Genomic DNA, 60,948 nt, shown 5'->3' with positions numbered 1-60,948 from the left:
GGTTTGTCAATGATTGATACATCTGTTAAAAAGCAAGTGAACTGAAAAAGCGTATTCACTGATGTCTCCACAAACCAGTGACATCAATATCAGTGACTTCATGACATCAGTGTTAGCACAGTTTGGTGAATGTCCTGAGACAGCAAATTTGTCTGAACAGACACAAAAGCAAAAATAGAAAGAAAACAAAACCTTTAGTATCTTGGAAATTTCAACAGAGAGTTTGATTTTGAATCACTCAGCTGTATAAAGTTCAGGGATCAAAGACTCACCAGCTGTAACTGGCTGTGTGGCATTTATTGGATCAGGCTTGGGCTGTTAGATAGATAGATAGATAGATAGATAGATAGATAGATAGATAGATAGATAGATAGATAGATACTTGGTTGATCCCGGGGGAAATTCAAGATTCAAATTCAAGATTGTTAGCTCTGTGAGTATGTTCTTTTATAAGCTCAGAGAGGTCAGCTCGTCTGTACATTACGCATTACGTTTCCAACCTATCTTTGATAGGATTGACTGTGGTTTGCTAATCCCTCCCTAATTAAATGCCCTAATTCCAGTCTGAAGATCCTGAAATGGATCCTGTGCTACTAGTTATAGTTAAGTTACCTCATAGTCTTAACAGGCTACAGCAGCATTTAAAGGTGTCAGCTTCTTAGGGCCGGTAGCATTACGAAGATCAGTATAATGAGAGCAAGGTAAAGTCTTTGGTAAAATATATTATCATTAAACAAACATTTTGATATGGACTATGTATTAAAATGCTGCCGTTCTGTGACACTTCCATCACTACTCTGCTTTAAACATTACTAGATTTACAGTTAAACTGAATGTAGGCAATACAATGACCCATTCATCTGCAGCACCAAAGTCCAGGTGTATCACACGCACAGCATGTGTTTGCTTCACTTGTTGACTTTGGCTTCCTTGTGGAAACCTCTAAGCATCCTGTGAACTCAGCTGTCAGTAATTCAAGCACAAATGAGTCATAAGTGCCAAATAAGACAACAAATCTGTATTTCTTTATAATTTATTTTTTGATCATAAGAGTTGAAATGTTAGTCTTAGTTCTGTGCACAAGTCATGGCTTCACAGCTTTTTAATGTAAAGCTCAGACTCCCATTTGATGAAGTATTTTGGAACATCATGTGTCCATCTCTGCATGAGTAAGGGTTGAGCAGATTAACTGTCACTGATATTGTCAGTATTGATCCCATAATAACGATACAATTTATAAAACCTGCACCTTCACTGTTAAATGTAAGACATCTTCAATTAAAATATTCAGTTTGTTAAACATTCTGATTTCAGTCAGTCAGTACAACCTTAAGCTGTCTGAATGTCTTTAATAGGTACCACCTTTATGAAAGATTTCTTTTCAGGACGCACCTCAGGCATCAATCCCGACTTTTAAACTTTATCCACCCTTCTTTCTGATTGGCCAGAGCCAATGGCGCCTCCCATGAACGTCACTGTTGTCATTAATGGGGCAAGTGGCGCGTCTCATCAGCCAGAATAAAGCCGGCTTTCCTTCGCTGCTGAAATGTGTGAAATTAGCGACGTGTCTCCTGAGAACCTGTGTTAATTTTTAAAACATAAACTTCACCATGACCAACAAAACGACTCCTCTCCTTTTTAAGGCGCTGCTGGGGATGTCGGAAGCCCACTCTTCAAAGGTTGTGCGAAGAAACACGAAAAGAGCAAATATCAGGTGAGTGATTCTGTGACTTCTCCACAGAGATGCGATCGAAAAAATGGGCATCATTTTGCTTGTTCAGTCAGACATACGCTTATCAAAATGTGTGGATTGCAGTAATAATAACATGTTTCTTTACATTCCCGGAGACATTTTTTAAACTTCCAGTGTTAGAGCAGAGAGAACCCGGTACTTACTCTTTTAGGACTCTTTTCTCGCTCTTGTGGTAGGACTAAGTTGTGTCTCACTCAGTAACCTGCCGACGCAGAAGTGTTATTGAACGTTATGCCTTAAAATGATCTTCATATATATGCATTTACATCATAAATACTGTAAACTTTGTTATTCTTAAACACATCCAGAATAAATGCATAGAAACATATTGATCCATTACATGGCCTGCTCACTGAGCAATTCTGCGATGTTTTTATTTTTTAGGTTTCCCACAAACTCATGAATTCACGTGTTTTCATATATAATTTCCATCCCTCAGATGCGTGGGTACCTGTGGGGCCCTGGAAGTGAGGAGGGCCAGCCTTCCCCTCTGCTCCGCCATCCCCGTCAGCACACCAGCCCGCAGCTTCATCAACCTGGCTGCTCCTATCAGCACCCGCAGGATGGAGTACTCCGAGTGCCGGACATTAGGGTGAGAGCCCTGATTTATCAGCTTCATCAGTTCAGAACTGATGAAACTGCTTGGATTAGCAGTGAAACGTCTTCAAGTCAATCTTCACAAGTCCATACTCCTTGCTTTAACTCTTTGAGTGATCATTATTTAATGTGTGTTACTTGTGATTCTTACCAGACACTCACTTTGTAATACTACAAACGCAAGGGCTTTCATCAGCCACCATTGTGTTAGCTCATTCACTCATATATAGTGACTTAACAAACATTTATTTTAAGATTATTTAAACTAAAAAAGTGTAAAGGTAAACCTGACAAAGGGTTACAAAAATACACTTAAACTGAGCTTTGAAAAGAAAGTTAAAACAACCTGGTGATATCATGTCGTTTGATCTCTTTTCATGTGACTGCGTGCTCAGGTATACTCCAGAGCAGATGTACAGCGTGGTAGCCAGTGTGGACCAGTATCAGCACTTTGTCCCCTGGTGCAAGAAGTCTCGCGTCATCAAGAGGCGAAATGGTAACATTCAGACAGAGCTCGAAATAGGTTTCCCGCCCATCGTGGAGCGCTACACCTCTGAGGTCACCGTCATCCCTAACCACAAAGTCAGGGTAAGTCCTTATCTTGGTAGCTCCAGAAAATAACCGTGACAGCAGGTGTCTTGGCTCTTGAATCCGTACTGAGTGATAAATTAAACAGTAGTGTCTTTTGAAACAGGCTGTGTGCACTGACGGATCCCTCTTCAGCCATCTCGAAACAATATGGAGGTTTGCCCCTGGAGCCAAAGACCTACAAGCCTCCTGCAAAGTGGAGTTCTGTGTAAGTGTATTAGTTGAAATGAATATCTGATCCTGAAAGCCATTAGGAAATCAGCTTTTTTTTCAGCACCCACAGTAAAGCAGTGACAGTGAATCCATGGAAAAAAACACTCATCAGAAAGGAATAAATTTGGTATTAAAGAGACCAGATTGTCTCCTGAAGAAGAGACTGATTCCATGTCTCTGGTCGTGCATCGTTGTGAATGGCTTAGTGAAGGAAGGAAGGAAGGAAGTGTAGAGTAAAATCTCATTATGCTCTAAATTTAGTCTCTGGAGACCTGAAATAGATGTCAGGGCAGGGAACAGTGTTAAGGAGCTGCTGACAGAAGTTTGTCTTTAATGTTGGCTCAGATCATCTCGGGGTCAGCCAGGAAGTATTCAATGTCAGTGGAATAAAGGGAGGCTGATTATCAATGAACATTTAAAAGGAGCGTATTCAGACTGCCTGAAATGACTTTTCACTCAAGTTATCTCGTGTTTTGATTTTTGTCATGGTTTCTGATTTTGACCTTCAGACAAATGCATTTTTTTAACAAAGTAACAACAGAATCGACGCTTCCTGTGTCTTCTGTAGGTGTCCTTTGAGTTCAAGTCTCTGCTGCACTCTCAGCTGGCCAGCATGTTCTTTGACGAAGTGGTCAAGCAGATGGTCGGTGCCTTCGAGTCACGGGCAGCGATGCTTTACGGAAACCAGCCGCAGGAGGTGCCACTCAGGAGGCGGTCGGCATGAGGCGACCCCTTTCACCTCCCGGACTTTTAACCAAACCCTGCTCTGATTACTGTCAACACTTGTCTTACAAAGGAGACTGGATCTTCTTTCTGTATTCACTCATATATTCTATTTGAGTTGACATGCACATGGAATATACTTACTTAACTATTTATCTATAAGCCACAAGTTAATTTATTAAGCCACAAGTTAATTTATTTACTTGTACATATATTTATTTTTGGGATAGGAATAAATCTTTGGTTTTAAATTCAACATGTTGAACACAAATGTTTTCTTTGTAAAACTGTGTAAGACAAGTAACTCCTGCAGTGCCGAAGCATCTAAAAGGATTTAAAGCTTTTTTCTTGTCCGGCCTTTTTAGTAACTGGAATTAAAAAGCTTTTATTTTGATAAACCTACATCCAAGTGTCATTTATGGTCTGTTTTTTTTTTCTTTTTTTTTTTTTTATATGCTGCTGAAATTGCTGCAATGAACACCAGTGTATGTGAATCATATCTGCAACAGTTTACTTCTTGTGTTTGGAGAAGATTTTGGAAAAAAAAAGCAAAAAACAAAAAAAAAAGCATCCAGGAAGAGTTGTGTAAGCACAGTACTAATGACCTGATTTTCATCTTGCAGATTGAAAGTTAGATTTTTATTACACCAGTGTGATAAGCTTGCTGGAAGATTTTGCAACATGGCTGCCCTAACCACACTATCAGCAATCATTAACTTATTGTGACTCAGCACAACAAATGATGAAAATTCATTGAGTAATTCAGCAACGCTATTTCACTGAAATGTTTAACTGCATTGTGGTTTTTTTTGTGTTTTTTTGGCAAATGAGTTATGTTCAAAACATGAGTATAGGGTGGTGGAGAGCAAGTCTGTAACCATAACTGTACAAAAGTGCACAAAAAGAAGTAAAAAAAGATAAAAGATCTACAAGGCCCAACATCTGCATCCACCAGATTACTTAGTGTCATACGTGTACAATTAACATGATATGAATATTTTCATTTTCATATTAGAATATTGAGTTAAAGTCACTGAATAATTACAATATTGGCAATTGGTCAGTATTTCTGATTTTGAATTTTGATTATATCAACAGCACTGTATCGTGATCAACATATGGGAAAAAAGAAATCACGATGTAACCTCACTTGGCCTCCTTTGTAAGTCAATAAGAATGGTTGCATGTTATCTGATCTCCTTGGACTTTAGCTTTCTGCATAGTTTGGAGTTTCCTGAATGTGGTTTCTTGTTTTGCACAATGTCAGACAAAGTATAAAGGAAGGGGGGTTGTCAGAGAAGGACTGCAAAGAAGCACAGATTTTAAAACCATAAGGATGAAGACGATTGTGGTCCTGCTACTAGTGTACAGCTGTTGTCTGTGTGAGGGGCAAGTCAGTGAAAATGACGGCAAAATTCATCAGTGCTCGGGAAGCTCAACAAGCTGCTGTGACATCTGCTCCCTCACCTCCATAACTCAAAACCTAGGAGCAATGGGAGAGAAAGTCGCAAACATGGCAGAAAAAATAGCACTCCTGGAGTCTATGTTGCAAAACGCTGAAAAAGATATCCTGGAACTGCGGAGCCTGACTGGAGGTAAAAGAGCAAATGTTATAGTGAAAGTAAAATATAGTAATGGCATTTGATTCCTCTCTTCATTAATTCTTATCTGTAATGTGTTTGTGTTATTTTTGTGGCTCTCAGGAAGTCCTCAGGTGGCCTTTTCTGCAGCTCTCAGGGAATCTGGCTCTGGAAACATTGGACCTTTCACCACTGCTACCCCACTGCAGTATAAGAGGGTCTTCTCCAACACTGGCAACTGCTACAATCCTTCCACAGGTATATGCTTGAGAGATAGAGAGAGTGAAAGATGGTGAAAGAGCATGAAATTTAAATAATTCTTATTTTGGCAGGCATCTTCACAGCAGTGGTCAAAGGAATGTACTTCTTTCGATTCTCCATGTTCAACAACCTCAGTCCCGTTCCCAGTTCTGTTGTGTGCCTCAAGAAGAATGACGTACTGCTGACATCTGTTTGGGACACCTCTGGCACTGATGGCAATGACATGGGCAGCAACGCTGCGGTCATCCCCCTCGAGGTGGGAGACAGTGTGTATGTGGAGCTCCAGACAAACAGGATCGTCTATGATGATGGCATGAACTACAACACCTTCAGTGGTTTTCTTCTCTTCACTACATAATTCAAATGGGATTTCAGGTCTGCATGGTTTTTCCTGGTTTTACAGTTAAGGAAAACTTTTTTGTACTGCTAACTGATCATTTTAATTATTCATAAATGGAGCATGGGTGGCACGGTGGTGCAGTGGTTAGCACTGTCGCCTCATAGCAAGAGGGTTCCAGGTTCGAATCCCGGTCTGGGCCCTTCTATGTGGAGTTTGTATGTTCTCCCTGTGCCTGCGTGGGTTTTCTCCGGGTTCTCCGGCTTCCTCCCACAATACCAAAAACATGCACATTAGGTTAATTGGCTACTCTAAATTGCCCCTAGGTGTGAGTGTGAGAGTGTGTGGTTGTCTTTGTGTGTTGGCCCTGCGATTGACTGGCGACCAGTCCAGGGTGTACCCCGCCTCTTGCCCGTAGTCAGCTGGGATAGGCTCCAGCTCCCCCGCGACCCTGACGGATAAGCGGTATAGAAAATGGATGGATGGATAAATGGAGCATTTAGAAAATATGATGGGAAAATTATTTGCTTTGTATGGATTTTGCTGAACAAACAAACATCTTTGTATCAAAATAAACATCAAGCTTTCTTTGCACAATGCCTGTAGCCTCACTATTTATTTACATTATGTCTATTTACATTTAAAGGTAAAATTCCACAAAAGAATGTATGATTTAAAAAATACAATAGAAAATGAAATATAAAAATACTGGTGCTGGTGGTGTGAGGTTTTGTATGCTTTAATTTTCATGTGTCCATACACAGAATCTTGAGCAATAATTTAGCTGAGTAGAAGGTCAGTGGGTCCCCAGGGCCAACTCTGGCAGGGCTTTTCAGCTTTATAGAGAGTAATTAGCCTAAATGAAACACCTGTAATAATGACAAAAACATGAGGCAATTTCATAAGATGTACCTTTCACCCCTGCCTGGAGGGCCTTCCTTTGTCATCTAGCTTTTGCCTGGTTTTGCCTAACAAAGTCAGCATCATTTCAGGCCTGTTTGCTTTCAGTTCAAAAACCTCTGTTATTCATGTTACCTCTTGTTAGGTTTGGAAGGGAATCTTTACATTATTCACCTAAAGTAAGAAATAGTTTCATGGGTTAAGCTGAAACAACATTGTTGAAGACAATGAATTACCATGTTTTAGTCCCATGAGAAAATATCAACCTTTATGTGCTTGTAGCTCTGTAATAACATTCATCTGTTCATATATTTTATACAATAATACATGTGTATATATTTCCAGCCACAATACAGGATGTGGATTCACTCCCCATTTGTAGTGAAGAAAAAAAATGCATAATACAGCTGTTCAAGGCACACATGAACATTATGTTTATAGGTTTTAACTCTCCATACATAGATATCATGAATTTACTCTTGAACAATCAGTTTGGCTGAGCAAAATGTCTCCCCATGGTCATTGGTGGCTCGACAGGTGTAAACGTTGGTGTCATCTAGGCCCACTTTGGTTATGACCAGGGTACAGCGGCCATCTTCCTCGTACTCTATTTGAACTGTGGTTGACTCCATAACAGGCTCTTTACCACACAGCCACACCACCTCCGGATCAGGATATCCTGCCAAGACACATGGGAGGGGTGAGGACAAGGACAAAAGGCAGACCTTCTGAAATGAAGTTGAACTGTAACAAATTGTTTTTAAGTCTTTTGGGGGAAGTTCAGTTGCAAGTCTTTTAGGCTGATTCTGAACATATTTCTTCCTAAGTTGTGCTTTAAAGGTTGCTGAGTTCAAGTCCAAATCTCAAGTCACTGCTATGCACAGTGCACCCAAATTGTCACAAAAAGGAACCTTGAATAAAGACCTCAAATTACGCAGGCGTGTGTACCTGTGAGGTGACATGAAAGACGGGCATTGGATCCCTTAGCTACTGTCTGGTCCACCAAACTCTGGGTGAACTGAGGTGGGCCCTGCATCTTGCGCTCCAAAGACTTCAGGGCATCCTCTGTCTCTGGGCTCAGAGGTGAGTCTGAGAGAGGCAGGAGGAAGCAAATGAAAGAGGGGGAAATCCACAGGACTGCTATACAGAAACTTTAAACCAGGAAACTAAAATGATTCTGATAAAATAATGAAAGAACGAGACTGCCTTACCCTCTCCAGGACTGGTAGGTGATCCAGCGCTCTCACTTTTTGACAACAGGGCCATTCTTTTCAGGGCCAGCAAGGCCTTACCTGCTTTCTGTGTAATCAAACAATATCAATGATCCGGTGCAAAAAACAACATCTGAAACTCAACCAAACACATATAAATACTATGCTGAGGTTTTACCTTCCACTTTTGCCTGGCTAGAAACCGCTTCATCTTCTCCTTGGACAGATTCTTGGTCTGCACATCTCCAGAATCAAATGCTGCCATCCAAGGGTGGGCAAGAGCCTCTTCACAGGACATCCTCCGCCTGGGAAGCACACAAAATGTTACAAGTTGTTAAGTGAGGATAGTATATGGATGCTGTTTTATACCTGTATGTATATGAAATCACCTGGTGTCCTTGTTGAGCAAAGAGCTAATGAAATTTTTGGCCTCCTCTGTAATTTCATCAAAGCTTTCCTCATCGAACTCCCACTGGGCAGCTGTGACCAAGGCCAGGGTCTCTGCATCGCTGCTCCCCTGGAATGGGGACTCACCACTTAGGCTAAAGAGAAAGATAGACGGCAGTATCATTACCGTGACTGTGTCAACCTGTATCCACTAGGTGGCATTGAGAGCCAGTTAAACATTCACATACACAAACTGAACATATCAGTTTATGTTCTATTTCTCAAAGTAATTATGAGGAGCTGCAGTTGATAAAAGGCCTTCTGACTGAGAGGTAAAGTGGATTAGGTCAGTTTCATAAACATGGGCCCGGCTGACTCACTGCTGGCAATTTTCATTGCCAGTCACTGTCAGAAAACCTGTTGTCACCAGTTTACTTGTAGAAGGCAAAATATGCTTGGCATATAAGGAATACTCATACATACTCCAATACTCAAATTCTCTCATTCGCTTTTTTGTTGAGAGTTAGACAAGAAGACCACCAGCAGCTGGTCAGCCTAGTCCAAAGACTGAAAACAAGAGGAAACAGCCAACATGCCTCTGTTTAAATGTCACAAAACCCTCCTACCAGCACTTCTATCTTCAGATGGTTCCCCACTTTTCCCGGTCTTTATGCTAAGCTAATTGCCTGTGGCTTCATATTAATTGCACTGACAAGAGAGAAGTGTTTTCATTGAACTACTGTTCAACGTTCAAACTATTTCTTTAATAAAGAAAGGCTATACTCACAGTATGTAACAGATGACCCCAATGCTCCACATGTCAGTGGCCAAACACACAGCCTCATAGTTGATCACTTCAGGTGCTACAAACTCTGGAGTCCCATGCATCACCTTCAGAGGTGTGTTGTCATCTGTTAACCATAAAGTGCATATTTTGGCATTAAGACATATAAGTACACTAGAATGCCAAGTAAATATTGAAAGATTTTCATTTGACATACCAAGTCTGCTGGCTAAGCCGAAATCAATTATCTTAATCGAGGTGCCAGATGTGTCAACACACACAATGTTTTCAGGTTTGAGGTCCAGATGGACAATGTTCTGCTGATGCATGTAGGCAATCCCCTCCAGGATCTGCTGCATGTAGCGCACACTGGCAGGCTCTGTGTGCTCAAAGTTGTCATCCACAATACGTTCAAACAGTTCCCCGCCCGCAATGCTACAGACAAACACAACACAGTGACAGCAAATGGTTATTATATTTCTTTGCATATAACCATATTCAGCTATTTGTGGCTTTCATAATGATACTCACAACTCCATGACCATGACCATCTCAGGCTTGTGATCATACGCCGCAAGGCATTGAACCAGTTTGGGGTGGTGGAGGTAGTTCATCAACTCTATCTCTTTACGGGCAGCTTCCCTCTCCTTGGCACGCCGGCCTTTGTAGAACTTCCCAGCACACACATGTCCTGTCTCTTTGTGGGTCAATTTGAACACTAGGCCGAACTTTCCCCTAATAAAGAGACAAGTTTAGTCATTTTTATCTTTGGACCTCCAAACCTGAATTGGTGTGTATCTGTTGTTTACTTGGGGAAATCCATGTCTCTACAGGCATGAATTTTAATCCTCCTTCTGCTGCATTTGGCAGGACTTCTATTTTCTATCCTATTTCAACCAACCCACGCTTTTAAGCGCAATCATGTTCTCCCTTGAAATGTCAAGCTTTCTTGTGGATCTGAAGTACTTTCTGACCCTACTTGGGAAAGCTTATTTTGAAAATGGATTTTGTTGTTGACAGATACTTACATTCCCAGTTTCTCCTGCAAATTGTAGTGATCTGTGACTTTGTGCGAAGTTTCAATAGAGACACAGGTGTAGCCTTGAGGGGCTTCGTCTTCTTGTGGTTTGTCTAAGTCTACACACAAAGACACAATAGCTGTAATATAAGGATTTTATTTGCCTGTATTTTCAAATGTTGTATCAATAACGCATATGACTTCACCTTTCTGCTCCATCCTAACCACTGTTGACACTGGTCCTGGCTCACTTACTCCCGCTTCGTTGTAGGCTCTCACTCTGAAACAGTAGTCCTGTTGAGGCTGCACCCCAGAGCACACTCTGTATGATGTACTCTTACACTGGGCAGTAAGAACGGTCCAGTCCCCGGGCTCAGCAGGTCCTTGGTTCTTTACCTCAACAACATAACCCAGGACGGCACTGCCACCGTCGTAGCAGGGTCCCGACCAGGACAGCACAAGATTGGTGGGAGAGATAAGGGAGATCACAGGACAGGAGGCAGGAGGCTGTGGTCTCTCTGGTGGATAATGATGAATAAATTGGTTAAGGAACTGCTAACTTTATATGGTGCTGATACTGCAGTGTTTGTTGTCTTACCTATCACTGAAAGGGTGAGTGTGTGTTGTGCGGAGTTCTTGCGGTCTCTTACTACAATAGTGTAGCGACCTGTATGCTGTGGTTTAGCCTCTGCTATAACCAGTGTACTGCTCACATCTGTGTTTTCTGCCCACAGCTCTGGACCATCCACTATCTGCGAATATAAAGAAAACCAGAAAGAGAGGGAGATAAATGCTGAGAGGCAGTGAAGACAAGTAAGGCTGGGATGATGGCAGAAAGTGGACATTGTGGAAAAGAGCAATAGAATTACAACACCTGCTCTTTGTTTCTGATCCAACATGACACTACAGGAGGACTGCTGGTAAAAAGACACGTCACCCGGGCAGTTTGTCCCACCTCCACCTTAATGTGGTGTGGAGGGTTTTCAAACTGTAGCACTGGACCTGCAAAGACAAAACAAAGTGAGTGTTTTGACTCAGAGCCTACTTGCTCATTGTAGTACCATTGGTCGAGTTGAAGGACTAAAACGTCCCACTGAAAGGAAACTAACCAATGTGGTATGAGAGATAAAGACAGAAGGACAAAGAAATTGTCTGATATCTGAATGGGAGTACTTGATCTGTGGTTTGTGTTGTACATACTGGAAACGCATTTCCTCCGAGACCCTTATTGTTGTAGTATACTGCAGACCAAGTGTCTCAAGTGGAAACAAATGCAAAACACATATGACCTACTCAACACAAGTACAACCTGTCCTTGTGTAATCAAGTGTGTTAAACAATGTTAAGTTCACCAGTTCTATGCATCCCGGTTCTGTAATATGCTTAACACTATTTACTTAGACAAATATACTGAAAGGAAGCAAACACAGACAAATGCATTTTTCTGCACAGTATCCTATAATCATCTAATCAATTTACAGTAGACTAGACAATTCCATATATGAGTGAGAGTCAATATCATGATCTCACACTGTCAGCATTCAAACACTGTGGCATCAGTATGGTGAATTTGAATAAAGAACCTGATAAATTTATGGTGAAAAGGCTTTAGTATCTACAGTTACCTACTTAACGCGCAGTCTGATGCTAAATTACTTCATCCATTGTCTCTAGCCTTCACTTAAATCTCATTTATAAAGTCATAAATAACATAACCACCGTACAAAACTACAGATCTTGTATACTCATAGCAAACACTGAGACTGTATTATGTGAGCTTTAAATGCATTTACTGTTGCAGCCTACACCCTGAGGTAATGTTCCCCAGTATATTGGAGCACAATAGCTTAAAGCCTGACAACATTTTGACAAGAACAAAGGCTAAAAATGAAGCTGTAGCTTCAGGGCAAACTAAAACAACATCAGAAGCAACTCACAAAAGAACAGGCTCTATCGAATAAGTTACATTAGCACGAGCAAGACAAATGAGACAATATAATAAGAAGGTGAGTGAATGATGGAACGACAGGTGCATTGCTTGGTGATTTGGCAGAGATAGTGAGCTGGGAGCAAAAATAAATTGTGTTTGTGTTTCTCACCTGTTCCTGAGTTGGCTCTCTTCTTGGGGATGACTTCTGCAGAGACAGATGTCGTGCAGGTAGGTTTTAGTAGGTTAGGATAGAGGTGTGGCTCTGCTCTTCTGTTCTATGGCTATCAGTTTACAGACGCTGCAAATTTTACTGAACTGTGCACTGTCCACTCCCTTACATGGTGTTCTCTTGGGACTGAGAAACTTTAGTGGGTGTATCAAAAAGCTGCATTGTTGTAGAAGTCCCGCATAACTCCTGACTGGCATATATGTTGACAACCAATTGCACAAGGACTGGAAATGATGTGTTTCCTGTTCACATGAAAATATAACTTGGATATATCCGGAAGAGGTTAAGACAGTGGTAAAGAGGACAAGATATACTACCTCTTGGAGTTGAGACTGGGCTAAGTTTATCGGCGCATGTAGGGGAAGTACAGATAGACCCTCTGAATTTCTGTAGCTCATCTTTGGGAAGCTGTGGTGACCTTCCGTTCTCCAAAGTACTCGTGGATGCAGAACTGGTGATATTTGATACAAGGCTCTGCACACCACAGATAGTTTCAAAGTCTGGAGTGGTTTTCAGAAAGAGGAAAAGGAGAAAAGCCGGCAGAATATCAGAAATGAAACTGAGAAATGGGACTAAATAACAGAATGAATATTCAACACATGAGGAGTCCTGAATTACAATTTGCAAGAGGTAGAGTTTACAAATTAGCAGCAAACTGTGTAGTTGACTAACTGAAAGAAGATGTCTGCATGAATTGCCTCTAAAGTCCATCATGGAACAGCCTCCATTGTGCCCTTGTGTCTCACTCACCTCTGACAACAACAGCAGCACAACAGGACATCTTCCCTGCACTGTTTTCTGCCAGGCAGGTGTAAGCCCCAGCATCTTCTGGCAAGGACTCTTTTACCACAAAACTCGTCTCCCTGCCATCAAAGGACGAATTCCCAAAACGGGCGACTTCACCTGCCCATAAAGGAGCAAAAACACAAATCAGAATTAATTCTCTTCGACTAGTGTCATGTGCAGTAAAGTACAACAAAGAGAAAGCATGTGAGAGAGGCCAGAGGCCAGAACACTCTGGTGTGTAACTGATAATGGACACCTTGTCGGACATTATATCTTTCAGCCAGTCAGAACTGAACTCCCGCTGCTTTTGTTTATACAATGTAGCAAAGTAAATGGAATTGAGACATTATGTTATGCTGCTTACCATTGTGCAACCACAACACTTTGATTGGCTGACTGCCCGCGATGACCCCCCGCAGTATGATGTCACTTCCTTCGTCCACGCAGCAGTCCTCCAGGGGCTCTATGAAGACGGGTGGATCCAGTCGTTTATAAGAGGATAATTTAAGAGACCCTAGGTAGACAGGAGAGTGGTAAAAAAATAATAAGGAGTCATATAAAGAAAACAAGAGCAACACATTCTATATTGAGGAAGAATGTTTATTAAATGTTGTTAGTGACCTTCCTGAAAACTTCATGTATCTGCATTTATTAATACTAGTTAAATTCATCTCAATATTTAAATTTTGACCACAAATGTTATTCATATCTTGTATTTTGCATTATTTCACACACTGAAGTACTGTATTATCACACTAATACTCTGTGGCCTTGGGTTTCTTGAAGTGAACAGTGACTTGAAATAACACCTACTAGAAGTGTGCTCCATGCTCTCATCTGCAGTTGACACCACCTCTTTTCTCTTCTCTTTTTTGCTCTTCCTTTTCTCGTTTACCAAATGTCATATAAATTCAGTACACTGCTGACCAGAAAATTGCAGTACTAACATCAGATCATTTGCCTCAAAATATATTGTTCATGTCAACAGTCAAAGTCTTAGACAAAATCTAGCAGTTTGACAGAACTCAGAGCTGAATCTGTGAAGCTCTCAAGGTTTGAGAGCACAAGAAATTTGGTGTTTGGTGTGGGCTTACATGGAAGTGAAAGGTCCCTAATACAATAAACAGTCAGATACTTTTGACAAGGACAAACATAGTACCGGATATTAATTTTAAAAGCAACAAACTTGGAGTGCGTGCTCTCAGTTTCTCTTTTTACGCCAAATAAAAGTTGTTGTAGTCTATTGTGGCATGGCAGCAAACTGTTATCAGAAGAGGCAGCATGTTCTGACTTGTCTGTTCAAATGCTGACATTATAAACATGTTTAAATGTTACCAGTTGAGCTCTTTCCAACACTAGCACACACACACCTAAAATTTTTAATCACCTCTCTCATGCAGCCCTTACCTGTGTCGCTACATTTGCCTGAAGTCCTGGAATCAATAGGTCCGGGCCGATTCCTTGGTGCAGATGATGCACTGGGTGGCTTGATGTGCATCCTGAAGGTTGACACATAGCGCTGTTTGCTGCCCTCACCGTTCATTTCTGTTTAAGAGTACCCCAGCCTGTGAGCGGAACAACAGCAAATAATTTACACAGTCATTTCCCAAGCTGATTATCACACTTCCTTTCTTTGCATCTGCTGTGTGGGCCTCCGCAGCTTGGTCTCTCTGAGTGTTTGTCTGTTAAACCAAAGCTCTGTCCCCCTTTCTCACTCACTGCTAAGCCAGTGCAGCTCTGGTCTCAGTCCTTACACTTCTCTGCACATGTTAGAGCCCTGTTTTCTCACCCTCCCCTGATCTACACTAACCCCACCTACATCACCAGTCTTTCTGTTTTGCTTTTGCCTTTCTATCTCCTTATCGCTCCAAAGTCATTCTAATGACACATCCCCCACCCACTACTCAAACCCCTGTCTCTCTCACCATGGCTAACAGACACACACACTATACATGAAAATGCATAAACAAGGAAAGACAGAAAGAGGGACTGTGAGAAGAAGGGGTTGGGCTTATCTACCCACCCAGCCAAAGGTCGTATTGTGTGGTGTTTGTTGAATGCACTGTCGTTTATTGATTCTACTGTTTGCCCTCTCACTTATCAATGCTGCAACTGAACTTTGTGATGCAGTGATGCCGGCATGGCATAGGTTTGTTTCACGCCTGTGGACTGTAAAACTGTGATTGTGAACAACAGGCTTGTAAATCCTCTGTGAATGCCTGACCTGGCATAGTGTATCCCTGCAAACACATGGTGGCCATTTCCAGGGTAACACTTCAGCAGATCCACCTCCTGCCGTGGTAACCAGGGGTGTCTCAAGAGGGGATGTGCTGTCGTTCACACGATGAACATATGTTATTCAGACAGTCAAGCCAATAGATCACACAATCTGCTTTGTTCATTATGGGATGGAACAAATTATCAACCTGTTATGATCAGATCAACACAACAGAAGCTCACTGAGGTGATCATAACATCTCTTTCCACTTCACTCCCATCCCAGCTTCCTAAATTCCACATCAGTGATCACACAGAATAGCACTGTGAGGGGCTTGTTTTAGTTTCTGTGTGAGGGAAAAAATCCCAAATCAAACATTTACTGAAGGGCTACATTTTTCCCCATGTTATTGTTCTTAGGTCAAATGAGCCCAGAGATGGGGTGAAGCGGTTGAAGTTCACTAGAACTTCACTGTAAACTGAGAAATGATTGCATGCATTGCTCAACAGATTACCTCATTCATAAAACTACAGATTGTATTATTTTCTCAAGTTGCATTTGCTTGAAACTGACATCCTGCACGCCTTGTTTGAGAAAATCCCACAGCCACAGGATCCAACTTGCAAAGGCAGCGTTGACTGATGAATCCGCAGAATAATCGGTCACATAAACATGGCACCTTACACCACATGTGTTCGGGAAGCTGCTATGCCACACACTGGCACTCCAGATGAGGATAATAAGTATTATGATATTGAACAACACAGCACAAAACAAACCATCATCTTATGTATGTAGCACGTTGTGATAGACACAGTATGTAATAAGGTCTGACTCAAAGCTTTAAATAAGATGTGACAGCTTCCTGGGAAAAAGAAAACACGCAGAGAAAGTTAGCAGAGAATCTGACGCTGCAGAGCTGCTCATTAAGAGGAAACTGACTGATAATGCTGCATTTCTCCCACAGAACTTTGGCTCGTAGGAACATAATTAATGTAATTTAGGCAAGGTGCCACTTACTACACATAACAGAGTCAATAGCAGGAGGGAGACACGCTGACTGACCCATTAATCTACCTCCTCCTTTTACATGCTGCAGCTCTTACTGTTGATGGCATAAATGTACTCCGATCTGCTCACTGTCCTGGAATGACTCATGTGATAAAACTGAAAAGTCCCCTGTCTTTTACAGAATCAGGGCTCCCAAATCTAAGGGGATAGATTCAGACAGGAGATAGTCACGCAAGAAGAGGGAAGAAAGGTTTCTGTTTGTAGACAGGAATCTGTGCAGTGCATCAAAGATGGGACAGAGGCAATATGAGTGGGCGTAAAACTTATGTTTCAAAAAATGAAAGGTAAATGTAATGATTCATTTTCCAGTTAAAGATGGAATGAAAAAACTTGATAAGATCAGACAATGACACTGAAACTTAAATCAGATACTACATGTTGTAAATACAGTCTGGTAAGCAAGTGGAAATATTTCTGATTAAAAAATAAGCACAAGTTTCTTGACAAGTAATGGAAATGGTATAAAGACCAGGAACTGTTAAACTAATAGACACATGTTATCACAATAGCAATGGCAAGCAACAGAGAAGTTATTAACAATGTGTTCATGCTAAACGAGCAAACTAACAAAAAAAACTATGATTATATACTATTATTAATTAGTATCATAGCGTTATCTTCTGTTGACATAATAAAATTATGTTGTTACTTTAGCTATGTCATAATTTTACTAAATATAAAGTTTTATTTTTATACTTACTGGATATTTTTTGGAACATCATATGTCATCTTCTAATATCTATTATTATATACGAAAAGCATAAAAATAAGTGAATATTTCTGATACCATTAATATCAAATGTGATTGCCATGCATTAGCAAATAATGTGTCCCTCTGTCTGAAAGTACGTGACTCTAACAACATGCATTTGCCCTTACATGAACAGGTTTGTCCGAGTGAGCTGAAATGCCCTCTGGGCATTTTTTCATTTGTTTTTTCCAAAACCTGCCACCACAAGTGATGCTAATGTACTGTGACATTCAGGTTGAGTCAGGTTGAGGATATTCCAGTCAGTGGCAGAGCAAACATTCAGGTCCTTTAATTAAATAAAAGTACTAATACCGCAGTGTACAAGTACTCTGTTACTTAAGTAGGCTGAAAGTATGTATGTCACAATTACTCAGAGCCCAAAAAAACACCTTCAAAATGTGTGTTTTTTCCAACCTCCAACACTTCAAATGATTAAAAATAAACAAAAGTTAGTGGAACTGTGTAATGTTATTGCAAGAGTAGTACTTTAACAGTTCCTAAAATAATCTAATAATAATAATCTAAAATAATCACCAATTAATTTGCAGCTGATCAACAACTTTGAGATACTGTTAAATACTGTTGCTTAGGTTAATTTACAAGGAAAAAAAATTAATTATTTTGAAAAAAACAATTAATTTCTAAAGTCAAATAATAAGTACAACATTTCTCTTTGAATGTAGTGGAGCAGAGTAGAGTAAAGTAACATCAAAAGAATACAAGTATGTGCGTAAAAGTACTGCCAACTCCAGTAAAGTGTGTCACATGATCAACCATCTGAAACAAACAGTCACAAGGTTATACAAGGAATCATAATATCCTCTTGACTGTATTGATAAACAATATTTTCGGCTGAATACACCTCGTCAGTGAAGCTGAGGCTGTCAGTCCTTAACTTAGAAAGAAGACACTAGCACCATCTAGAGGCCAACAGTGTACATGCAAGCAGTTTATGTTCTAAATTCTAAATTCTAAATTATTTTGCTGTCTTACACAAAGATTATTTTCTTAAATAATACTACACTGTTAAAATACTTTCTTAAAACTTCTGTATTGTAAATGATAGTCCAAACTGACACCTTCACAATCCTTGTTTTGTCTCAGTGCAATATTCACCTTTGAAATGTAGTGGAGCAGAAGTACAAAGTGGCATGAAATGGAAATACTCAAGTGAATTCCAAGTACTACTTTGTATAATAAAGTATAGTACCTACATATACTTTTGTGCTTCACAAGTGTTCAGTCTGTTACTAATGCAAGATAAACCATAAAAATGATGAAGTAGGTCAAAATAAGGTAAGATATTAAACTACAGGGGGAAATTCACAAGCTATTAAAATAATTTCTGCTTTTACCAGCTACATCATTAAAGTGATGCATACATATTAATGCATCAATAATTACTTTTGCATAAAATACATTGTTCTGGAAATGGCTATTTTACATACTTATTACAATAAATAAATTTTCTACTCACCTCCTTCACAGCCAGTAGAGTTGTGGTGGAGTTTTGGCTGTGTGTGTGTGCACGCACTTAAGTTTCAGTGAGAACATTTCAAAGGTTTTAAGATGCCTTGAAAAATGTAACACTTCCCAGCTGGCCAGTGACCCTTCAACTCCTTCTTCATGGCAGCTCCCAGGCTGGCAGAACAAACAGTCATAAATTGCCTTTGACTATAGTGCTGAGAGGTCAAAGCTGCTGTGTGGCCTTCTGGACATCCTGCCACACAGTATTCCCAGAAATAGTGGATGAGTTTCGGCCAAGGGCCTTTTTTTAGACTGAAATAATAGAGTGTTAAACTAAAACTCATCCAGCATTCACACACAGACCCATGCATGGTCAGAACTAACAGGACATCAAATAACTACGTGGTTTATTGCTGAGGGGCCATTTCATTATGATCTATTTGTATGGTTACTATGCTTTTCTTAAAAAGTGTATATTGTTGTAGTATATATGTCAAAACAGCAGGGGGTGTTGTTTACCATAACTACGTTAACATTAGCTATCGCTGTAATCAAATCTTTGAATGAAATGTTTGGATCTCCTCATGTTAATTTTAGAATTCAGTCTCAGTTCAATTCGACGTAGACTGCAGATGTCTCACTTCCTAAAATACCACATCTTCCATCAAGATTTCTTAGAATCTCACGATTTGTCTTCCCTGCAGCTCACATGGCAAGCGATTCCTGCAGAGGTGTCTTTAAATGCTGATGCTGCTGTGCAAAAGTTCCTGTTGTTATTCGCTCCGCTGGTTTCACACATTGACCGTGACTGTCTCGCCCTGCTGTCCTCGGGGCATTCCAGGCCCACAGTTCAACATGTGTGGTGGGAGCCAACTCACAAAAACACAGGAAGCAAAAGGAAAACGCAAATCTACTTAATATCGCCAAAGGAAATTACTAATGAGCATAAATTAGGCAAACTGGACTTCCTGATGGGAATAGTAAGATTTTATCTCGTCTGCACTACTGAGACGCTACACATTTATGGCTGGATATGCCAACAGAAAAACAGTTATGTAGAGTTCTTTTGTTTTTAGAAATCTGGCTTTAAAATCTTTCAAAAACTGAATTACGCAGGAATGAAGTAGCCCCCAGTCAGATATATTTTTTAATAACCTTTCCAAATGTGAAAAAGTTGCATTAGTGAATGGAGTTGGCAGCCCTTTTCAGTGAGTCAGAGAGCATTTGTGAGCCTGTATGTGGCTATGTATTTAACTCCCACCTTTGCAATGAGGCCCTCCACCACTCTGTTGTTGGTGAGGGCCCACATGGAAGTGATTACGCTGTGCACAGAGTGAAATTACAGAGAAAACCTACAGAACTGGAGCCCTCCTATAACTACTCACTCATTCACTTAGATTTACACACGAGCGCAAGCTCAGAAGCACATACAGCCAAGTGAACAAACACACACAGATATAGAGAGAGGGACAGATGGGCGCGCACACAAACACAAACACACACACACTCGCACAGGAGCTCTGCTGCCACCTTGCCTGAAGCTGTACATTTCCACTGCTGGCTCTGTCGGGACAAGGCTGCAGTGTGCTTCCCTCCCCACCTTCTCTCTCTTGGACTGGAGTGGGATGGGGCCAAGGCTGTAAATTCCTCAGAAAGAGCTGTTAAAAGCGCCTCCATTAAAACAGGGGGGCCGGCGCTCGCCAGAGAGGAGCCGATTCAATAAGTCATCATCGAAGCCTGAGGCCTTTCTGGGGCCCCCAGGAGAGTGACTATAGCCACAGACTGGATTGAAGCTACCTCACTCTGTTTAACACACCCTGTTTACCTGCAGATGCAGGTACACAGACTGCTCCAGTATTGTATTAATAGGCCAAACAATGATTTTATTGCCTTGCAATGTATCTGCAGGGGGTTGATTGACTCATCAATTATAACTTCAATGATTACTTCCAGAGCTGTTGAATTGTATGGTTCTCTAGACTCTGTTGTTTAGCCTTTATTGCACAGGAACAAAACTCCTTTTGGTCCACTGTTATGCCACAAAAAATGTATATTATATTTAATAACATCCACAGGGTGTTTGGATCAGAAAAGGCTTTGATCACAAGTCACACTAGCATTTAAGAACTGTCCCAACAGTTTCAAAACAGAAGTTAACAAAGTTGCCATTATATCTACTGTTACTGCACATCTATCCATATCCATCAAAATATGACAGAGTATGTGTAATTCATTTTCCAGTACATACTCAGTTATGGACAATATCCTGCAGATTAATTACAGATTAAGACACATGGACATGATGAAACACGACACATCAAACAGTACGCTTTGGGCTATCAGTGTATTCGTCCCAGGGGGAGGAAAAAAAAGGAAATTATACAAAAATAATTGTAATAATACAATACAATATACAATACTAATACAATATTTTAAAATGCCAGACATTTCATCCATTTTTGTATTATCCATGTGCCATCACCCTCAAGAAAGTTTATGAGAGTGGCATGGCTGTGTACACACTGTGGTGTCTGGATGCACATTAACCATTCACTTCCCTCCACACACACACACACTCCTCCCAATCAAGCCCATTATTATCCCAGGCGTGCTGCAGGCTCCCAAAATATCTGTCACGCAGCTGTCGGCACCTTTCAGCTCAGCAGCTGGAGAGGCTGCTGAGGCGCTTCTCGTTTTCTTCCCTCATGCCACATACAGCCCTGATGAACAGAGGGCAAAACAAACTCCCCTAACATCGCACATTCCCTGCCAGCCTGTTGCATTTGTTTTCTTATCAAAGCCACCCCTGAGAGCTCTGTGCACTTAAGAGCAATAAAATGCCTGACAAATGGTGTGCACTGTGGAAAGGAGGTGGTGAGCTCCTTTCTGCAGCTTCTACTATATTTCCCTCTGCTGCAAAGATGTGGCCCACATGCTGATCCGACTATTTAGGTCATTAGGTATGAGAGGCTTTGTTTGGTCATTTAAGAACAGCTAGCTGTCTTGTAAGGTCTGATGTAAGCCTGAAAGGCACATGAGGACAAATCATAATACTATTATTGTTTGCTAGTTGGTAGCAATGTGGTTCTTTAACAGTAAAAACAATCATTGCTGCTGAGAAGCAATTTTTTCCACATGTTTCAGTGTTTAAATGAAATATTTATGGGCATTTATCATATTTTCAGTGAGGAATATAGCTTTGAATTTCACATTAATAGAAATGATTTTAATGGACAACAGCACAAATGGAGAAAAGCAGGATACCTCCATTGTAAGGTCAGTATTTATGGCCGGAAGCCCTGAATCAAAGTCAGAAACTGAAAAGCACATTTAAACCTTCAGTCTCCTGCCAACTTGTTACACTCCATCCATCCCACTCACAGTGGCAAATGATAGGAGGAAATGACAGCAATGATAGAAGGAGAAAGAACATATTGCACTTCCTGTTGAGATTTCAAGGGACAGGAAGAGAGATAGATTTAAGACGTGCTCTGGTAAATCTCAGCTGCTCTCCGGTTAGGATAATGTATGACTGCAACTAATCTAGTGTTAGCCTTCAGAGCATGAGTTCCACTTGAGTTTATGCCAAGATTTGATTAGAAACAGTCTTACTACATGTATGGGTAGTTTTTCCCTTTCTTTCCCCCCATTTTTCTTTTCTCTGCAATCCTTATTCTCTTTGTCTGTTTTTAAGCCCCTTCACAAGCCTCATTTAATTATTATACATTACATTACATTCACACAAACTAAACAATGGCTCCACAGTAACAGTGAGAATGCTGGCGCTTGTGACTAACAACATGATCCTTTTCTTACATGCCAAGGCCTTCTTCCAATAAGCGCGACATCATAATATCAACTTGAGGAGCATTCTTCCTATCTTACCCTCGATCCCTGGCTTGTCCCTTCTTGCCTTCAAGCAAGCAGGAAATGGCTGCACGCAAGATTTAAGATCTGAGATCAACAACAAGGGAGACAGCTTCCACTGAGACACCGGGCACCGACTTTAAAGAGAATATAATCCAAGATAGCTGCATTTATTATAAATAGTTTAATACAGTTGGTTTGTCACAGTGTTTAACAATAAACCTGAAAGTCTTTTTTTTCTAAATCTGTTCTCTGGAGAAGGTCAAACTCCCCAGATTTACTGAGAGAAAACAACTCTGTGAAAGGCTTTTTTTCCCCTGGCATAAGTTAAATGCACAGCATCTGATTCCTTTTAGTTTTGATGATGTGATATCCAATGATTTCCCTGAAATATTCACAAAATCACAGTCATGGCTCCCTCCTAATTTTGATTCTCCTTTTCTTCCTTTCCTCTGGAAAAAGACAAAAGCAACCAAATAATACTGAATTTTCCGTCGTGCTCTCCAAACCCCTCCTCCCGTAAACCCTTAAACAATCTCACTCGCTTCACCACCAACACCCCACCCCATGCCGCTTGTCTTCATTCTCTCACTCTTCATTTGTTTCTCTGCTTCGGTACAAAGCCAAACAAGCCAGCCATTAAGTCAAGTTAAGCGCAGGAAGTGGGCCTTCGGGCCAGGCGGCACTGTTTACAAGAAGCTAGTCAGGTTTCAGCGGCGCTTTGAAGTGAGCAGCGCAAAGGAGACTGTCTGTCACTAGGCAAAGGCCCAGCACCGCTCCACTGACTCACTCGCATTCCCCCCATTCATCTGAGCAGAGAGAGGGAAGGAGGGTGGAGGCAGAAGGGGTGTAGATTTATGTTTTTCTCCACTCCGAGTATCTGTTCCTACCTTTCATCACTCTTACCTGTCTGTTATTACAACAAGTCTTTATTCGACCCCAGATAAGAGTACAAGAAAGACAAACACAGACTTGTTGAACAGGTCATGAGATATAAGAGAGGTCCACTGATATTAAAGCTCTGCTAGACACTCATGCCAATGACTGTACTGTAACCTACAGGGGTACATCCTAACGTAGTGCTTACATGTATTCTGTGCCCCTATAAGCCTTTGCAGCACTTGCACATGAATGCATGCAATTTAAGAAGAAATTTTAAAACGCCTGCTTCTAGCCCAGAGCCTCTGCTCTGAGGCAAGAGGATCAGCTTTCTCCAACACACCCATCTACTTCATGACATCACCGCAGAGAAGGTTCAGTTTCAGCCATGCATGGCTTGGGGGATTCCAACTTGGCACAGAGGCTGCAGAGAAGCAACACTACGGCACAGCTGAAAAACTTTGTTTTCCTTTCACCAAAACAGGCAGGCAGGAACAGTTTCACACCTATACGCAGCAGCGCCGACGTTTCTTACCCGATCATTCTTGTTGATTTAACTGGAGCCTCTCTAACAACAGGCTAAAACAAGGTTTCTTGTTTTGTTTAGCACTTCAGGGTGATGTTGGCATAGATGTGCGAGGAAGCCCTGTGCCACATTCTTACAGCACCACCTTCTCAGACTCAAAACATCTAGATGTGAAATACTTCAGAATATATTAATGATTTGGGTGATAAGTGATGAACAGGAGAGTTGTGTTCGAATTACAGTTTTGGAATTAATTCATTCCCTGTATTTCCCTGATGGCTACAGTCACATGTAAAAAAAAGAAAAAGCTCATTTCCATTAAGAATTCCAGTAATCTTTTACTGCTGCCTGCAAGTCTGAGGCAACAGATGTTCAGGTGTGACACAGGGCCCCCCCCCCTTATTGAGAAAACACATTATGGCTGTTCTTTTTTTTAAAAAAATAACTTGTTATCAAGACATTATTTAATCACAGAGGAAATTTGAACAGGACTGGGAAAGTAATCGAAGGAAAACACTCAAAACTATTTTTCTCCTTGAACTCGCATTTTAAAGTCAAGCATTTGATTTATAGTTGATATCTGATGATATCTGTGCATTTTGCAGTCTCAGCATCTGTTTTTGGTTAAAGAGGAGTCACAGTACAATGGGGCCAGAATGAAAAAGCTTCTTGGATATCATCCAGCAGACTGAAATGTACACATTCTTTCAAGCCATAAAAAAATGCAATTTACAACCAGCGAGTAATTAAAAAAGGAGCATGACTAGAGTAAAGTAAAGCACATGTACACTGGCAGGTGAGGAAAAGTATTTACTTTCTTTAAATACAAATATATATTTCATGTTTTTACAAATACTATTTACAATTTCAATTTTTTTCTTAAAAAAAAAATGCTTGAAGAGAGAGAGAAAAAAACAAAAACTGCTGTTCTTCCACTGCTCATTCTCCCACTCTCTATGTTCTTGGCTGCAGGATCATCACTCCCTTTGAGTTTATGGTGGCTTTCAGAAAAGAGAGAGGGGGTGGATAACATTTCAGCACATGGCGTCCATAGCCATGCTTGTTATTTGTTCAGACAGTCAGGTTCAGTCCTTGTTTATCCAGCTTGCCCTTTTGTCAAACCCTGACCCTCAGTTTGGCATGCATGTGTGGCTATAAAGCTGAGGAGAATACAAATGCTGTAAGAATCTATAGCAACTCACTGTGCTACTTACCTATCACATGAGAAACAAGTAATAATACACAAATTAGTCCCAGCAAACACTGAGATATCTCTTTCTACTACACAGTGGTCTCTCCATGTTTGCCATTTGTCAGCCTTGTGTAGAACTTATGCCAGGAGTGTAGAGTCTTTCCAGACCAGATCCAGAAACCAGAGGTGATACCCACTATCAGTGTCATAAGGTACTTAATCATGTAAACTGTGAAGTCTGGAGTCATGCGTGGCCCAGTCTGGACAGGACAGGGGATGGCCAAGGCCCTGCAGTTGTGGCTAACCCAGCTGCGCTCCCAGTGGGTGCGGAAGGCCTGCTCATAGAAGAAGCAGGCAATAACAATGGTAGCAGGGACGGTGTAGAGCACGCTGAATACGCCAATTCGCACCATCAGTCGCTCCAGCTTTTCTGTCTTGGTGCCGTCGTGTTTCATGATGGTGCGGATTCGGAACAGCGACACAAAGCCGGCTAGCAAGAAAGAGGTACCGATGAAGAGATAGATGAAGAGAGGGGCCAGAACAAAGCCTCGAAGAGGGTCCAGGTTGCTCAGACTGACGAAGCAGACGCCGCTAAGCACATCACCCTCGATCTGCCCAATGGCCAGGATGCTGATGGTCTTGACGGCTGGCACTGCCCAGGCTGCCAGGTGAAAATACTGAGAGTTGGCCTCAATAGCCTCATGGCCCCACTTCATACCTGCTGCCAGGAACCAGGTGAGAGACAGGATGACCCACCAGATGGAGCTGGCCATGCTGAAGAAATAGAGCATCATGAAGAGGATGGTGCAACCTTCTTTTTTAGTGCCTTGGACGATTGTTTTATAGCCATCCGGGTTGAAGCTGTCATTGCAGACCACTCTGTCCCCCAGGAAGTAGCCAGCTATGTAGGCTATGGAGACCATAGTGTAGCAGCCCGACAGGAAGATGATAGGTCGCTCAGGATACCTAAAGCGTTGCATGTCAACTAAATAGGTGGTTACTGTGAATAATGTAGATGCACAACAAAGCACAGACCAGACCAGAATCCATATACGAGAGAAATGAATCTCTTTGTCAGTGAAAAACATATTCCCACCGCTCTTTGATGGCTCACATGGTGCTGCACAATCCTTCTCATTTAAAAACTCATAATTTAAATATGGGGGTACTTTGAGAACAGCAGGGCAACGGAAAAGCCTCTCATGAGGAGGGACCACGGTGAAGTCCTGGGTCCCCGGGACAGACATGATGGGTGGTACGGTGGCGGCGGTGGAATCGTTTTGGCCCACGCAGATTTGTCCGTCTCCCAGCACAGGGAAGTTCTCGCAGCGCAGTCGGTCCGGCCACTGAAAGCCAAATTTGTTCATGAGAGCCTCGCAGCCCTGCTTGGCTCTCTCGCAGATTGACCTGCAGGGAGGAATGGCCTTCTCCAAAACTGTACACACAGGCGCATACATAGAGCACAGGAAGAATTTCAACTCCGGAGAGCACTGTACCTTAACAAGAGGGTAAAACTGGTGCACCTCGAGCCCCGCGTCCTCCTGATTGTAATGGCCCACTAAATTTGGCATGATGGTTTGGTTATACGCAATGTCCGTGCACAGAGGAATTGAAATCGGCTGACAAAAGCCATGCTCCGGGACGACTATTCCATTGTCCCCTTGGTACTGGGCTGATATCAGCAGAGGCAGCAGGAGCGCAACAGACCAGGTCTTGCAAAAACTCATCTTCCCAAGTTTAAGACCACAACTTTAGCCCGACGAGTTTGAAATAATTTCTGTCGTATTTATCATCAGTTATTAAGATACTGAATAACTTTCTGACGTGAAAATTCCGGCAGAGAAGATCAGAAAGCTGCTCTCTTTTGGTCTCCTGCGAACACTACAAGCTGACTTTTTTCTTTTCAACAACTCCGTTTACCCCACCATTCCGGCTACGATAAGAAAAGCAACTTCCGTTTGTACCTTTCAAAATAATAACATAATTGACAAACACGGGATAGTGCAGGATAGTTTAGCCAAGGTAACAGCACAGCACAGACATTTAATATAATAAACAAATTATATCGTTTTGATTAAGAGCCTGACCAAAACTAAAGTAATTCATATTACATCAGTTCATCCTTCCACTCCACCTTGCATTAATGTGATATATTACCGAACCAATTAAGTTTAACTTTATAATCATATTAGTCATATTAATTTCGTAACAGGTCATCATCTTATTCTCATTGGTAAAGTGTATGCTTTTATTTTGAAGGTAACACCACTTATGTACTGGTCGTATTTTTGCTAACATTGTTAAACTTGACTCCACATCTGGATTGCGTGGCCCAACCAGACTTTCAAGGTGGGGGTGGGCTTTGCCACAAATTGGACTTGTCATGTCCATGTCATGTTCATATTCCTCATCAAAGTTCTGTGAAAGTATGCATTGTGAAGCAATTTGTTAAAATGCACACATAATTCATGAACTGAAACAAATACATTTTAAACCAACATACTTAAGCAAAAACTGAAGCTACAAAAGTGTAACAGAACTGAACTGAATGCACAGATTATTAAATAGAAATTATCACTATGCAGCTTATTACAACAACAACTACTACAACTACTACTACTACTAATAATAATAATAATGATAATAACGATCTGTATAAATAGACGTGCATGAATAAACTCCAGGTGAGCATAACGACTGGTGACCTGTGATGACCTGACTGACTGACTACGTGAGAGCCTAAAATATGGGGGGAGGGTGTGTCACCATGTTACTATGCTCTTCGATCTCCTACTTGATGTTAATTGGATCAAAACTTGCGTTCCTCACGCTCAGCCAATGTGCGTTCAGGTCGCGAGGACAATATTAAACTATAGAGCGGTCGATCTCGGAGGGGGGTGGGTTTGAGGGGGGAACAGAGAGCCTTTGAGGATAATGTAAGAGAACTGTTAACTCCAAAAGTTCCCGTTACTTGGCTGAATGAGGTAGGTTAGCCCTGTATTTTTTTTATTCTCGCATAATTTGTTTAATTTCGGCGAACTTAGTCTAAATTGAACGGAAGTAAAGCAGTTTTAATACGGGCCAAAGATTTTACTGTAACATAGCCAAGGCAGCATCCAACTTGCTAGCTTCAGCAACTAACGTCAACGGCTAAATTAGCTAGTTGATTTGTATTCTGTGAAATAGCAGTTAACTAGCTCTCATTTTCTTTGTGATCAAAATATAAGCTTCCATATCAAATATTAATGAATATGTTGTGTTTTACCAGAGCAGTAATGGAGTAAAGAATCAGGTGAAGTTAAAGGGAGTTCAGAATGGCATTTGACGGGCATCAGAACACATTTGCAAATTCACTCTTTCCCACATACCAACGTCAGGTGAGTTTAAGTTACATATGACATGCCATATATGCAGCAGTGTTAGACGTTATAATAGGACAAATGATGGGGGGAAACTATTGAATTATTATATTTACCCATTATCATTAAGTTCATTAAGTTATATAATGGGTGAGAAAAGGCCCTTGATTATTGGACATATTTTTGATGGAAAGATTATTGTCATAACCAGTTAATCTGGTTATTTTCTGGAGTGATGGTATGGACTAGGAAATGCCCGAAAGTAGTGAAAATCACATTTTCAAACTACCCAAATGTTCATTTTGCAGTGATATGAAACATACACACACACGACAAAAAATGGCTTCAGATCCTTAAAACTGAATAGATTTTATTATCAAAATACTTGATGGTTTGTTGACAACCAATCGAGCGATCACTTAATGAACTAATGATTTTAGCTTTAAATGTCTCATTTGTGTTTTTATATGCTGTTTCGTCAGAACGGTTAAATAGTTTTAGCCGTCAACAATTGTTTCAGTAAGTCTTTGGCACTGATCTGTTTTGTAAGAGAAACAAAAATGAAGTAAAGGTTTTTTTTTCAGGTGAATTTAAGAGTAACTTTTGCTTCATTCTTTCAGGCCAGTGTAAATGTAGGCAGTGGGGACAATGGTAGCGTGGTATTGCCCTTTTCCAGTCCCAGTGTCTCGCTGCAGGAACAGGACACAGCATCTTACATGCCTTGGTCTTACAATGCTCATGATGATGATCCCTATGGCCTTGTCAGTTGTGCCCAGAGCAGCACTAAAAGCAGGTATTCAATTTTAACTACATGTATGTTCAGGATAAGTATGTGAATAATCATTGTTGCACTCTCTGAAGTGTTAGGAAAGGGGTGTTAGGAAAATCACACTGCTATTCTGTCCGCTCAAAAAATTTTTCCAAGTTTTTGGATTTTATTCTGTTATTCTGAAGTTTATAAATGTACTAGGTGCCTTGTTGTGGAAGAAAAGCAATGAATAAAAAGAAGTTAGAGTGGGATTTTTTTTTTCTTGAAGGAAACCCACTGATAATACTGACTGCGACGGGGAGAGTGATCTACAAGGTCTAGTGTCAAATATTTTGGAAGAAGCAGATTCACAGGATAGCTACTTTAATGAAGGGTATGTCATGGTTTAATGTTTTCATATTATAGGGTTATGTATTGTATGATTTATGATTGTGACACCACAGAGTTGAACAAACAAAAATGTATAATATTTTTGTTTTTAATATATATTTAAAAAAAAATCATATATGTCATATGTTTATTTCATACATGCTAACATTAAAGGAAGTCATTAATCTCCTTTTAGGAGCCTGCCAACATGTAATCCTGTCTGGTCTCCAAAGACACTGAGAGAAGAGCTGCTACAGTATTTTAAATCAGAGGCTAAAACGCAACACAACCCTTCCTTTCCTCTGAACTATGTGTCCTATGAGTCTTTAAGTAGAGGACAGGAACAGTCAGTCGACAAAGATGTTAAAGACTTTTATCAGCATTCCAATGGCCTTGCTGCAAGCCAACAATGGTATTATAATTTGCCTAACGGAGAGAGAGAGAGCTGTACCGTCCGTCCTCAGAAACTGCCACCAGGTCTGCCGGTGCCTAACATGGCTAACACCTACATGTCACAAATGCAGCAAAGCAAATATGACAGCACATCAGCTGATAAAAACAGAGGGAATAGTCAGTCTCTGAATAACATTCCTGACCTCAATGATGTCTTTAGACCTCAAAGCGAAATGAACGGCCCATCTTTTCATCTTTACTACGAAGACCAATACATCCAGGGCAGCACAAAGCCTATCAGTAATGAGCAGTATGTTCCGCAAGACGTGAATCAACTGGTCAGCAGTTTTCAGTCGCTCATGGCTGGTGAGCATGATAGCTTATATCATGGGGACTTTCCAAACATGCATAGACAGACAGAGAGCATGCACCATGAAGACAACATGGATGAAGAATGGAAAATCATCAGTCCTGCTGTGTCAGCACAAAGCACTCCTGCGGTGCAAACTCCAAAACAGCTGATGGGAGAATTTGGGACTGTGCCGATCGAAAGAAATGGACTAGGGAGGAACTTTCAAGATTTACCTGCTCTCAGCTCGCAATGTACAGAGTACGTCCAGCAGCCAAAGCCATTCTCTGGATCTTTCAAGTTGACCATGCACAGGGAGAACACTGTAGTCCCCAGCATGAACCAGTATTCGAAGTATTACATCCAGCAGAGCCAGATGCAGAGCAAAATCAAACAACAAGTACAGAAGGAAAAGACGGGGGTGCATATGTCTGGCTATCTGGGGGAATGCTTCCCCTCAAGACCCCTAACCAACTGTAACATGAGAGGTGGAGATAAGAAACAGGCCCTCTCACAAAACCTTGACCACTTGGGAAACATGCAGCCTCAGAGATTTGATGGAGAAAACAGCCTGGTCAGCACAGGGAATACACAACAGCTCATGCCTCTCATGTATCCTGTAAATGACCACAGAAGGCATTCCAGCATGCCCAGACCTGCACTACCTTACAGAAGTTGTGTTCCTGGCATGGATATGGGTGATATGATGTCAGCCAGTGAGTCTGCAGCTTTCAACTCCTTTGGCAGTGGCATGATGACCCACAGAGGGGAGAGCACCTATCATGGCATCGCCTCAGCCATGACAACTTCATTGGTGATGCATGAAGGGGGACCAATGATCCAGCTTTACTTCTACCTGAATGAGTGTTTTGAGCAGTGGAGATTTTTGGAGAAGGAGAGAAAGAGGGTATGCTATCAAAATCTGACTTTGTGTCAAGTAAGATATCCAGGAGAGATTTTCAAGATTAATGTCAGTCAGTCAATATTTTTTGATTGAATCATTTTGGCAGTGTAGTTTGCTTTATTTCCAGTCATTTGCTGACAAAAACTATTTATATATATTTATATATTATTTTCTTAATATGCACCCATTCAACTGTTAAGCATATGTGCAGGATTAGCAAAAGGTCACATTTTGTTTTATTTATATTTTACACAACTTCCCACCTTTTTTTTGGAATCAGGGTTGTATTTTTTAATGTAATGTAATTTAATGTCCACTGTACAGTTTCACTGCAGAGAAAGGGAAAAATATTAATATCAGTTTGGGACCAAGTATTTCGGGATCAGTGGAGTATATTTTTAGTTTTATTGTTTTGGTCTGTTTTATTTTGCTTTTTATTTTTATTTGAATTTATTCAATATATTTTCACTTGTTTTCTATTACAGACAGAGGTCATCCTTACCAAGACCTTTCTTGGGAAAAGGACTGCAGCACTGACTAACACAAACATATTCAAAACTCCACCAAACCCCACAAGAGTTGACCACCTCATTGTCAATCAGATGAGAGAACAAGCAAGGGTGAGACCCCTGAATTTACTGTTTCCATGCTGCCATCTACAGATGAATTCAGTAACGGCAGCCATGTTATGTTCTGAATTTGATAAATTTCACTTTTCTTTTACACAGCCATTAGTTCTATCCAGAGGAAACTGATTCTGTTGAGTGCAGGCTCTTGGTGCTTTGTTTAATTTTCCTTAGTTTGGATCCTGAATATAATTACAAACGTATACTTACATACAAAGTACAGCACTCAAGTTTTCAATGAGACAAAACATACCACTGATTAGCATTCAAAGGTATATGACCCAGCTTTGGTTGTAAATTTTAGTTCACTTAAAAGATTTTTAAAAAGACTTTACACCATTTTTAAATGTTAAACTGTGTATCACCCTTGTTTTTCATTATTAAGTGAATGGATAAAGCATAGATACGCTACAGAGTCAATATTGCTATTGTTGTGCCGTAATGTAGGTAGAATATCACATCAAGAAATCCGACAGAGTAGAGTTCATATGGGGGTTACTTATGTTGGTGTTTTGGCAGGTGGCAAACCTTCTGGATAGAATGGAGAGTCTGAGCAACGTTCCCCTCCATATCAACATCCACACGACGCTGAACAGGCATCACATGGCTATTTCCATCACCCAGAGGAGACGCAAGGAGGAGATCGCCAACATGTCCAAACACCAGCAGCAGAGAGCTTATGTCTCAGAGGACAGAGGTAACTCATATTGCAGTGGTAGGCTTATGTTCCTCTGTCTGCTGTCTGTTCTAACTCACTTCTGTGTCACAGACACCCTGTTGCTGGCCGTTGCTCTGAAGGATCTAGCTGCTACCACGAGGAAGCTCCGCACAGCCCTGTGGTGTGCTCTCCAGCTGACACTACCAAAACCTGTGAAGAGACTTGACCACCATGTTAACAGGGAGGCCACGGGCACAGAGAGATGTCCCTCTCCATTTGATGGATACTCTTTTAAGATATAATTCAGCAGGCAATAAGGATGAGTTAAAGGTCTTGTTAAAATTTAGTCCACTCCACTCCACTCAGTGCCCTGATTATAAATACCCCATACGTAACAGGGTGATGTTAAAAACCAAATGTTACTTGCAAGGCTATCGTGACATTTTACCTGCAACACAGTGATCACTCCAGAATATGAGATTTGCAATTTGAGGCTTGACGAAGCCTGCATTTTTTTGACACCCAGGAGCTTCAGGTGGTTAACTTTTGTTCTGGGTAGGAATGGCATGAAATGTGATTTGTCCTGCTGCATCTTTAACCTCGTTTCATTTAATTAGTGTCAGTTCCAAATTAACATGTATCGTGCTCCATCACCGTTGTATTTAAAGGCACTATTTATGAGGAAGATTTCAGTGAATTCTTCATTCTTTAACTTATTTATTGGACTGTAAGAGAACCTCAGTTCTGGGTATTCCCACGCAATAATTGAATCATTAGAGCAGGAGTTTAAAATGAACATGCTAAATATTAAGACATTCTCTAAAATGTTCCAATTAATTTTCTGGAGCTTCAGCTTTTCTTATCTAACATTAACATGCTGTAATCAGAAAAAAAAGTTTAATCTATCCACAATTTAGTGAAGTTTGAACTGAAACCAAAGATGCTCAAACTTCTGAAAAAAAGTTCAGTGTTTTAAATTGATATGTATGAATCACATTTTCCATTAGAAACGTACAGTGTTAACAAATATGATTCCTATCAGTGAAATGTAACATGGACAAGTCAAAAAATAATTCTGTGATTGCAGTTTAGTCTTTGAAGCCTAACTGTACATCAATAGTTTAATATGCACATGCTAAATTATAAAATATTTTGTCAAGTGTTCCAATTAATTTCTGAAACTTATTTACTTTTTCTGTTAACTCAGTATTGTAATCAGAAAACTGTTTTAGTCTTAAAGTTGGTCAAAAGTTTGGACTAAAATTCAAAAAGTTTTAAATGTATTTGCATTTTCCATCTGATTATTTTCAGATATTTTTAGTAAATTATTATTTGTATCAGTGAGACAGTTTGTCGACTAGGGACAAAAGCTTGTGTCCCTTTTTGTAATGGATGGCGAAGACACAATTCTCTGGAAGCATTAGTCTGTAGTATTCATGTGGCTGTGCTTTTTGAATACGAATTGTTCCCTTTCATTTTAATGTTCTCATTGTGTTTTTTTTCTTTGTTACTTGTTCTTTACACAGAAACTTTAAAAATAAAGCAATCCAAATTTCCAAAAATGTTTTTGTTTTTTTTTATTAATTTAAAAAGATGATGAACCCTCATTATAAACATTCAAATTATGGTACATGATATATTTGAGGTATAATTTAGCAACCGCTCCTTTGCTGTTATTTTCAGAAAAAAATGCATAGACAGAAAATCTAAACCCTAAATTATCAAAATGAAAGCCAAATAAAAAAAAAAAAAAAGAACTGAATGTTAATTGAATTAGGAGTTGTGCAGAAATTAAAGGCATTTGCAAGATACCAGCACAGAGAAAAATGGCAGAAACTGTATACTGAGTTGCTTTACAAGCACTCCATTTTTACCATGATCAATACAATTATGTGTCAGGTCTATACTATTACAATTTCAGAGGTAACCTTGTCAAAGCAACAGTCGCAACATACTGGCAGGGACTGACAATACAACATGTAAAGATTTGCAGATATATTTCTTTAAAGTCTGTGTCTGCTCATATCATATCAGTATCCATGAAAATTGGATTCTGGACTTGCACAACTTCCAGTACATTGTTCTTTACACATATGAAGAGTTGTATAAAGTAATTAACAAGGAGGGTCTGATGATGCTAACTAACTGAAAGTGCCAATGAGGTTTAGCTAAAAAGAGGCAATGACTTTCTTTTTTTTTGTATTTTTTAGCAAAATATTTTTACATAAAGTCTTCTGTCACACTTGACTGACACTTTTATCTTTTGCGTTCGCCTTTCTGTGTACGCTTCTTCTCCTTCTCTTTCCTGTCTTGTTTGGCTAGCTTGTCCTTCTCCCGCAGCATCTTGTCCATTTCCTTCTTCTTCTGAGCATCTTCACGAGCCTGGACCCGCTTCTGTCTTTGTCTGTTCATCACCTCTTCCACGTTGGTGTTCTTAAACAGGGCTGAGACTCTCAGTAAAGGGCAGCTCGGTAAAAAGCAAAAGTACTCTGCACCACTATGGAGTTTAAAATGGTAGAAATAATAGGGGGTACATAACCCTTGCCGTCAGGGTTATGTACTACTACTATAAGGGTGTTTTTCCACCTAACATGTTTGGTTCCATTAAAAGATTTCAAGTCTGTTTTCCTATTTAGTGCACTTCGTTTGGGCCAGTGTGAAAGCTGCCAATCAAATCTTGGTGCAAACTAGGAATATTTGGGTCTCCAAATATTTAGGACATTAAAGAACATAAATATACAAATCAACAGCATAAAAAGGCACAAAAAACTTCTGTCAGTTAACAGGGCTTGATTTGGTTTGTGTTCAAAAAGTGTGAGAAAGAACTGGGCCACAACTAAAATGCAAAGCTGCATTAACTAAGTGACAATGAATGCCATATCATTTTAAATAACTTCTGATCATAAATGGCCCAAGAAAGGATACAGTTATCATTTCCAGTCAGGTTATTTCCACTTGTTGGCTCCTCTTCTTCAGCTTCAGTGCTTTTGTCAAGGAAAGAACGGACATCTTGGGCATCATGACTGAATGTGTCTGAAGGAAACTCATTGGTTGAGATATAACATTTGCATTCTTCTCATGGTCTGTCCGCATGTTCAAGGAAACACTGGTAATAGAAGTGAAACATATGGACCTTTCTGGCATTACTGTACCTGTAATTTGAAAATTTAAGGATATTCCTCTTCGTCGGTTATGTTAGCATATTGAGCAAGGAGGGCTTCTTTCCTCTTCTTAGACTCCTCGGACACCTCTTTGTGTTTCACCACAATCTGGGCTTGTTTTTCTATCATACTGGCAATGGCCTGGACTTCAGCTACAGAAAAGGAATGATAAAGCATAGCCAAATGGTAAATAAAACATAATAGCATTAAGTACCTTTGCTTGCAATAGAAGTACCAGATTTTTACTGTCAGCATGATCTGACATTAACAGATGGAGCCATGAGGGTATACATCTGAGCTAGAAGCCCAGACAATATTCAGATCCTTATGGTTATGTACACAGTAAACAATCTCTTTCCAGTAATAACACTGACAAAACAAACTCAGTGGCATAAACACTTCTTCAGACCTCAAAAACTTTCTGCAGTCTCAGGAAATGTTTTTGTTTAGTTTGTTCAGGAAATGTTAATCTCTTCCCGACGTAAAAGTGTCTTGCACTCTGCTCCAAACTCAAAGCAAACAATTAAGAACTGAAAAAGCGAATCCCTCTGTATGTTTAACTGGTATAGAGGACAGACTCAGGAGCAAGCTGTCTTTGCTATTTAGTCAAGATTTAAATGAGCTGATCAACCTGCTGGCTTCATTTGGGACTGCTGTATTTTGAAAAGCTTGTATGAATTCTCATGACTGTATGTTTTAGGCAAGATGGTGGACTGCAAGATTTGTTCTGTCTTTGTTGAGTGAAGGCCGCATTATACCTGTATAATATTTTTACTAATAAGGTCTTGAGATTAAAAAAAAACAACAACTTTTTAATGACACCGGTAATGTGAAATGAATCAAAGTTACATAAATACCATCAACAGTTTCTCTTGTGGCTGCTGATCTTATGCGACACTCTGTCCACTGCTTGATGATCTGTTTGCAGACATCTTCCATGGTGTCCTCATCCTGTACACAAAGGACAAGTAGCATTAATGTACCAGTAACAGTAAAATCTGACAGTGGTAAACTGTCGCCCAGTAGTGTGTGATGGCTCCTTGTTTCGACAGGACAACAGTGCCCACTGGATTCATTCACAGCCAGTGCGAGGCATACAGTCATGTAATATCTTGTTTGTTTACCAGAAGATGATACAGATCTCTGACAAGTTGCACAAACAGTATAGGGAAAAAGCACATAAAGGGTTTTGTATTATGTGAGTTCTGTGAGCAGTAAATGTTAATCCCTCCTGAGGCAATAATAGTGTAACAGCTGGTTAACTGACAGTCTGCCAAACTGACAGTTTAAACTCAATGTACAAAAACCAACAGCCAACATCTAGCTGTACCAAAAACAACAGCATGGATTTAGGGGTTCTTTTTCTTAGCCGAATTTGTCGAAACACTTTCAGGAATTGTATTAGACATTGATTCATATCTGCCTTAATGCCACCGCCAGTGTTGATCAAGACCACGATTTACTACAAGTTGCAGATTTTTGAATGGGGTTTGGTGTGGCAGGAGAGAACAACCCCTATCACTGCCTGTAACGTCTGGACCTGAGGGAAAAAAACACAGCAGCGTACAACGTAACGATAATCTGCCTTATAAGTAACAGCTGACATCAGCGCTGTCACTTGGTACCGCCCGCGTAAAGACAAGACAGACAGCAACATATGAAAAACATGGATTCAGTGGCTGAGCGGGACATGCCGCTTTCAATATTCACCAGAAATGCGGATAAAATTCCTTGAAGCGCATCTTCTTTCTCCTCGTCACTCTCCTCTTCTTGCAAGACCCCTAAAATGTAAGCCCCGTACACCTCACGGTCTACTTCTAACGAGTCTAGACGATCATTTAGCCAGCTTTCAAACTCCCCGGCGTCTGTCACGGGCGCAGCCATCTTGGCCCTTTGGGGTCTTTCGGTGGCGCACGGCTGTCCTTTGTCATTGCCTGTGAAAAATGTGAAATTAATAATAATAATAATAATAATAACAATAAAAAACAAATACTTTTATTTGGTCATTTCAAATTATTCTCAGCAATTACCCATTACCCAGTGCCGAGAGTAAGTGTCATATATTAATAAGTTGTACACAAATTTCACAGGTGGTGTATTTACACTATTAACAAACTATTTGTAGTTGTCAAGGTCCAACACAAAAATGGTCGAGGAGGATCAGCCTCCCTTTCATTCCTGATATTTACAGTGTGAGTCGTGATTAGTTACCGTGTTTAGAAAACTGCTTATGTCGATTTACAATTTTCCTTAATTGTATTGCATTTCTGAAAAATGCAGCACCACAATATTAATGTAAATTTGGAAGAAGACCTACAAACAAACTGTAATGTTTGCTATCCAAATGCTCCTGGCTGTCTGCCTCATGTGTGATATTTGCCCACGAAATATTGAGACAGACACAAATAGCCTACTTGCATCCATGGTGGGTACATTCCCTCCATGTCTCCGCTGCGATGTTCAGAAGGCAGCTTATGTATTTATTTTCTCCCTCTCTTCCCTCCCCATCCTTTGTGATTACTTTTTCCTCTTACCAAATCACCACATCTTTTAACCTCTTCCCATCACTGCTCTGTGATGTTTGCCTGTTCCACATTAATTAATTTGAGAGCTAAAGTTCATGAGTTGCACCTCCCAGCTAAATTACAGCCTGTAGTCTATGAGCATAGGTCTTGTAAACCGTCCATTTGAATGAAAATGGCTGTGATAATTTTGTCACACTGCTAGACTGGCTTGTTGAATTAATTTCAACAGCCAAAATTTCAATCAGTGCTAAATGCTCAGTGTTGGCACTTAGATACTGTAAGTGCCCTGGGATGCTGCCACAAATTCCAAAGTTCTTGATTGAAAATTAATTTTTGATTGTTTCACAGTTTACAAAAGTGCTTGTGCACTCGCTTAGAGGCATGCCAGCACTGGTCTAATTGAAATGCTGATTTCAAAATAATTAGCTATTCTCTTTAAATTCAGTGGGCAACTGGCAGTCAAGCAGTCTTTGGCAGAACATAATAATTATCACAACATAGAAAAACACTGAAAATATATTTGTTTGGATCATCTAAGTAAGAGGAGGACTACTTTGATGAATAATTTGCCTGATTGTAAAGGTTTGAGAAGGTTATTGCTCTGGATTATTGGCACTGAGGTTGAGTAAAACATAAGAACAATGAATTGGTTAAGGTGACGTTTAATTTTGGCAAAGCTTTACCTTTTGTGTTACTGGTGTCCTTGCATGTGCAAATGAACGCACAGATCAAATACAGATGTGTGGCTATCAAGAACAGCATAAACAAGAGTGACATTCTGCTTTTGGCCTCTGGGTGGAAGTAGAGGATACAGATTTGTTTATTTCTCTGCTGAAGGCAGAGGATACAGCTGAGTCTTGGATTTAGATGCATGACAATAGTTTGGAGCTTATTTAGTGTGTGATTCATTGTAAATTTTTCATGCACGTTCACCAGACTTTGTTTGTTAAGTATAGTTGTAAGCAGAGCCGTGGAGCAAAAAAAATGCCCTGCCAGCTGTTTGTTCATCCCCTTTCATTTGACACTGGGACAACAGACAACACCTCCCAGCTGTTTGAATATATTAAACAATGTTTCTATGTGAATGGCTTGATCCTGCTTCCAGAAAGCATTTTGAGCAAGGGGGGTTATTAGTTACCCCACACCCCCTGCACCCGCAACACACACACACACACACACACGCACACAAGCATACACACATCTTCCTACTGCTAATACATAATGGCTTCACACGTCGCTGGCCTTGCAGTAATGAAGTGTGAAGCTTCTGTGACGCCACAGGGAAGCTACCGTGTGGAACTGTACTCTGTATTTTAGTGCACCTCCTTCAGTTCCTCACAGCCCAGATTCATTTGCTCACATATTTAGCTCGCCTTGTGCCGTCTACAGGCGAAATTCAAACTAACTTTCATCAAACACCCTTAAACAATTGTGAAACCAGACCAATGAGTTGGTGCACACGCTCAGGACTTCCCTCTTTTGTGCTTTTGCTCTAATAGTGTTTTGCAGATGTTTTAAATTGGACCAGACAGAAAGACTTTGTGTTCCAGCTGCATGTTAAGCATTAATCCTAACAATGAATTGAATTCTGCAGTGGAAAAAAATGACTAAAGAAGGTGCAACTCAGTGCTGTAAAGAGTTATTAACTGTTGGAAACAAGCAAAATAACACAAAGTGCCTGACACAATAACAACAATAGTTCCCCCCCATCCCCATCTAAACACAGAGCAATCAGTATAGACAGGAACTGAGGACACTCTTTCATAAATAATATATATTAATAAGACAAATAAAAGCCAGATTTTAAAGCCAGAAAGGTGGGTCTCGAGTTTGCTTTTAAAACAGGAACTGTGGAAACACTACCATGAATTAAATAAATAACTAGACAAATGAACTGAAGTAAAGTTTTGAAAATTAAGAGATTAAAGAAGTAGGGGTTGAGTTTGATTAAGTGTCAGAATGAAAAGCAACACAAGCATTTCTAAAAGATTAAAGATTGGATACGAGTCTGTAATTACTGAAAGGTAACTGAGGCATCTAAATTCGGTTCAGAAGAGGTTTGACTATCGCAATCTCAAGAAAATACCCCTTTTAAGAGCATAGTTTACACTGTTAAGTAAATATTTCTCTATAAAGCTATTAACGCTTTTAAAAAGGGTGTAAGAACGAGATCTTAAAAGCAAGTTGCGAGTTTTAATTCGAGTTCCCTGTTAACAGAGTGGTGTGCAAATTAGGGGAAACTGCAGTTACAACAGACTGGCGTCGTCATATTTCAAGCTGAGAGGTCCAGGGTCGGTGCATAATGCCATTGCCTCTATTAATACTGCATAGCTTTAGGACGCCTGTCCTATTTATATTGAGGGGCTGTGGATTGATGCGAAATGACGAGGGCCGCGAGGCTGCTGAGTGGGTGGGCATCCACATGCTCTGCTCCACAGGCAACCCTATCCTTCTGTACACGCGTGCACACACACACACACACACACACATACATACATACGCAAATACACACTTGTCTTCATGTCCCAGTGCCACCAGCCCTAGAAAAGCCCTACAGTCTCGATATGCAATGTCCTCTCTCTGTCAACATATCCCCTATCCCAACGTTAATGTGACAGAATATAACCAGAGCCCAGAACAACCAGACAGAGCAGAGCAATGAAAAACAGCATGTATATCAGGCGTGTTTCCTCTTCTTCTTTAGGAGTTTGCTTCCTCGTCACACGGTGGCTCGACTTGTACCAACAATGAAAGTTTAAACTGCTGTTAATTCTGTTGAACAATATTCTGTACAGATTGTAACATCCCCAGAGGCTCCATAAATAAAATTTACTTGACTTGAATAAGCCTGTGGCATGCGGTAGCGCAGAAAACTGGACTCACACATCTCATCCACAGTAATGTGATGTTTCATTTAATAGAATCAGTAGTATTATTGGTAATCTCTGAATCATTTTCATAACTTCATGGTGTACGCAGGATGACGTCAGTGATCAACCTGTGAGACTTGACAGGTGGGTGGGCACCAAACGAGGGAAAAGTCGCCGGTGCTGTTTAAAATATCTATTAATAGTAAACAAAACAACAACACAACAAGACAATGCTAATGGTATTAATACTTTATGCTGCATTTTGTTATTGTTGAGTCATTGTACTCCTGTTCTCCTGTTTTAATTCTCTTTCCCTTCTGACAGCTCGCTTTCACATGCACATACGCCCACAGACTCTACTCACTTGTGTGTGTGTGTGTGTGTGTGTCCCCAAACACAACCACATACACTCACACACACGCACACATACACACACACACACACACACACACACACACACACACACACACACACACACACTTTACAGGCACGCCAACTCTTATCTTTCTGTGGTCGGTGGAGAGAAGTAATGAGAGAAGCGAGAGAGACAGTTTTCACGTTAACGCAACAGTAGCTGGTAATGTCGGTGGTCTTAAGAACAAAAATAAAATCTGCTCTTCATCCATCAGTGTCATATTGTTATGATTTAACATAGCTGATAGCTTATTGATTCTGCAAGACAACATTAAGGATATCAAATCTTGCATGCCAGATTGCCTCATCACATTTTGCTGTGTGAAGAGCTCGCTGATTCCATGTCGGAAACGTTACCTGGCTCTTAGCTTAAAGACATTTGATCTCTGTATATCATGATTACACATTGTATAGTAAGTGGACAGAGCATCCGGGTTTGAAAACTGAAGTCATTATGGAAGTGCTGCAAACCTGCATTATTTTCAGATGCAAAAATAAGTGAGATTGTAAACTTATTAAACTTACTTCTCACTTGATTTATTGTCTCAGTAAACAGTTTCCTAATGAGTTTAAGGTCTTAATCGATAGTTTCAGGTCTTCTTCAATATACCCGTTTGGATATGGCCTCAGAGTAAAGCAGACGATAAAGCGGGGTATACTTTAGGGTGTGGCTACTGCCAAGTTGCTAATCAGCCGGTATATCCAGAATATCCTTTCCCAGCTCTAAGCCCAGCTGTAAGCCCAGGTGAAAAAATAAGTCAGTGGAGTAAAAATCAAATCCTGTTTATTTGTTCTCACCCAGTGTGAAGTTACCAGATTTGTGACTCAATTCTGACATGAGTCAACAGTTCAAGAGCCCAGTCGTTAAATGAAAAATGCTTTGTCTGACTTGTTTAATAATCTGTACGGGACTGTTTGGACTCGAACTTCAGCAGCTACACAGCAGTGATACACACTGGTTCATCAGTTTGTTGGAGCCCAGTGACTCTTCAAAGGAGAAAAATTAAGTTGAGCTGAGAGCCGAGGGAGTAATTTGGTTATGTGTAATGAGGGTTCTTATTAGTAGTTATGCGTTTATCAGGTTCACTGTGCTGGTGGTGGAGTTACCACATCTCACTCTCGGGAGACACTGTGCTTTCACTCTGCTCGTCTGGCTTTTTAGTCTGAATTGTGAGCAATTAAAACCCCAGCATGTGAGGGTGGAAAAAAAGGTAATGAATATGGAACACCAACCCAGAGAAGTCTGCAGAGACTTCTCGCCGAGTTCTGAGGCTTCCTTTCTCCAAATCATTGGGAAGCACAAAGACCATTTGACAGCATTTTTTTCTCCACCTGTCCCTCGCTTGGTGTGCACGTGACTCCTTACATGTTGGCCCAGAGGTTTTAATAATGCAAAGCCCAGTCTTTCCAGGTTGTTGAACTTTCGTGACCTCTGGCAGTGAGGAGAAACTTTTTGTCGTGGGTTTGGCGCCCTGCCTGGCTGACCGCGCCAGCTCTCGCAGCTTCTGAGCAGAGGAGTGATGGGAAGGGGGCTGAGTGGATGTGTCTAGACAGCCAAGTGGTGGAGGGCAAATATTTAGCCATGCCACTTGGGGAGGGGATCCAGGCCTCCTCCTCCCCCTACCGAGGCATGCCTCTTAGCCTCAGAATCAGGCCACGTCTCCATCCGTTTCCATGTGCAGCTTCACACTCTGTATTCAGGGGCACGGATCTCATTTCTTGGATAATATTTCAAGCTGGCCACAGATGGGGAATTAAATTGAAGACCTGGCTTGGTATGGGGCATAAAGGATGGATTTCGGGGGCTTCTCGGAGAGATGATATGGAGAGGAAATAGATACTGTAGATTTAGCTGTACTTAGGCTACTTTTAAAGGTCTCTGTAAATGAATGCATGAAACGCTGACTGTGTTGTGTGCTTACGGAAGGCGGAACAACCCCCGTAGCCATCATGCAATATCCACTGTGACACATCAGTCACCTCGTTTTAAAATGAGTTGTTATTTTGCTGTTGAATGCAATTTTCCCCGTCTTTCTTACAAAGCGGTGTCAGGGTGATAACTGTCAGTCCTATAGGTGTTTAAGTGCAAGCTCCGATAATTTCCTACATTTCCCCGAATGCGCCGCCAATCCCAGCAAATTCCCGTGGATTTTCTCCCCATCTATGCCACATTTGAATAAACCTGTAATCAGATGAATTGCTGTCAGATGACTGCCTAACAAGCCCACTCAAATCAGGGTAAATATTGACTCAAGCGAATGAGCACATGACAGTTTAGGATGACACCACACTGTCACGCTGGCAACAATACACATCCTCCCGTCACTGCGCTGACAGGGTGGTGTCACAGAGGGGAAGGTAAAAGTTGGAGAGAGAGGGAGGGCAGTCGAGGGAGGCTTATGCTCAGTTGTTCACGCTGATTGTGGGATGGCGCTGCAGACTGGCGTCGATGTCGCGTCTGCTGATGGGCAGAGTCAGCCCTGCTCTACCGGTAGCCGTCACTCACCCACACATCAGACAGTGCGGCGCAGTCTCACACCACCTGTGTTCTCACAGAGTCGTTATGATGATCTGTCTCCTATTCTTCATCTGGTCCCTCTGCTTGTGGCCAGTAAGGAGATCCTTGTTTTTTTTTGGGGGGTGGGGGTTTGTCCAAAGGGAGAGAGCTTAACGCACACTCATGCATGCTGAAGAGGAGATCCATGCACAGATTTTTTTTCACAAGCCATCAGACACCATCAAGCAGTGCTGACACGAGTAGCTAATTTATTGATAATTTGATTGGCAAAAAAAAAAAAAAGGGAAAGAAAAAAAATCACCTGTAACAGTTTTGATAATAGATTAATCATTAGTCATTTATTAAGTTATACAGTTCCAGGTTAAATCTTCAGGAGGTGATTCTGTGTTTTCAGATGTAATGTCTTTAGGTTTTTGGACTGTGGGCTTTTGTCATTACAATCATATTCTAGTATAGCCTAAATCATTCTTAAATGCGAAATAATGCTAATAGTTATAAGCACACGTCAAATAAAACTATCCCATAGCCACAACACCTTCCTTGCCGATTTGCTGATGCTGGAAGTAATGCTAAAGTATTTGCAAAATGCCTCAACTTACCCATCTGTAACCTGATATCTTAAGATAATGATTTCATTTTCAGTATTCAGCTTAAGAAGAAGTACTACCTGAGTTATAAAGCAGATAAAGACTTAAACCAACATTTACCCATGAAAATGAAACTTCTTTTCTTTTGTTCTTCATTGCCACGACCAGTTTTATCACACTGTTTTCAGAAATGCTGCCACTTGGGCTGTAATATCACAGCAAACCTCTTGGTGGGATTAACATTTCTCTTCCTCGCTCTTCTTCTGCATAATACTGCACATTTGGTGAATTTTCAGTATGTCACACAGGCCTAATCTCATGAACACTGCATACACATTTGTGGACCCAACCCTTGTGATCTAATGAAAGCATTTGTGTCACTTTAACGTAAAGCCTTGTAGGGCTCACCCATCTGTCTGCAGTTGTGCTGTTACAGTGTGTATCATCAGAGTGTACAAGAGCAAATTACAGCTTATTAGTACCAATACCAGCAGTGACAACATTTATCAAGGAAAACATCTCCTACTCTCCCTAATTGTCCCCCTCAGGGCCCACTGTTATGTGGACCGGTATCGACGGCCAGGCAGTCATTAGGACATCACACTTGAGCTGACGAGCGGAGAATTCAGGGGACATGTCCACCCTGATTGGTTAATTTGATGTGAGTGAAATGACACCGCGTTTGGAGCCAATGAGGTATTTATAGTCTGGTTCAGGATATCCACACATACCGCAGTTAGTTTGTGTGATAGAGACCAGGGGCGGGGGGACTGGTGGCGCAAGCGAGGCAGGCCGGGATATGAATAGCTGGCAGGGAACAGGGTGCTGGAGGTGCAAAGGGCAGTGAAGTTTATATGTCAAAGAACAAGAGCGAGAAGCTGATATTCGAGTATATCTGTCAGTCTCGTCTGGCCTTTGAGAGTGAGTGACAAAGGGTGCAGGTCAGCCTGGCCTGTCTGAGCTTTTTTGTGTCTTCTCAACAAAGGGATCTTGTCTGATACAGATACGCTTGCCTGTCTGTCACTTTTACTCACTGATATTTTGTCACTTTTGTCCGTGCGGCAAGTCCTGCATGAGGCCGGCTCATGCACCTTTACATAAATGTCTGTGTGTGTGTGTTTGTGTCTGTCATCAGATTGTGATCTCCAGTCAGGAAGAATTGTCCCAGCTGCCGCCCCTCGTTCATGGCGATACCTCCCTCCTGCCGCCGACCACTTCACACTGCTGACATCCTCAGGGAGTGACAGATAGAAATCTGAGTCTAAGCCTGGCACTCAGCGGCTCAGTGTCTGCTCCCAAATGTTACGATTGTTAAAAGGATTTTGTCTCTAAACTGTGAGACACCTCCCGGCCCAGATCTCCTGTTCACAGGTTCTGCTACTGTAGAACTGCACACTAAAGAAGTTTGCCTCAAGTGTCCACAGTCCTGTGTCTTTCCCTCTTGCACCAGGAGCTTAAATCCCATCATTTTTCACACTGAGGACCATCCACCTAAATCATGCTTTCCCCCCCAATCGCTGCAATGATCAAGCCTAACTTTTCTTTCTCGCCAATTAAAAGGCTTTGATGTCTATCTGTGGAATGGGTGAGGCAAGAAAAGCATCTCTCTTCTGCTGCCTCTTGGCTACCAAAGGCCAGACTTGTGCTGGCAGAAGATAATCAGCAGTTCTCACACAAACAAGATAAAAAAAAGTGAGAGGATTTACTCCCATCTTGCCTGTCAGGCAACCCACTGCAGACAGGGGAATTATTTTGGCAGCAACACTAATGTGGCGGCGGTTGTTGTTTCCTAAACTGATTTCCTTAATCCTACACTTGTTCCACGCTTTGTAAACATGGGGGCTTGAATTTGTAATCTGGGAGGTCCCACTGACGCACAGACACACATGCACACACACACCGACTGCTTGTCCCTCTAACCCCCTCCTCGTCAGCCTCTGCCCTAATTAGTCAGAATTAAGACGAATGCCTGGGCCTCCCACGATCAATTGGTATCGAGCGGACCTTCACTCGCCCCAGCCTGGGGGCCTCTCGTGGCCGGCAGATCATTTATATCAATCGCTTTTGTTTTTCTTTCCATCCCCCTTTCCATTCTTCCGTCCACCAAGTGCAAGGTTCGGTCTATTGCTTGGCGTGCAGAATGGACAGCAGGCAAAATGGCAAAGACTGGCATGTTAACTGCTCCAGTTGCATTGATGTCACAGGGACACATTTTTCAAGGAAACTCAGGGACGCATATGCCTGCCACCTGAATGTGTGTGTTATCCATTTTGTGTCCATTTGAGCTCTCTTTCAGTGCTTTTTATATTGTCTCCTTTTACTAACAAGCTCACCCTTTTCCTTCTTCCCTGCCCTTTGTTCCTCTTGTTGCCCTTCTCTCAAATATCTCCCACTTCCTTCTCTCGCTCTGCCTTTGTTACTTGTTATGCTGGGTGAGGAGAGGCACTTCTGTATGTGTTTTTATTGACTGGTCCATTTGAATCAAGATAATAATCAGTACAAATAGAAGGCTATCAATCTGTTCAATTTCTCGAGCCACCCTCACTCTCTTTTTGTCATGGCAGTGTGGTGGACATAAACTGGCTAGTGGAGAGGATCAAAGGAAGGCAGGACATTGGGATATGAGATATCTCACCCTACATGCAGAGACTTGTGACTAAAACATATTGCAAACCGCAGGTTTAGGCAGGAACCCTCATTGATTTGCTATGAAATGAAAAGGGTTGTGGTGAAGAAGCTGAACAAATATGACCTACAGTGAAACAAAAATGAGATGAAAATCTTGGGTCATTTTGATGGATGATAAATGACATTTTTATTTTGAATGGCTTTCCAAATGAGTCTTCACTGGCAGGCATAATTTCTTTGTGCTATACCCTGGTTTCCGTTTCCACTAGAATCTACAGCTGCATGCATGTCCACTCAGACACAGCACCTTAGGGAAATTCATTTAAAGGACAAATTAAATAGACACAAGGAACGGGTACAAAAGCACACTTTTATTAGTTCCTTTCTTCAAGGTTGGTGGCACAGTAGCGAACTGCGACTTAAAACAGACACAGATCCCGTTTGTCCTCTGTGTGTCTCTGTGGATCACTTAGTGCGTACTTTGTTGTACTGTATGTTAGTGCTACATGTGAGTGTTAGATACCGACTGCTTCTACCCTGAAGGCAAACTTAAACCTCTCAGGTCAGCAGCCTCTTCATGTTGCATGCTTTGTGTGCACGCCTGGCATATTTGTGATGTTGCAGAGACGAGTGATGGCAGCACCATGCGTTTGCGGTGCCAAGCCTGGATAATACACCACAGCAGTTTAGCCGTCCATGAGCTGGCAGCTGGCTCCTTGGTTAGTGGCTTCTACTCTGTGTGTAGCGTGATGCCTCTGGTGTGATGCACTTGGAGCTCGGTGCAGATGAGTAAACCTCGGCTACTCTTATCTAAGCTAAGATGAACCTCAGGCTGCTGTTTAAGCTCTTGTGCACCAAGTATGTTAGTGCCAGATGAGCTCCCCATATCTGTTGAGTGTCCATTTGTGTGTGTCTGTGTGTGTGCACATGCATGTGGTGCTTGATGGGGTTGAGTGCATGTTTTTATTTGGGCACTCAGCACCCCCATCTCCCTGACTAATCCCCGCGGCCCCAGCTTTCCTGGCATAAAGACCATCCGTCTTTTTCCCACATACGCTGTTGATCTCTCTGCTTCTTTGCCACTTGCTATTTAAAGAAAAGGCCTGACAGACGTCAACTTTACCTTCTCATTTTCTTCAGACACTGCTGAAGAGAGCCCCCATCTGCACAAATGCAAGTACTGCTCTGTATTTCTACTTAGAACTCAGGGGCATTTGGGATATAAAAGAGGGAAAGAAAACACAGAGAGGAAGGAGGGGAGTTGCTCTATAGCATATTCATGGATTAATGGGAGGAAAAAGTGGGACTATTAATCCTCCTTTCTTACTCTGCGGTTTGGAGTAAAGGATATGATAAAGACAAAGAGCCATGAAATAACCAGTGTATCCTTTTACAATGTTGCCCATTCACCTACATTTTGTGCTTATTGTGAGGCCTGTAATGAGTCACAGAGGAGAAACACACTCAGCTGCTCTCCATTTGTGTGCATTTACTTGATTGGGCCTGATGGTTGGCAACCACTTTTGTATTTCTGCCTAATTTACCATTGTGAATACTACTGAGTAAAGTGGCCTAAGTTTGTTTTGTTCCCCTGCCCCCTGCTGCGCTAGCATTACCACACCACTTGGGCTATTAGCAATCAGAGGGAGAGAGAGAGAAAGAAACACTGAGGGATTTAAAAGACTGAGGACTGCAGTATCATGTTTTGAGTGAGAAGCACACCAAGTGATGCTGATGAAGAGGGATGTGGTGAAGGGAGACGAATGTCTGGGCCCTGAAGTGCTGTACCAGTCTGGAAGATCTCTGTGAGGCCCCCTCCGGTGGAGAGTCAACCATGGCTTGCCTAAACTCCTGCCAAGTTCACTGGCTGTTTAGTTGTTGCAGATGGCACAGACAGTAGCACTGATGTGGCAGGGTAAACATTATGGACAAGGAGCAAAATGAGATGAGAGATGAGTATATATAGGAAAAGCATCTATGGTTGCTGGGTGCTCTTTTGTTCTTTGGCTCTAGGCTGGCTGACTCTTCACTTGTTTATTATGTGCCACTAAGTTTAGATATTTGGTGATGCCACGTGGACTGATGTAACACAATAATAACATATTAACAATAATAACATACTTCAAAATAATAGGATGTGCTTTCAGTTTTCATTGTGTTTTTTATAATGAGAAGACGAAGCGCTAAAAATCTGAAGTACGTGGTTACCCACAACAACAAACATGATTACATCCACTACTGAGTTAATGATATTCATTTTTTTGAAACTCCACTGGATACTTAATAAAAGCAAAAATAAAATTAAAATATTTATTTTCTAAGGTTTAATCCTCCTAGTCAAACAAAAACCGCATTTTAAGGGGTCTTTTATTTTGTAAAGTGGTTGTATCTCACTGTATATTACTGTGAAACTTCTACATACTGCTTTCTTCTATAAGTCTGTGCTGTAGGGGCCCAGATGCTACAGTCAACAGTTTGGTTTCAATCCTCCTACCTGAAGCCGCTCCCCCTGAATCTCCTCAGCAACTGAAAGTGCAATACATCCTGAGAGACCGACACAGAAGACAGCCTGTTCCCCCTGCTTCATGATGTATTCACAACCAGAACATGTTGTTTTGAGATACACATGGCAGATTCTTGTTAGCCTACATCCTGAATAATCAGATGTTGCCGGGGCTCCTGGTGGCAGTCTGTGGGGCCACAGAGACATGCTCAGGGAACCTTGGGGGCCCAGGCTGAGGGGATGAGGGTGCTGTTTGACTGCAACGTCTGTCTATCAGGAGATTTGTGGGGATGCTGGGGGCACAGAGTGGAGACAGTGTCAGGGCGATACCCTTGACGGTGATGTGATTGAGTAGACAGCTGCGACCCGCTCCTTTCTTTACTCGCCACCCATCTCTTTCCCCCAACGCCTCCACACCCTCCTCCTTATAGAACAGCTCCACAAGAGTGAGCGATCACTTAAAACAGCGCTAGTTATTATACCCAAGCACATCCTAGTAATTTATGCATGATTGCCTGGCAATCTGAGGCAATTCATCATCCTCTTTCCTATCTTTCTTTTTTTAATCTGTTGGTGTCTTGTTCCTCTGGACTTTAATCTATAGGGCTATTAAGAATGCCTGTGTAATAATGGCTCAGCTCAGGTGACAGCATGACATTGGCGCCGTCATTGCCCCACAGATTTGGGATCCTGGAGGACTGCGGCAGTGAAAGGCACCAGATCTGGCTTTTAAACCTAAGAAGCTGTTTGGCCATCCATTGTTTTGTTGGTGCAAGACCTTCACTCCTGTCAGGCAGATGGGAAGACCGATGTCTGCGTGAAGTGAAAACATTGTGTTAGATACAGTGAATCCATGTGCCTGAAATTGCGTTTCATTTTTCTGCAGAATTTAAAAGTATGTGTATGCCTAAAGTGTTGGTTCTGTATGGAATTGAATTTATGTCATAAGTCGTGAGAGTGATAAAACAAGTTGTATTATTTCACACGTGTATATATTGACTGCCACTTGCAAAAGTCCTCACACCACAAATTCATCTGTCAGTCAAGGTTCAAGGAGGGTGTGATCACGTTGAAAGTGACCAATGATGAGAGGTTCAGTACCCTTGGTTTCTGTGAGAGCGCATGTGTCTTCCATTGCTCGCTAAGCAGAAACTCTCCTGCACGTGGCGGCTGCTTTATGGCCTTGCTGTTTAGTTCACCTCGCAGGTGTTGAATTTGTTTGTGTGAGAGGCGGTTAATATCTGTTGGTGTGAAATATTTAGATTGTTTCATTGCACTTGTGACACATGACATGACACCAGAATTATGCTATTTATTCATGCTTCTGAATGCTGGGATTGGGTGTTAATATTGACACTATAATATTGGTAATTATTGAATTGGGCGGTGATAAAATTAACATGAATTATTATATGTGATAAATAGCTCAATTTTACACCAGTGGGTTGCATATTTATCACTTATTATCAATAAAGATGACAGAGTTGTATGTTTACTGCTGTGTATGTTGGTGAAGCTTGTTGTTCATACAAAGGCACATGGATCATATATATGGCATCCATACAGGAAACCAGACCAGCTTGTGTCTGATCCACTGACATGGTTTTTTAGCATGTCCACATGCCTCTCTGCATGTGTATGTTTTCATGTTAAGCTGGCAGACACCATAAAATATTCAGTTTGAGACAGAGGTGCTAACAGCAACAGCACAGGCTGACCCTTCTGTTGTGAAGTTATCCATTTGTGACTTCAGTCCGTGGCTAATGGATGCCGACCTTGCTCCATGTTCTCTATTGGTTCCGTTCAGCATCTATCAACACAGGGATGTATCTTGATTTACCCTCCTGTCCCTTTTCCACTTCCTGCTTGTAGAGCACAGCACAGCGCCAGAGTACACCACGGTCCGTTGTAGGCCATTGTAATCTGCCTGGGTTTAGTGAAGGCTAAATTAAGAAATGAACAGCATGAGCAAGAGCGAGACAACAGAAGGCAGCAGCTCAGGAGACAATCAGAGAGGCAAATGGGCCACAGCTAGTGACCCTGGCTTATCTTCGTCATTGTAATCTTGACTTATCTAATTGGTTTGCTTTCAAGCCATTTATTCACAGTGCAGGCTATATAGCATTAGCAAAATGATGATGATCTTCCACAGCCTAAAGTTCTTTAGTGAAGAAAATGCATTGCTCATTACTTTTGCTCAAGTATTGTGAATATTTCCATGTCTGATGTCTGGCTTTGCAACATCAGCAAAGTTGACGGTCATATTTTAGCTAAGCTAAGCTAACAGGCTGCTGTCTGTAGCCTCATATTTAATGGACATATAGTATATGAGAGTCTGCCATCTGCTCAACTAATTCTCCACCAGAAAGCAAATAATCATATTTTACTACCTTTACTGTAACGTATTGACTGCAGTGTCTTGTTACCCTTGTACTATGGATTACTATTTCTGATGAGATCCTCTCCTTTCTTCTTTCTCTCACTTACTCTGCTGTTTTCCTCTGTTCAGCTACAAATGTGTTTTATGATGTTAAACTTTATCCCAATCATATTTGCCGCTGTAATTCGAATTTCTTGTCAGGGACTTGTGTGCTGACACAGATGGTTGGGGTTATGTTAAGAACACCCAGATGGTATTCAGAAATATATGAGTCATATTTCAGTCGATGTGTTACAGTACAGAGCTGCATCTTCCATTTAGCCTGGTGTGACAGTAAAGAAAGCCTGGCAAAGTAAAGTGAAACAGGCAACACTTTTTTTTCCCCTAAAACTTTTTCTGTGTCTCGTGTTTATCCCTGGATTAAAATTGGTTTCTTGTGTCTTTTTTCTTACTTAGAGAAGACAATCTCATGTGTCTGAAAAATATCCCTGGCAATGAAGTAATCTACTCAAAAGACACCCCGTTGATTTGTTGCTTATTTAATTGTCCTTTTATGTGTGTGTGTGTGTGTGTGTGTGTCCTCATTTGCTTCTGTTTGTCTGAATCTGAAGCCACGTGGGTGTATTTTTTGGACTGCACCTCCGAACATTTCATTGACACTCACAGCAGCACTCAGTGCATTGATTTCCCATTGGTCGATGCTGGTTGAGTTTGCAGAAGGAGGTGCAGAGCTAAAATGTCTTCTTCTTTTCTTTTTTTCTGCAACGGTCACACCATTCTTTGCATCCTCTTTGAAAGAGATAGTAACTTTGGAAATCTCGATGAAGGTGACTTTTGCCTACAAGTACTTTAAAAATAAAACATTTAGTTTAAAACACTGACAATACAGCATCACAGATCGGTCTAATGTACACCTACTCCAACCCTGAGCCCAAACAGAAAGGCAGGAAAACATATTACGCAAATAGAATTACATCAGAACTAATCTAGTAAACTTATAATTTATTGATAAGACACAAAAAGACAGAAATCTCATAAAGACATGTTAGCTTGAAGGCTAACATTAGCTAAACAGCAAATCATTATTACTATCTCCTCATAGGAAAAACAGCCTAAGCTTAACCATATCTTAACCATATCTTATTTACCATTTCCAGTCTTCTCTTGAGTTTTATGATTCCATTGTTCCCAAGAGAATTTTAAAAAGTTTGGCATCGGATGTAGTTGTGTAATTTTGCGAAATCCTGCAATGCCAGCATTGCAACATTGTAATGGAATAGGGTTGTTGAAATTAAATGAATAAGAACTAAGTCCCACAACAGGCGGGTTTGGTGAAACATTAGCTGTATGTATAGGCAGCCAACACTGCAGTCACACAGGATACTCTGCCCAGAGTAGCATATATTTTATATCAGAAACACCCTCTTAGTCATGGCGGCAGCAACCACCTGAATCCTCGCCTCGTCACTGTTAGGATGCCCCATATCAATTATGTGATTCTACAGGGAAGCTAGCTCTAAATTCAGATGAATGCCCGTGACTCTTACTACAAGACACCTCATACTGATGACAGACAAGTTTAAATTGGATACTCAAAAGACTTGAAAATGCAGAAATCCAGAGGGCAGTAGTGTTGTTTTTCACTGCTGGGACTTGGCTTCCTTGCTGATGTTGTTGCCCTCAGAGCATGGCTGCTCCTCAGAGGCCACTGCTTGCGCACTCCATCATCTTCTCACATGGAATACCAAGCCTGCTGGACATGCTCGCCTGTTCGATGGTCCCATGATGTCTCAGTGTGACATTTTTTATTTCATCTCTGCCTTACTATTTCTTTTCGTGCATGGTCTTTCATCAAACTTTCCCTTTCTCTCTCTTTCCCCCAGAGCTCTCTGTCATCACTGGAGGGCCTCCTGCTTGTTTTAAACGGAGACATAGAGAGGATAGCAAAGGAGGCTTGGGAATTGCTGAGAAATTATTTGAGTTTTCATTTGGACCCATTTTCTCCCCTTCTAGGCAGACTACAGCTGACATGATCTTTGAGGTTGCACGAGCAGTTTTGGTGTGGGAGACGATCTTGTGGACGCAGTAGGTAAGTGTTTGTGACAAACTGACAAATTCTGAGGCTCTGTGTCACAACCTGTCTGATCCCACATATCCTTTCTTTCTAACAACCTCTTGATGCCTGCTTTCCTCTTCGGACAGCCAGCGCAGAGGGCCCGGCAGACAGCTGTGTTTGGGCCTTAGATAGAAGACGGATAGTACAGAGAGGGGAAAGGAGACATGCTGTAATCACAGAGATGGAGGAATGATGTCAATCATGGCGTCTGGTGGCCTGCTAAAGGAAGGAGGGATGAATACGACCAGAATTGAAGGATCTTCAGTGTCAGAGCTGGAGCCACCCCGTTTCTCCTTAGTCTCTTAGAAGAATCAATCTCTCCCGGGTATAAATGCACTCATTCTTCTCATGTCATTCATCATCCAACTTTATCCTCCTAGCCATCCTCTTTGACCCCTTCTCATCTTAATCATTGCCAGAAGTTTGTCTACAGAGTGGCAGACTTTGTGCATGTGGTGTGAGTCAGTGCTTTAGTGGTATTAACTTCTGTACTCAGATGAGTTTTTGAGTTATGCCTTACACCTCAACAAGGGTCCACAGCTGTGCTAGGAACACACAACAGTGCTTTGAGCAAAACGCAAAAATGATCTCAAGCATTTTATCTGTATGAATAAACTTGTATCATAGTGATCACAAATAAATTGCGAACAAGCTGAAATTCAGCAGGCAGGCATTGTCACCATCTTAGCATACTAGGTAGGTACGTGTGTATAATCCAGTACAGATGTGGATCTTTTGTTTATCGGTTCATCTTGTTGCCTTTTCAGTATTCATTAAGTGTAATTCTTCTTTTTGTATGCTTTTGTACACTTATGGTTACAGAATCACTCTTTAGCTTCCCACACTCACATTTTGAGTGTAATTCATTTGCCAAAAATGTGCCAAAACACACAGCAAAGTTAAAGATAAATTTGGCTGATTTTCACATTTTAGATATTGTGATAATATTGTGAATTCTTTTGATCGTGGGGTAAAAATCTAATTCCATACAGCTTTGGTGTTAGCATTTGCTAATTAGTCCAAATACAAAGCAGTGCTGAGACCGAGAGTTTTGTTAATGTTGTAGGTATTTGGTCATAAACCAAAGTGTTGTACAAATTATTAGGTAAACCCATCCAGCAGTTGTTGAGACATTTAACTCTAAACCACAAAAACCTCATGGTAGTAAAAGCCAAGATCAACATCAAATCATTACAGCAAATCATTAGGATTCATCCACTGGGAACCAATTCAGCCAGCTGACCGACTGACCAACGCTGCAATCCGTAAGGCCACTTGTCTGGCTGAAATTCTAGTAAGAAATTCTAGTATTGGCAGCTTTCTGGGTTTAGTACTTTTGATTGACCATCACTGTAAGACAATAGTTTTTCAAATTATACCCAGTTCTTGAATGTTTTACTGTTGCTATCTAATTGCCTGCAGTGCACAGAAAGTGAGGTGTTTTACATTAGCAGCTACAGTTTGTTTCAAACATGCTGAACTCATCAATACAAAACTTGGTCTGTGACATTTACCGCAGCAGCACAGTCTGAAAAGAGAAAACACATGTGATCGCGAGGAAAATCGTTGCACAATCAGGAATGCATTGAAAAAAAAAAATCAAAATCATACAACAAAATGGCAACTGTATTCATGGGAAGCGTCATGGTGCTGTGTGCTTGTAACAGACGACGGAGTCCCATGTCTTTGCTCCTCAGTCTCGGAGAGGCAGGGAAAATGAAAGAGAATTTGATTTCAGACAGGTGTTTTACTCAGGAACCTCTGTGGGTCCTCTCCTGACAGTGCTATTTCAAAGCCCTCTGCAAAATGTGAGGTGGGGCTGTCACCAGCAAACCCCCAATGACGTGTCAGAGAGCTTCAAACTGTTAAATGTTTACTTATTCATCCATATCCATTTTTTTTTTTTTTTTTAACAGATTTCATAGTCTTTTTTCCTACTTTGGAGCTTTGGGCAACCTATAATCATAATTTTGTCTCATTTCTCAAAAGGTGCTGGTTTGAATCTCAGAGGTTGTTGTTTCCCGTCATTCACTGGAAATGCATTTAAATTTCATCCTCAGTAAGAAAGTCTCAAGTTTGATCCTCACTACGGCTGTTAAAAATACTCGGGCGTCTGAAATTTATTGAAGCATCATCTTTCAGTGATCACACTCAAATTTACTTCTCAAAATTTAGACTTTTTCTGGTTTTAATGATTGCATTTTGATTTGTTGGTTTGATAGATAGGCCTTCTGTGCCAGCCAGCATCATTTTCACTCGCTCTGACTGACTGCTTGCTGTAATTAATCACCAACACTGTACTTATGAAATTATTAATATCTTAATAATAGACAGTTAATTCTTACATCGGAGACAGGATATCCTACTGATTTCGTCTGTAGGTCAGTGAGTCATTTCTCTTGCTGCAAGATATTGACTGTCTTGATCATATTTCATCAAGGTTTCCATTTATTTTTTTCCACACTTAAAATTTAACCTGGTGCTTACAGTATTCCCAGCACAGATAGAGCTTCCTTTTTTCAGTCCCATATGTCAGTTTTTTAAAATGCTGTTAATCCTCCATACACAAATTTTACTTCAGTTAACAGATTAGTTTCCTCCTCCTATTTTTCTATTCTCCTCTCATTTTCTGTTTTTTTCCAAATTTTTCCTCTCACTCTGTCTTCCTTTTTCATTTTCACACATCAAAAGGGCTTGATGGTTTGACAGGACGGGCCTTAGAAACTAGCTACCTCCCTCCAGACCTTCCAATGTCTCTGCTCCCTCACTGAACTGTTATCTGCCCCATTTCTGGGCTTTTTCATGGCAACTTGGAGCCAGAGAGCGTGCGAGCGAAAAGAGTGAGGTCTCCAGTGGAAGCAGCATCTTGTCTCAGACAGCTGTCTGCTAAAAAGACAAAAAGAAAAAAAAACATAGGAAAAGAGGAAAAGGAAAGTTTGGAAAAGTTGTTTTCCCCCCTTTAGCATGAAAAACAACTAAAAATGGGTGCAATTCACAGAACAATGATCTGCAGCTGCTTTCAGTTAAACCCTTTGACCATTCTCAGTCCTTGAGCCACGGGTCTCTGCCCTGCTTTTAAAAAATCCCTCATACTGAAGAATTTCACTGCTCTTTAATGACAGTGCTGCGCTGACAAACACATAACAATACTGTTCTCTCCTTGATCGGTTCCTAAGCAACCTGTTCACTTGACGCAAGCTGCAACTACTGACTGACAGTCCTCAAAGTTTCATCCTTGGGACCCCCTCAGTGGAAGTAACCCACATTTCACTCTATTTTAAGCTTAATGTCAGATGCAAGGCCTTACCGAAACATATGGGTCTCTCCACTCAACATGTATCAAATGGAGCCTGGTTCCCTGGAAAGCCAACATGTACACTTGACTCTTTCTCACACGAGAGCCTCTCTTCACAGTCCTTAGCCTCCCCTCTCCAGGTTCTTTGCTTGGATGTGGAGCGACAAGGCGAATTTAAAGTCGGGTTATGCCCGCGTCTTCCGTAGGATTACACCAGAATCCCAATGGTTTTAAACAGTCACACTCTGCCACTCAAAGCCAGACATTTTCGTTTGGAGCGTTTATTAAAGGAGCTTGGGAGTCTGTGGTGACAAGTGAAGCGTTTTGTAGAAACTGAATGAGGGATAGAGAAGAACAGAATTCACCAACCAAGGTATTCCTTTTTAAAAGTTTCAGTCTGAAGACTTTCATAGCCTTTGTCATTCTGTTAGAAATGCAGCCACAAACATAGCCAATGACGCAGTGGCCCTGAGGACTGAGGAGAAGCAAACAATGAGACAGTCTGAGTGGCGATAGCCATGTCTTTATAGGAATGTTTCCTATTAAGATTACTGTTTCAGTTGGAGAGCGAGGCCTCTCTATCTTTAGGGCTTATTAAAGGTTAATGTGAGAGCTTGGGTTTTTGTTCCAACAGCATGGGTGGATCATGGATGAGCAAATAGATGAAGCCTCACGTGATTGGGAATCAAGGGAGTGCCAAAAAGAGTAATTCAGCAGTTACGGAGCAACATTATTCAGAGGTGGAGCCATAGAGTGTGAGGGGGTGGCACAGCCGCATGCCAGAATAAGGACCTAATAAGTAGTTGGCTTGCCAGTATCAGCATAACCTGTGCAACTATCCCAATCAGCCTCTCTGTCCCACTCTACCACTGAAAGATTTCAAGCATTTTGAGATGAATGAGGCTTAGTTCTCACAATTGTGAGAGGGATTGTTGTCAAAAGATAATGAAGGTAAAAATTCCTGTACGAAAACAGAAGAATATTTGATGTTTTGAGCAACAGGTTAACAGTAGAATCCTTTGAGAATGGCAGCATTTATCTCCTTGCAAGAATAAGCCAACAAATATGGAGGACACTCAGCAACATACCTTCCTATGTCCGTGGTTTCCACAGTGTAATCCACCTCATCCAGCTTGTGAAAACAGAGAAGCCATCTCCTCTGTCAGCTTCACTGTGTTTATCTATTCCTTCCATCACACTCTGCTCTTCGGTGAAATGGTTGGTGAGGGTATGGATCCAGTTCATGACAATCCATCATTTATGACAAGTACACACAGTAATCTATTTTAAACAGCAGGGCGTGATGCTGATGATGCATGGCAGAAGACGGTATACAGTGCACACTCATGGGCGTGCATATTGATAATCAATTTTCTTCATTTTAACCACTGCAGGAAAAAATTCATCTTTCCAGGAACCAATCCGTGTTGCAGTCTTTGAACTTAGCAAATAATATGCATTGTGATTTTCTTTATTGACACCTCTCACTGTTTATAATACTGGGAAATGGGAAAGGAACAAATTGAAACATGATGGTGGATACGCTTCTAACTAAGTCCATTCAGTCGACATCCATCTTATTAGTCAGAGCACAATGGACTGCACATAGCACTGAAATAAGTAATGAAGGAAACACATCCAAAGTCTTATTGTATATTGATCTGTCAACGCTAGACAGGAGTTTTAGTTACACAGACAGAAAGAGTTGCCGCCGAAGCAAACTCTCATTGACTGAGAACTTAGTGTGTGGAGATGCAGAGTCACAATTTGTAACATCGATAAAACATGGATATATTGCAGCATTTATTGCATGCATGCGTTTGTGACAGTAAATAGAAAGACAGAGTAAGTGGTGTGATCACAGAATTAACCTCGCGCGTTGCTTGGCTGCTGCTGTTTCATTCTTGGATCAATCATACAAGTGACGATAGTTTCTTCTTTGCAGCCTTTCTTTGGTTTCTTCCTTGTTTGATGTTATGCTTGGGTTGTTAAAGAAAGTGGCAAATATTACCATGGCAACATGGCAACTATCCAACCACAGTGAGCAGCAATCCCTGATGTTGCCCATTGCAGTTTAAAATTTTAGATGTGTGTGCCCTTTTCAGATAAAAATGTGTCACTTTATTTGAGAGAAGACTTTGTTCAAAAATCTATATGTAATTAATAAAGTGGGATCCCTCAGACTTAGCTCCTCGTCATCTCAGCTGCTATTCCTTCTTACCCCACTGTCCTCTTTTCCCTCATAGTACCCCTTCATTACCCATTCATCAGTGTGCTCTCTGTGGCAGTAAGCCCGTGAATTCCAGACCATTCTTTGGAGATATCTGTGGACTTTCTTCTTGCTCCCAGCCCCTGTTGCGACAATTTCAATCTGCCTGCAGGTTTGAGGGGGTTGCCAGGTGCTTCTGGCTCAACCATATGTCCTCTGACACTCTGTCTTGGGGATGGAAGAGCAGGAGGATGGGAGGTTAAAGATGAAGCTATCTGGAGCTACCTCTGAGAACTGCTCTCCCTGAAATTCAGTTGGCGGGCATGTGGCAACAACACGACCCACCAAAACTAAATCCTGTTCCTGATTCTCTCTTTGCGCTAGCCCCCAAGCGGTGGTTCAGATATAGGGATGGCAGTGAGTTCTTCAGTGAGTCCCAGTGGGGTCAGGAAAACAGATCCTGTTTCAGCTAGCCAGTTGGCTTGGTGTGGCGCAGTGACCGCATCGCCATCGTCGGCTCAGAGTCTGTCAGTCAGTCACAGTCTGCTAGTCTGCAGCTCCATTGGTCAGGCAGGAGTTCATTCTTTTCTGGTGTCTTTGTCTGAAGGTTTCTCTGACTGCCAGACACTTCTTTCAACTCAGAAAACCTCAGTCTGAGCCTTTTTCTCTGTTTCCGATCCAGGGCTGTGATTCTGTGCTTAACCGGTCACACCATCAGTCCAGCTGCTCCTCCTGCCTCTAGGTAAGGCCTGTAAGCCTGCTGATAGTTCTGCTTGCACAAAGGCACAGCCCCAGTGCATGCATGTACACACATCACATTTGAAACCACTTGACAGCAGAGGAGTAGCATAAACAACAGCTAAATTTCCCCTTTGATTTGTATCCTGAAATTCTCCAGTGCAAGAGAGGCTGTTGTTTAGAATTTAACAGAACAAACAACAGCCACAGCAGGGGTTCTTACACTAAGACTGACATGTGGGACTGGATGTCCCTTATTAAGTATGTGCTTCCTCTGTCCTGTCGCAGCAGCAGACACACATTTCCCCG

The 60,948-nt window shown here is 41.3% G+C and overlaps 6 protein-coding genes across 8 annotated transcripts; 3 read left to right on the top strand and 3 right to left on the bottom strand.

Annotated features, from left to right (window-relative positions):
- The first annotated feature begins 1,506 nt into the window (after nucleotides 1–1,506).
- On the top strand, nucleotides 1,507–4,276 carry si:ch73-141c7.1 (coenzyme Q-binding protein COQ10 homolog, mitochondrial). The gene is made up of 5 exons (XM_046416220.1): nucleotides 1,507–1,714; nucleotides 2,193–2,345; nucleotides 2,746–2,938; nucleotides 3,045–3,146; nucleotides 3,720–4,276. Exons 1-5 carry the CDS (start codon nucleotides 1,611–1,613, stop codon nucleotides 3,873–3,875), a joined length of 708 nt encoding a protein of 235 aa, XP_046272176.1. The 5' UTR covers nucleotides 1,507–1,610; the 3' UTR covers nucleotides 3,876–4,276.
- Nucleotides 4,277–5,091: 815 nt separating this feature from the next.
- On the top strand, nucleotides 5,092–6,171 carry LOC124073762 (complement C1q-like protein 2). The gene is made up of 3 exons (XM_046416221.1): nucleotides 5,092–5,469; nucleotides 5,578–5,712; nucleotides 5,787–6,171. The coding sequence occupies exons 1-3, from the start codon at nucleotides 5,211–5,213 to the stop codon at nucleotides 6,071–6,073; spliced, it is 681 nt and encodes a 226-aa protein (XP_046272177.1). The 5' UTR covers nucleotides 5,092–5,210; the 3' UTR covers nucleotides 6,074–6,171.
- Nucleotides 6,172–6,653: 482 nt separating this feature from the next.
- mylk5 (myosin, light chain kinase 5) lies at nucleotides 6,654–15,257 on the bottom strand. Of its 2 annotated transcripts, XM_046416125.1 has the most exons (17): nucleotides 14,705–15,257; nucleotides 13,662–13,811; nucleotides 13,262–13,414; nucleotides 12,829–13,011; nucleotides 12,452–12,487; nucleotides 11,227–11,354; nucleotides 10,951–11,104; nucleotides 10,559–10,870; nucleotides 10,363–10,471; nucleotides 9,866–10,069; nucleotides 9,552–9,769; nucleotides 9,338–9,461; nucleotides 8,553–8,705; nucleotides 8,342–8,468; nucleotides 8,164–8,251; nucleotides 7,901–8,041; nucleotides 6,654–7,631 (listed from the first exon to the last, which is right to left on the bottom strand). In XM_046416125.1, the coding sequence occupies exons 1-17, from the start codon at nucleotides 14,838–14,840 to the stop codon at nucleotides 7,426–7,428; spliced, it is 2,622 nt and encodes an 873-aa protein (XP_046272081.1). In that variant the 5' UTR covers nucleotides 14,841–15,257; the 3' UTR covers nucleotides 6,654–7,425. The 2 variants fall into 2 exon arrangements, with proteins under 2 accessions (XP_046272081.1, XP_046272082.1); XM_046416126.1 differs by lacking the exon at nucleotides 14,705–15,257 and having other exon boundaries at nucleotides 13,262–13,418; nucleotides 13,662–13,795.
- Nucleotides 15,258–24,873: 9,616 nt separating this feature from the next.
- On the bottom strand, nucleotides 24,874–27,180 carry fzd2 (frizzled class receptor 2). Its single transcript, XM_046416362.1, has one exon. It carries the CDS (start codon nucleotides 26,993–26,995, stop codon nucleotides 25,358–25,360), a length of 1,638 nt encoding a protein of 545 aa, XP_046272318.1. The 5' UTR covers nucleotides 26,996–27,180; the 3' UTR covers nucleotides 24,874–25,357.
- A 952-nt stretch (nucleotides 27,181–28,132) lies between these two features.
- moto (minamoto) lies at nucleotides 28,133–34,250 on the top strand. Of its 2 annotated transcripts, none has more exons than XM_046416228.1 (8): nucleotides 28,133–28,252; nucleotides 28,537–28,645; nucleotides 29,248–29,420; nucleotides 29,665–29,769; nucleotides 29,962–31,414; nucleotides 31,897–32,031; nucleotides 32,557–32,734; nucleotides 32,807–34,250. In XM_046416228.1, the coding sequence occupies exons 2-8, from the start codon at nucleotides 28,583–28,585 to the stop codon at nucleotides 32,995–32,997; spliced, it is 2,298 nt and encodes a 765-aa protein (XP_046272184.1). In that variant the 5' UTR covers nucleotides 28,133–28,252; nucleotides 28,537–28,582; the 3' UTR covers nucleotides 32,998–34,250. The 2 variants fall into 2 exon arrangements, with proteins under 2 accessions (XP_046272184.1, XP_046272186.1); XM_046416230.1 differs by having other exon boundaries at nucleotides 28,155–28,252; nucleotides 28,542–28,645.
- Nucleotides 34,251–34,257: 7 nt separating this feature from the next.
- Nucleotides 34,258–37,792, bottom strand: ccdc43 (coiled-coil domain containing 43). The gene is made up of 5 exons (XM_046416231.1): nucleotides 37,567–37,792; nucleotides 36,714–36,807; nucleotides 35,873–36,008; nucleotides 35,621–35,676; nucleotides 34,258–35,139 (listed from the first exon to the last, which is right to left on the bottom strand). Exons 1-5 carry the CDS (start codon nucleotides 37,738–37,740, stop codon nucleotides 34,952–34,954), a joined length of 648 nt encoding a protein of 215 aa, XP_046272187.1. The 5' UTR covers nucleotides 37,741–37,792; the 3' UTR covers nucleotides 34,258–34,951.
- Between the last annotated feature and the right edge of the window lie 23,156 nt (nucleotides 37,793–60,948).

Source organism: Scatophagus argus, chromosome 16 (assembly GCF_020382885.2).
Source record: "Scatophagus argus isolate fScaArg1 chromosome 16, fScaArg1.pri, whole genome shotgun sequence".
NCBI lineage: Eukaryota > Metazoa > Chordata > Actinopteri > Scatophagidae > Scatophagus > Scatophagus argus.
The sequence above is the reverse complement of the archived record's forward strand: the minus strand, read 5'-3'. Positions and strand labels throughout refer to the sequence as shown.

Coding starts and splice junctions, on each gene's coding strand:
- moto (XM_046416228.1), top strand. CDS start 28,583: ATGGCATTTGACGGGCATCAGAACACATTTGCAAATTCACTCTTTCCC. Junction 28,646..29,247: donor TTCCCACATACCAACGTCAG/GTGAGTTTAAGT, acceptor TCATTCTTTCAG/GCCAGTGTAAATGTAGGCAG. Junction 32,735..32,806: donor TTATGTCTCAGAGGACAGAG/GTAACTCATATT, acceptor TCTGTGTCACAG/ACACCCTGTTGCTGGCCGTT.
- mylk5 (XM_046416125.1), bottom strand. CDS start 14,840: ATGAACGGTGAGGGCAGCAAACAGCGCTATGTGTCAACCTTCAGGATG. Junction 9,770..9,865: donor ATGGTCATGGTCATGGAGTT/GTGAGTATCATT, acceptor GTTTGTCTGTAG/CATTGCGGGCGGGGAACTGT. Junction 7,632..7,900: donor TCTTTCATGTCACCTCACAG/GTACACACGCCT, acceptor GTGTCTTGGCAG/GATATCCTGATCCGGAGGTG.
- LOC124073762 (XM_046416221.1), top strand. CDS start 5,211: ATGAAGACGATTGTGGTCCTGCTACTAGTGTACAGCTGTTGTCTGTGT. Junction 5,470..5,577: donor ACTGCGGAGCCTGACTGGAG/GTAAAAGAGCAA, acceptor TGTGGCTCTCAG/GAAGTCCTCAGGTGGCCTTT. Junction 5,713..5,786: donor CTGCTACAATCCTTCCACAG/GTATATGCTTGA, acceptor TTATTTTGGCAG/GCATCTTCACAGCAGTGGTC.
- ccdc43 (XM_046416231.1), bottom strand. CDS start 37,740: ATGGCTGCGCCCGTGACAGACGCCGGGGAGTTTGAAAGCTGGCTAAAT. Junction 36,808..37,566: donor GAATTTTATCCGCATTTCTG/GTGAATATTGAA, acceptor CTTTGTGTACAG/GATGAGGACACCATGGAAGA. Junction 35,677..35,872: donor AACATAACCGACGAAGAGGA/ATATCCTTAAAT, acceptor TGACAAAAGCAC/TGAAGCTGAAGAAGAGGAGC.
- si:ch73-141c7.1 (XM_046416220.1), top strand. CDS start 1,611: ATGACCAACAAAACGACTCCTCTCCTTTTTAAGGCGCTGCTGGGGATG. Junction 2,939..3,044: donor TCCCTAACCACAAAGTCAGG/GTAAGTCCTTAT, acceptor CTTTTGAAACAG/GCTGTGTGCACTGACGGATC. Junction 3,147..3,719: donor CCTGCAAAGTGGAGTTCTGT/GTAAGTGTATTA, acceptor TGTCTTCTGTAG/GTGTCCTTTGAGTTCAAGTC.
- fzd2 (XM_046416362.1), bottom strand. CDS start 26,995: ATGAGTTTTTGCAAGACCTGGTCTGTTGCGCTCCTGCTGCCTCTGCTG.